Below are 72,089 nucleotides of genomic sequence, written 5' to 3'. Positions count from 1 at the left end.
GAATCAACTATTTTTGCTTCGAGCAAACAGTCTACATTTTCCGAAGTATGGAAACTTCCTTTACGGATTGCACTGTTTTATTCTAAAAGAGTGATTCCCTTTGTATTCTTCACTTCTTAACCAACAATTGGTTTTATGTCACTTCGAAGTCTAGAACAAACAAATTCTAACTCCAGAGTATTTCAAACTTTACTTCGAAGAATTTTACTTTCAACAAGAAACCTAAAAGCAGGTCTTCAATCCTCTTGAAGTAAACATATATCTAGGCACTCATGTACTCTTAGGTGTGAAATATGCTTCGAAGTCAACTTCCTGCTTTCAAAGCTCTAACTGAATGTTGGTCACCTGATTTTGGCGCCAAAGCTTGGCTTCGAAGCTAATATTAGTATTTGAGATACGTTTCCCTCCCAAATTATTAACATTGAGGGAAACTTCTCACATGTGTACCTTTAGTACTTCTTTATGAATTCTATCTACTTAAAATGATTGGGTATTTTTCAGACAGAAAGGTTTAAAAACCTTTTATTTCGTGCTTTTAATTCACTTGTTTGCCCAACACACAAACCCTTTATCTCTATTGACTTCTCCCTTCCCTTACCCTCTTTCTCGACTTCGTCTTCTGAAAAAACTCCTGTCAATGGCTTCTTCCTCCTTGAAAATACCGGTTGTGGAGAGTGTGAGTCCATCCGTAGCCTTAAAAAGGATCATTGCTGAAGAGTGTGAGAAATACAAGACTGGTGAGAAAAATGCTATCGACGGGCGCATCTTCATTCCCCGTTGCCATGAACAACAAGAATACGTGCTTGGGACTATTTTTAAGGAGATTTCCACTAAGCTTCCAGCTCTGTATCCACGTCTGGAGGACCATTGCCTCCTTTATGAAGGCGGTCTTGATTGGGGAAGCTGGAGGATGAACCGACCTCATCGCTACTGACCCGTAGTAAGACCAGAGTAAAAGAAATGGTATGATCTGGTCGTTCCTTCTAGGACACTGGATCTTCAGGAGTTTCACCTCTTCGACGCCCTTCAATTGTCCCGGTTCACCATTTCAGAAGACCCATTTTTAATACCAGCTGCTCTTTATTTTTGGAAATATGCTTTCAATTTCTTCCAATTTAGATGCGGGATGATAGCTCCTACTATCCTTGATATCTGCCATCTGTTAGGATTATCCCCTATTGGTACCCCCATCGAACCAGACTATCCTGACCTCAAAACCCATTTTTGTCTCCCCCCTCTGAACTCATCCTATAGTGACTTTGTCAAGGTTGAGAACAAGAGAGAAGGCCCTGTGACTGATAGGGAATTTTTCTCTTTTTTATTGTATTGGCTTTGCAAATTCCTCTTCTGTACTTCTTCTTAGAGGATCATGCCTGAGTTTGTCCCTCTTGCCAAAGCCTTTGTTTTACAAAGAAAAGTGGCCTTAGCTTCATATGTTTTGGGCCATGTTTATAGAGCTTGCTCCCTCTTTTGTAAAAACCATGGATGCCAATCAAGGAGGCCCATTTTGGATACTTTAACTTTGGCTTTTTGCATACTTCATTGATTTGCAATCCAAATGCTTAAAGTTCTTGGTACCAAACCCTACCACTCATGGTATGAAGCTAGCCAATGTTTCACTTTATCCTTCCAACTTCGCCTTCTACTTTTCTTTTTTTCACCAACTTCCGGTTTCCCTTCCTTCTCACACCTTCCGCCCCTTCGAAGCTACCAATATTGGCCCAGCCTGGTTGAGGACCTTTTTGAGTGATAGGTCATGTTTTATGCCTCAGCACAAAAACATGTGGGCTTCTATTTTGATCCCTAGAAAACTATTCATTGGTACTATGAACCCCAGAGCTTATAAGTGCATTTTTTAGCCCTATTGTCCTGCTCAATTTGCTAGTCAATTTGGACTCTCATAGGGGGTCCCTATCCCTCTCTATAGTCAATCCAATTTAAACCTTGCTAACAGAGATTTGAAGGTTCCAAGATTCAGATTGGAAGAAGTAACTTCCAAATTTATCCAAGATCTAATTGATTTTGAGTACTTACCCTTCATACCTCAAAGCAATGTACTGAAAAGGTACCAGAACTGGTGGATGGCCAATATGGAAGTGCACTTGGCCATTTCTTCTCAAGATTTATTAATGGTACTAGACATGCCTCAAGCCAAGTCTAAAGGGAGTAGAGTGGTTACTTCCTCCACTGCTCATGCTGCCCCAATTCCTACCCTGGCTACTACAAAGTCTGTTTCTGCTGCCTCACCTCTTCTTAGAGTTACTCGAGCTACTTCGAAAAAAAGTATGCACTGCTGCTTCTTTTCTTTTCTCCTTTTTATGATACTTTTTCTTTTTACTTATAGTTCCTTTTTTGGTGTAGGTGGCGCAGGCGCTTCACAGAGAGACTCTCCTCAAAAAGCTCAAGCTTTAAATCTCCTTAAGAGCAAGCAGAAACAACAAAGGAAAAGAAAGCTTTTACTTGATCCTAAAGAAATGGTAGCTGAAGCTCACGTAGAGGAAGAAGAAACAGAAAAAGAGCATGAGGCACCATTAAAAAAAGAAAAGAAAATGATAGTCTCTCTCTCTGATTTCACTGCGGACCCCATTTATGAAGCATTTGTTAAAGCAGTGGAAGCGGAACACTCTAAAGAAATCATTGTGTTCCAGAGGGCTGAGAAGAGGAGACAACAGCAAATACTTAGGGATAAAGTTGCTGCTGCTAATAAACTCCAAAGAGAAACTGCAAGGAAACAGTAAACTGCTGAACATTATACCATTCGCAGCTCTCCAACCATTGCTGCCACTTTTGAAACTAGTAACTTCCTTTTGTGTCTCTAATTTCCTTTCTCAAGTTCTTGATACTGAAACTTAACATTGCTTCGTATTTCCTCTTTTGTGGCAACAACTATTCTGTTTTCTCCTTCAATAAGGACTTCTTCAGTTTCATCTGAAGTTGAAAGACAATCAGAAGCAATGCCTCGAAATGTGGAGCCCATTCAAGCAATACTCTCACTCCCTGGTTCTACACTTTTCATACCTTTTTTGAGGCAAAGCATTCCTGTGTCCTTATCATTTGGCTTAACTCCATACCTTCCTCTCCTATCCTTTAACTCAGCCCAATTTATTCTCCCTTCAAGCCTTGCTGCTCCTTTCCCTCCTGAGGAAATTCCAATTATTACCTCATCCCCAGTGATAGCTGATTCCCTTAGAGATGACACTGGTAGCTCACCAGTTCATTGTCCACTAACCCTATCCAGCTCTAGTCCCTCTTCTCTTGACCTACTGCTAGCCAACACTATGGAAACTGCTAGGGATACTTCATCTTCCTCTCCAATCCCTATACAGCCATCTCTTCCTTCTACCAGAGCCCTTTCTGTACCAACCATGTCAATGGAAGAGGTGGACATTTTCGAAGCTAGACTAGCTAATCTTTTTGACATGCCTTTTACCATTCCAACAACTAGCAATGAAACTGAGCCATTGGTCTTGGCTGATTCTCTCTTGGAAATTTTTTAGATCTCTTCCACCACCAATAGAACTTCCTTGCCTTCACTGGATTTGGATAGCTGTTTGGAGTTGCTGAAATTGTTCTCGAGGACCACTTTCGAAGCCTTGCAAAGGCCTATTATCAAGAATGGTTTCCTCCAGCGTTGTAAGGTTATTGAGCAATCTAGCATGACTATTTCAAATCATTTATCTCAGGTAACAACTACCATTGACTTTTATATCAACATTTGTCATGTTGCCAAAGTTGCAGAGGAGAAATTATTGAGAGACCAGAAATTTGTTTCTCAGATACATGCTGAAGTGTCTGAATTGAAAGAACAATATTCCTCTGTCTCCCAATTTCGAGCCCAACTTTTGGAGAAGAAAGCTCAACTAGAAGAAGAGTTATTAGCAGTCAACCTGGCTTTGGATCGAACTGCCACCAAGTTGCAAATTACCAACCAAGGACTAGCTGATTGAAAGCAAGAGATGACTACGACCATTCAGTTGTTCCCACCTCTTAAGAGTAGAGAGTCAATTATAAAGGAACAACTGAAATATTGTACTGACTTTTGGGCCAATCTATGACTGCATGTATTCAACTCCTTATGAAATTAAATCTTTATTTATTATTTGAGTGTTTTCATGCTTCTTTTGTTCAGCACTTATTATACTCCTTGTGTTTCCCACACAGTTGGATAATAAGGCTTGAAATGTCTGCCATTAATTTTCTTAGGGTGTACATATTCATTCAAATTTCTCAAATGATATGCTCCCCAAGAAAAAACTCTATGAACTTGATATGGTCTTTCCTAATTAGGTGACCATTAGTCAAACTTATGGCTTTTAATTCCTATTGAAAGTATTGTCTTCCATACCAAATAACCTTCATCAAAGCTAATGTGCTTGACTTTCTTATTATAATTTTTGGCTGCTTTCTTCTTTTGGAAAAGAATGTTATTTAATGCCAAAATTCTAGCTTCATCCACATTCTCTAACTCCAAACACATACTCTGATGGTACTGCTCAGGAGCTAATTGATCCTGGCCTCTCACCCTCAAGGATCTGATGTTAATTTCTACAAGTAACACTACATCATGCCCATATACCAAGGCATAAGGAGTAACTCCTGTACTTGATTTTGGAGAAGTCTTATAAGCCCATAATACATCTAATAGTAAGTTATGCCAATCCCTGAGATTGTCTTCCACAATTTTCTGTATTCCTTTTTTTCAAGGATTTATTGGATAATTCTACCTGACCATTTACTTGTGCATAATAGGGGGTAGAATTAACAAGACTAATTCTAAACTCTGTCACAAAAGACTTTACCATCTTCCAATCAAATACAGTCCCATTATCAAAAGTTATGGTCTGTGGGATGCCAAATCTGTGGATCAGATCTTTAATGAATCCAATAACTTCAGTCTAGTCTACAGCCTTATATGGTTTAGCTTCGACTCACTTAGTGAAGTAATCTGTGGCCACTAAGATGAAACAATGATGCTTCTAATAAGGTAGACGTATTTTTCCTATCATATCCATAGCTCATCCTCTAAACGACCAAGGCTTCACAACCGCATGCAGATCATTTATTGGTACATGTCTTATCGTGTCATGCTTTTGGCATGCCTAGCAACCTCTAGCATATTCTATACAATCTTTAAGGATGGTTGGCCAATAGTAGGAATGTCTTTGAAGCAGCCATCTCATCTTCACACCAGGCTGATGCGCACCACAGATGCTTTCATGAACTTCAGCTATGGCTGTCAATGCCTCCTTTGGCCCTAAACATTCCAATAATAACCCATATACTCCCTTTTTATAAAGAGCATTACCATACACTATGTATTGTATAGATTGTAATTTGATTTTTCTACTGGCTTTCGAAGATGGGCCACACTACGCCAAAACAGGGCATTAATGGCGGTAACGAAAACCGTCGTTAAAGGTACTATTAACGGCGGTAACGAAAACCATCGTTAAAGGTATCATTAACGGCGGTTTTGTTACCGCCGTTAAAAAAACCGCCGTCAATGCCCACTTTTAACGGCTGTAACAAAACCGCCGCTAATGCCCAATCATTACCGCCGTTAATGACGGCGGTCTTTGTCGACGAAACTCCGACGAAACTCCGGCGTGCTCCGGCGAAACTCCGGCGAGTTCTGGCGAAACCATCTACAATAAAGTAAAAGTAATGTTTAAATATTTGTTTAGGGAATATATTTCATGAAGAGTGGCTATGGTAAAGTGGTTAGTGTGGGTGGATGAGAGGTTGAGGGTTCAAGACTTGGGGAGTGCAAGAATAAAGAATTATTTTTTGAAAAATTTGAACCTATTTATGGCAGTAAAAAACCGCCGTTTTTGGTCTACTTTTAACGACGGTAATTTACTTTTTTACGAAGGTTATACTTTTTCCGACACGCGCATAAACAGCGGTAACAATACCGCCGTTACAGCCTTTAACGGCGGTAAAAAACCGCCGCTAAAGCCCAATTTTGGCGTAGTGCCAGTTAGGTACTGCATTATCAGATTCCTCCAATCTTGTTCTTGTAAGTCATTATGATTGACTTCTAGCACCACATTCCTTTTAGTTAATGGTGGTATTACTTTTTGATATGTCATTTGACTTATGTTCATTTGAGTGTTATCCATTCTCCTGAAATTCGAAACTTTCTGAGCCACTTCATTGACTTTGTTATTTATGAATCTTGGGACATAAGTCACATTTGCTATCTGGAATTGAGAAAGCAAATGTAATGCAACAACATAGTATGGCAACATGCTTGCACTTTGACATTTGAAAATTCCTTTCACTTAGTTAACCACCAATTGAGAATCCTCAAATATATCAACTGCATGAACTTGTAACACAATAAGTATATCCAGTCCCATTAATAAAGCTTCATATTCAGCTTGATTATTGGAACAAGTAATTTCATCCACTCTGAAATCATGTGTGGTTTCTACCCCCCTGTGGTGACTTAATCACCACACCAATTCCAATTAGACCATTGGCTTTTGATCCATCAAACCACATTTGCCATGGTTCAATACTAACTATACCAAGATCCATTATCTCTTGGCTTTCTGTCTGACATGGATGATCTGCCAAGAAATTAGCTAAAACTTGTCCTTTTACTGCTTTTTGGGAGACATATTCTAGATGAAATTCTGATAAAGCTAGTATCCATTTGCCAATTCTTCCTCTCAACATAGGTCTAGACAACATATATTTAACCAAATCTGTAGTTGTAATTACCAAGACAGTTGTAGGCAAAAGATAGTATCTTAGTTTCATTGCAGCAAAATACAATGCAAGGCACAGTTTTTCTATAGCTGAACATTTACATTCACAAGAATTTAAGAACCTACTTAGGTAATAAACTGCTTGCTGTTTACCTTCTTCATTGTTTTGGGCTAAGAAAGCTCCCAGTGAATCTTCTGTTGCAGCAACATACAACTTCAAGGGCTTATCACTCTTTAGTGGCATCAGTAATGAAGGCTTGGCCAAGTAGGCTTTGATTCCTTCGAAAGCAATTTGATGCTCTGCTGTCCACATAAACTCATCTTCATCTTTCAACTTGATGGAAGCTTGGCTTCAATGATGGCTTTGGCTTTATTTTGATCAATCCATATTCCCTTCTTGTGTACTACATATCCTAAGAAGTTTTTAGCTGATACACCAAAAGCACATTTGAAAGGATTAAGCTTCAACTTGAACTTTCTCATTCTTTCGAAAGCTGCTTCTAAGTGAAACAGATGTTCCTCCATGGATTGGGACTTCACTACAATGTCATCAATGTAACACTTTAAATATCCTCCAATGAGATCATGAAAGATAGTGTTCATAGCCCTTTGATATGTAGCCGCAGCATTCTTTATGCCAAATGGCATTTTAACTCATTCGAAGGTGCCAATGTTCCCAGGGCATCTGAATGTTGTCTTATGGATATCCTTTTCTGCAATGTAGATTTAGTTATAACCAGAGTGCCCATCTATCATTGATAAAATCTTGTGCCCTGCTGAACTATCCACCAATAAATTTACTATGGGCATGGGGTACTCATCTTTCGGAGTTGCTAAATTTAGGTTTCTAAAATCGATGCATACCCTCATTTTACCATTCTTTTTAACTACAGGCACAATATTAGATAGCCATTCAACATATCTGGCTGTTCTAATAAACCTTCTTTAAGGAGCCTAAGAATTTCCTCCTTGACCTTCTAGATCACCTCAGGACTCATCCTTCTTGGTTTTTGTTTGTATGGCTTGAAATTAGGCTTCATAGGGAGCCTTTATTCCATCAATGACCTATCCAATCCTGGCAACTCATTATAGGACCATGCAAAACAGTCTTTATATCTCTTTAAAATTGCCAACAACTGGTTCCTATCAAGAGCACTTAACCAAGCACTGATAGAGGTGGGTTGTTGTGTAGAACCTCATCTAAATTAACCTCTTCCAAGGGGTCTTGTATTTGAGAACTCACTATTGCTTATTTTTTGATTTCTTCTGTCTTCGAAGCAATTTCTTTGCTTTGTTCTGCTCCCATTTTCTCTGATTCCACATCTTTGCCTTCCTTCTCATAAATAAAGTCTGTCTATAAGGCTTCTTCCTCTTATATTTCCTGGACTTTTGTTTCGATGTCTAATGTACAGTGTTTATCAAAGGTCAAAGGTCTGACCTGTTGTTGTTTATGCTTACAGCCAACTACCATGGTTTCCCTCTCTTGTTCCTGAACCTTTTAGACTATTGCTTTTAAGTCCAATACTGTGAACTTGACTAAAGCCAAAGGTCTGGCTTTTTGGGTTTCATCTTCTTGCCTACAACCAAGCATCATTATCATCTTTGATGACGAATTTTTCATCAGCACTCTCCTGTACCAAGTGATTCAGGTGTGCTACTTCCTCATCAGTCATCACTTCAGCTGAACCATCAGGTTTTCTCAATATACTTAGTGGTGTTACTCTTTCAGTATACAGCTTAGCCTCTGCAAAGTCAGCACAAGCGACAAAGGGTTGAGGATCTGCATTGATCTCCTCTATCTCTCCATTGCACAAGGCCATCATTATCTTCTGATGTAGAGAGGACGACACATATTTGTTGGTGTGAATCCAATCCCTACCAAGTAGAGCATTATACTTAGCATCACTGTCAATAACAAATAATGCAGTCATGCAATCTCTGGTTCCTACACTCAGGTTGATGGGCAAAATACCCTGAGCCATCTGTTTATTTCTAGCAATGGTTGTGCTGGTTGGGATTAATCTAGGATTCCTTTTCCTTAACTTCTTCAAAGAAGATTTCGGAAGTAGGTTCACTGCTGCTCCATTATCCACCAATACCCTATTCATCTGAATCCCATTAAAAAAAGCCTTGATATACAAGGGCTTGACATGCTGTGTCATGGATGTTGTCGGATACTCAAAAGGATATAAGATATTAATACTCACCTCTTTCTCACTCTCATTCTCAGTTTTCATTAGTATGGCCACTTTGGATTTATCTTGAACCATACTAACTTGTGAATCTCCACTAGAAACTGAAATAGGGTCAATCTCTTGTCCTTCTTGGCTTCTATTTTTAGCTTGGAACTCCTACAGCAGTATGTGCACCATGTTTACTGATATTGAAGGAAATGAGCCAAACTAAACATGTGGCTCCACTTGTTGCTTTTCCAAACTAACTTGTTCAGTTACTTCGGAAACATCTTCCATGCTGTACTCTGGTACTTCAGTACTAGTGACTTCCTTCAAGTGTTCCACACCTACTGGTTTTTTGACCAAAAAAGTCTGTTCAGCCATGAAGGGTTCAAACATTTCATCTTCAGCCATTTCTTTACTTTGGCTTACTTGTACTTCTCCTTCTGTCTCAGTGTCGCTTTCCATCAAGGCCTTTTCAAGACCTGCTAAGGTGGATCTTTCCTTGGCTTTCAATTCAGTGTGAACTGTAGCCAACTGTTCCCTGCTGGCACTTCTTTTGTTTTGAGGAGCCAATTTTGGGCCTTTTTTTCCTTTTACCTGGCCCTTTGATTGAGCTAATGAAGAACTTTCTCCATTTTCTTTCTGGTCCCTTTGTAACTGGATATACCTTCGTTGGATCTTCCTTCTTTGAGACCTGGAGACCACTGGAACCATATCTGGTTCCTTTGTTTTGGGGTGTTTTAGCAATACCCAATTGTTTGGAACCGTCAAAGGAGGTTTAATCATTCTACCCTGGTCTCCAAAAGCATTTTTCTGGGTAAGTATTTCCTTTGGTTTATTCTGCATAACAAACCAATCTAGAACCCGAGGGACCTATGAACCTACTAGTTCAGTTGCTGAATTAGCTCATTCTGTTCTCAAAGTTAACTTCGAAGCTCTCTATGAAGGCCATTGCTTGACCCTGATTCCTTGTCTTGAGCCTAATTCAGGCCTTCTGTCAGGGTAATTACCTTGCATTTTGCTTGAGGCTGATCTTAAGAGCTAATCTTTGGCTCTGGCTCCATGACTTAATCCCACTTCAAGTCTCCTCTTAGGATAGCTGCCTTCCATCCTATAATAGTTGGGTGGCCTGACCTCATGCATAGGTCTCTTACCTTTAGAATATGCTTTAGTAGCTGATGGTTCGACCAAGAATGGTTGTTGTCTGGGACCAGTTGGGTATGGCCTCTTATTGTAAGCACTGGTTGGTTTAGGGCATTTCTACACATCCCTATAGTACTGTTTCCCATCTGTTGGGAGGCCCTTTAACCATTTATAACTTAATCTACATCTAGGACACATCCTTTGTATGACAGTCGTCTCGAGAGAATCATCATCCAGTGCCTCTTCGCTAGAGTCCTCATTTTGATCCGCAAAGTTCTATCTATTTGCTGGTGAACTTCTAGTATCTTTCTTAACAGTAGTCTGGTTAGCAACGTGCATCTGAACATTTACCTCCTCCAATTCTTTCAGAGATAGGTTTTGGAAGTCAGGCATTCCAACACTGATTGTAGCTTCGCCAATCTCTGGGAATAGGTTAGTGTCAATCCCCATAGTTTTTTCTGCTTTGGTTAGGAACTTCAAACTCCCCTTTCGAATCTGTTCTTGGATCCTGTCTCAAAAAATAATACAGTTTTTAGTTGAATGAGACCAAGAATTATGTCATTTACAATACATCTTTCCTTTAAGTTCTTCCGGGGAAGGAATTTTAACCCCCTTTGGTAGCTTTAGAAAATTCATAGCAAGTAAGTGATCAAAAATGTCATCTGCCTTTGTTAAATCAAAAGAATATTTCCTATGAAGGTCTTTCTTTTTAAATTGCTGGTCGATTGTAGTGTTCTTATGAATTAATGCCTCACAGGTCATAGGTACTTTCCCTACAATCTCTGCTGTATTAATCTCATAATTAGGATCTCTATAATACGTCTTGTATGATGCATTACTTCGATCTTGTTCTTCCTCAAGTAATGATTTATATCTAGACACCTTAGTGGTTAATTCTACCAAGTCTCGAAACTTAGTTGAGTCGAACTTCTTTCGAAGTATAAACTCTAGACCATTTCAAGCCAATCTCACAAATTCAGGCTCTGGTAGAGCGACTTTACACTTGTTTCGTGCTCTCTTAAATCTGGCAATAAATTGAGCAGCTTTTTCATCAGGCCTTTGACTCAACTTTGCCAAGTCCGCCATGGAGACCTTTAGCTCTTTTTAGAAGAATTGGGCATGAAATGCCTCCTCCATTTGCTACCAGGTTTGGATGAAGCCAGGTATAAGATTAATATACCATACAAAAGCTGCCCCAGTTAGAGAATTTGGAAAAAGTCTTAACTTCATGTAATCATTATCGATAAATTCACCACATTGGGCAGCGAACCTAGTAATATGTTCTACCGTTGACTGGTTTTCATTCTCATAAAAAAGAGCAAAGTCTGGTATTCTAAACCCTCTTGGGTATTCATGTACCCTATTCATCCATTCTGGATATGGTTTCATATACATAGGAGTTTGAACCTCCCGAGGCATAAGTCCACACATTTTCTAACAATATTAGCAATTTGGTCCCTAGGAACCATAGTTTGTGTTTGTTGAACCACTACTGGAGGAACAAGCACAAGATTTAGCAAAAAACCTTATGTCTGAGGTCCTCTTGGTCCATAGGGAGGTATATTTGAGATTGGCTGTCCTTGTGGTGCTGGCTGCTGTTGAGGGTATCGTTGACCTCTCTGAGTCTGTCTTACGAAAGGACCTGTGACAAGTGCTGGAACAAGTGTTGTGTCTCTTCCAGCTGCAGGAAACCCTTCCAACCCCCTGAGTACAAATTTGAACAAAGGATTAGTGAACTCCCTTGTGCCAGGTATGGCTTCGAACATGGGATTTGGAAACATCCTTATGTCATTTTCTTGTGTGGGCCCAGATCTACCAATTTGCATGGCTTCACTGTTAAGTAATGAGGCATTTTGATTTATCATAGGCCTCAAAAGAGGCTCATACCAAGATTGAGGTGATGGTCTTTCATAATTTTGATTACTAGTTTGACCATTAGTATGTCCATTACTTTGCGTAGGCTGTTTATCTCTAACCAATCTTTGCTGAGGGACATTTGAAATTTCCTCTATATGCCTTGTGTTAGTTGGTTGATGGGTGTTCATCCGATCCATAAAGGATATTGCCCATTTTCCATTGTGTTCATTAACTGCTGTCCCATGGCATCTACTAATAGGGATGGCAATTTGAACTCGGCCTGATGGGGACCCGACTCACGACCCCCAATTAGAATGGGTTTTCCCCGAAAATAATCCCCATAGGGTCGGGGATGGTATTGAAAATTAAATCCCCGTTAATTTTCGGGCCGGGGACGGTAATAGGTTCCTTGGCCTCGGCCCCGTCCCGAAGTCCCCGAATAGTCCCCGCGTATGTATATATATATATGTATGTATGTTTAGGTTGTTGTACAACTTTATTATATTATATCTAATATAATATCTATCTTAACTTATCTATCTCAACTCTCTCTCTCTCTCTTTCTCTCTCTCATTCTTCTCACTGTACTCTCAATAAGAGAGATGCACCTTCCAGATCTAAGCCACGATGGAGAAGTCTAGAGAGATCGGCGACGGAGAGCATTTCTGGAGAATTCTATATATGTTTAGGTTGCTGCATTTCTGAACATTTTTTATTTGAGCATTTCTTCTCTCACTGGTATAGATAGAGCTATAGATATACATGGTGTTGATGTTGATGATATAGATGTAGATATAGATATACATGTTGTTGTTGATGTTGATGATGATGATCATTGATGATGATTTTGTGGACTATGGTTGTTGTTGATGTTGATGATGATAAGATGAAACAGATGTTGTTTTGGTTTTTTTTTGGGGGGGGTCGGGGAATTTTTAGGATCGGGGAAACCCGATCCCTGTTGGGGGGCGTGGGCGGGGGCGGGGATGGTGATAGGTTTCTCGTCGGGAATTTGGGCCGGGAGAATTTTTACCATCGGGGATCGGGGACGGGGAGTGTGATCCCCGGCCCCGCCTTGGCCCGTTGCCATTCCTATCTACTAGGCCTCCCACAGATTCATTGGCTGAGTAGATGAAAAAGTGGATGGTCCAATTCCATGGTCTCGTCCACTATTCTGGACACGTGGTGCATGTTCTGCATTACTGGTCTGTTCGACCATAGGTTCTGATGAGATATGTGCTTCCATAGGATGTGTTATCACATTATCCTCTGGATCGGGTATCTCTACCTCTCCTTCCACATCTTCTTCTAGACGTTCATTTTCTCCTTGTCTCCTACGTCTAACCATTTCAATTTGTCCTACTGGGCGTGCCAAAAATATATGTTAGTTTTTGGGCTTTCAAGGGTTAGTATTGTAATTTTAAGCATGCCAACAAGGATCAATTAGTCCTTACAGAAGATTAATTGCCAACCAATTATCAGACGATTGTGTTTCAGTTCTTTCAACCTCAATGAAGAGGACTTTTATCGGTGGCTTATATAGGAGAATTTAGTAAACAACAATTAAATGAAGAACAATTGTAACATTTCATTAAGTAAAAATGAAAACTTGCAATGATCTGATCCAGCCTCATAGAGGTTTACAGCAACAAGCTATTCGAAACTACTTCTATGAATAAAGTGCAATACAAGAATTTGAAGTGTAGAAATGTAAAGAACAAGAAATGTAAAAACTGGAAGGAAAATAAAGTAGATAAAAATTGATTTCTGGATCTGAGTTTGGGGCTTCTTTCTAGGGCCTTATCTGCTATTTATACTTCTGAATAATAACCGTTGAAATGGACTTCTAACCGTCGAAACATCCCTCCATGATTTCTGATCACGCACTCTCACATTTAGCTCCACTACGCTATATCTGCAGTTAGGCTTCCCTCTTGATTTTGAATTTGAACCTTGTAAGTAATCGTTAGACCACATCACCTTATATCCCTCGATCATTCTAGTGCTACGCAGACTCATTATTACTAGTATGGGTTGACACGTGTCTGACTATGATTGACGATTTATATTACCTTTTCAAATTGCCCTTCTCATACCACGTGTTGAATCGTGATTGGCATATACAATTTATACAGCCAACAATATCGAACTAAACATTTCTATTTTGTTGGTTGAGAAATCGAAAAACAACCAGATACTATTATTTAGTTTGGTTGGTTTTGTTTGTTTAGTGTAGAAGAAGTATTCGCATGAGGTTTTAAAGTGGTATTATCAAAATTTGTAGAATCTCACATTAAAATAAATGAAGAAAAAAGGTAAAAGTTGTTGCATAAATGTCTCATTTTTTAATTTTTATTATAAAATGTGTATTATTAATCATTTATCTTCCAATTCTTAAAAAATTAAAGTATAATATTTTGATCAATTCAATGGGTTGTCTATGATGAAAGATAAATCAAAAATAAAAATTTCAGTCAGTCTAAAATCACTACAGGAAAAAACACATTTGGCGACCAAATTTCTCGATTAAAAAAAATTTGGTCACTGAAAGTATAGCTTTTGGCGACTAAAAAAGCATTAGTAGCCAAAAGTAAAGATTTTTGGCGACTAAAAAAATTTAGTAGACAAAAGTATAGTAATTGGTGACTAAAAAACTGTTTGGTCGCCGATATATGGCTTTTACCGACTAAAAAAAATTTAGTAGCCAAAAGTTAGGCCCTTTGGCGACTAAAAAAAATTAGTAGCCAAAAGTGAGGCATTCGGCGACTAAATTGATGTTTGGTCATCAAAAGTGAGGCTTTTACCGACTAAAAAAATTTTGGTAGCTAAAAGTTAGGCCCTTTGGCGACTAAAAAAAATTTAGTAGCCAAAAGTGAGGGTTTTTGACAACTAAAAAAAAATTAGTAGCTGAAAGTGAGGATTTTTGGTGACTAAAAAAAATTTAGTAACCAAAAGTGAGGCATTCGGCGACTAAAAAGAAGTTTAGTTGCCAAAAGTAGTAATTTTAGTGCGGGAATTTTATTTTTAACGACTAAAAAATTATTAGTAGCCAAAACTATAGAATTGGCGACTAAAATTATGTTTAGTCGCCAAAAGTGGTCTTTTTTTTCTAATAAATAATTTATTTTTACATAAATTATGTTTAATAAAAAAAATTATCTTTATATATATACTTTTATATTAATATAGGTCTATGTACTATATAATAATATATGTTGCATACATAATTATATTGTGTTATGGAGGTGTAGTGGAAATATGGTGTTGTATAAGGTTTATAGTGTTGGAAGTTGATGGTTCGAATCTCTACAAGAGTAGAGTGTAACTTTTTTTTTTCATGAAATCACTTTTGGCGACTAAAAGGTTTGGTCTTTTTTTCATGAAATCACTTTTGGCGACTAAAAGGTTTAGTCGCCGATTCCTTGAGTATTGGTAACTAAAACATTGGTTGGTAAATGTATAACTTCAAAAAAAATATAATTGACTATTAGCTACCAATAATTTAGTAGCCAAATATTGGCCCTTTGCCGACCAACTAAAATTTAGTTGCTAAAAGGTAGGTTATGCCGACTAAATAAAATAGTAACCAAATGTTTCACTTTCAGCGACCAAACACAAGTTTAGTCGCTAAAACATTCGCCGACAGGGTTTAGGCAACTAAGTTGGCAACAAAAAAAGTTAGTCGCTAATTGGTTTTGGCGACTAATATTTTGATCGGCGAAACTGTTATTTCTTGTAGTAAATGGTCAGCTCGATTTTATTTTTCTAAACTCAAATAAAAAGTTATACTCTCATTATGTTTAAAATTTGGATTTTTAATTTTATGTTCATGGTGTTTTGCTATGATCTCTCAGCAAATATTTGTGTACTTCAATAATTTGATTCTCACCCTATAGTTCATTTATAATCTGCTTTTTTAAGCTAAGAAATTAAAGGACATTCAAGTATTTACACAAAAAAGACAATACCAAAAAAACCATGAATTTGAAGACAGAGACTAATAAAATAAAACTGGAAATAAAAATGAGAGAGAGAGAGAGAGAGAGAGAGAGAGTGAGTGAGTGTATGGAGAATAATAATAATGTGTTTGGTTCCAACCGACCAAGAAGGCACGTGAATGTTTCACCTCTGGACAATGCCAAATATTTTCGTCACCCCCACATGTCGACCTGTCAATTTCCCAATAAAAATCGCAAAGTTCTAATGCAAAAAAAGTTCTATTGCAAGGTAAAGCGTAAAGATGTTAAATAATTTAGGATTAGGTATAGAATTATCTGAGCCCTACAATCCGTTTAATTCGAATCGATCTGTATATAAATGGGTAATTTTGTAAACATAATACGGATAGATATAGTTTGAAATATGACATAATTACAGATTGCGAGTTTAACCCGCACATGCAAGAAGCTGCTCGCACTTAGAAAAAAAAAAATTTAAACCTGGACCGTTGTTATTTTATTATTGCATTTTGGATGAATATAAAAGTTAATGAAAAATTACTTTTAGATAAGCTTAGGATTTTGAAAGATATGCTTGTGTCAATTTATGATTTGATTTAAAAATTTAAGATTTTAAATGATTTATTTGTGTTAGGAATTGATTTTGTTGTGTTTTTAATCTTATAATTTTTAATTCATTAATTATTAATGTTGGAGCAATTTAGAAAATGGGGAGAAAATGGTCTAAAATAAATATTTACAAAATTGGAAAGAAAAAAAAAGCTCAAAAATAAATTTTTAAATAAAAAAGTCTAATTCACAAATTGCCCGCAATTGCTTGCACATTTGCGAACCCTATCTGTACAAACTGAACCTGCGCTGTGGACTGTTGCGGGTTGAATTTTATCCAAACTGCATATATACGGGCCGGTCCAAACCGATCCACAAACTGTCCAAAACCGAACCGCGACCACCCCTAATTAAACCTGTCTACGATTTGACGCGTTCTATAAACAATTTTCCGGTATTATGATTTCTGCTATGCTTTGTTACTCCCAAAAAAAAAAAAAAAACACTATTGCATTGTGAATTTGACAATAATGAATCAATTCATAACAACTTTTATTTTTTGAACTAACAGATCTGAAACAATCTAAATTTGATGTATTAGATTAAACGTTTCATTTTCTCCTGTGATTTTTCAGATATTAATTATGCCAATCAAATTGTTACTACATGAAAGCTTAATATGATCAATTCACCAATTACATGTGCAACTAAGGATCTATTATCGGGAAATTCTATTTCCATACGCTTAATTAGTTCAGTACATATTTTTTCTCAATACATAACCTTATTAATTTGATTATTAATTAATTTTTTCAATTCACACACTTAAAGTTACAATTACACCATTTGCTTATAGCCATTGCACACACACAACTTTACCCTCTTTTCCACACACTTTTATTGACCCTACTTCACATTTGCAGTTCCACCTACACAAAAGTGAAAACCAACGTCAGTGAAGTTTCCTTCATTGAAAACCTCTATTGAACCTCTAATGAAAACCCTTTTTGAAGGTAAGGAATTTTTTCATTTTATTATTACATTTACCATTTTCGAATCTCATGGCATAAAACCCTCGACCAAACAGCCACTAAACAACCACCAAATAATCAAAAGAACAAAAACACTTCAAATCCCAAGCACAGATTCATACCCAGAAGAAGAAGCAACCACCAGCATTGCACATGAATATAAGGAAAAAGTAGTCATAGGTCTTCAAATCTCAAAAAAACACCGGCAGTATAGCATTCCAGAACCAAAAAACACCACCAAACAAGCGTAAGGATCCTCTAGAGTAATGTTTCTACAGTGATCTCCTACAGTGCAAGACAAGTAGTCGACATGTGTCCCACTCATCAGACCAAGGGCTGAGATTCAACTCACCAAAATGACGTCGTTTTGGTGAGTAATTTGAAAAAAAAAAAAAAACAAAAACGGAGTGAGAAAGAGACAAGAAGAGAGAGAGAGAAGAAGGATCCCCAATCTGCCATGGCTGGGTTTTCAAATCTCTACCTTGGCTGTTTTGATTTATATGTGTTTATGTATATATCATCTCTATGTTTTATATATTTGTTTGTTTTGATTTATATATATATATATATATATCTAGAAGGAAAAGAAAAGAAGAGGAAAAGGGAGGAAGGAGATATGCGGCGGGGGAGCCGTATGGCAACGGTGGCAGCGCGTTCGGGATGGGAAGGGGCGGGGCGGCGATGTCCTCCTTCTCTTCTCTCCTTCTCTCAGTGGGTTTGTGTAGTTGTTTAAGGAGTTTTGCCCGATTGGAGTTTCAAAATCAAACCCATTCCATTGATAACAACACTGTGTTTGTGTTTTTGAATGCTGTTGAATAAACCAGAATCATCAATAAACAAACTCAACATGTCTCTCTCTCTCTCTCTCTCTCTCACATCAAATTACACACTTTATTGAAAATTATGTTAGGTGGATGTTTTGAATTAAAGCTTCTAATGCGGCTCTGTTTATGAAGCAGCAAAACCCTTTTTGAATTGAAAGAGAGTCGCAGACAGGTCTCTCTCTCTCTCTAATGTTTTGAATTGAAACAGAGCTTCTAATCCTTCACATTTGCAGGAACTTGGATGTTTTGAATTAAAGATGTTTCTTCTTTTTTTCTTCTTCTTCCTCCTCTTTTTTTTTTTTTCTTTTCAAATTACTTACCAAAACGACGTTGTTACGTTGTTTTGGTGAGATTTAATTTCCACCGTTGGATGAATCACTCTAGAGATCACTTAAGGGTTTTCACTCTAGAGGATCCGGACGCACCAAACAAATCCAAAATAGAGATTAAAGCAATATGAAAGATGTTTTAAGAGTATCATTTTGTAAGTAATAGAGGAGTATAGAGTGTGTAACAAGCAATTTGACAATAATGGAAAAATTATGGTTTATTTTTTTAACTCAAAAGGTATACATTAAGATTTTTTGTTCTTAAAAAATGTGTACAGAGAATTTTTTCATATAATATTATGGATGTTACGAGATGTTTATTATAGTCATTTTTATTTAAGATATAATTTTCATTAAATTAATATTTCATTAAGTGTGTGTCCTGAACTAATTAAATGTGTGGAAATAGAATTTCCCTCTATTATCTCCTAAATCATTTTATCTTGAAAACAGTTACAATCATTAAATTATATTAAAATTTTAAGATATAATTCAATGATAATTAAAATAGTTTGTAATTTTCACTTTAAAATATACACTAGATTCACCATTAGTTACTTTTATTACAAAAATGTATAACTTTCTTACAATAGAAAATGTGCATGGTAACATTTTCCCAATCAATTTCTTGTTTAGAAGAGATTTTTAAATACCCTCTAAAAAAATAGAGGAGATATTTAAAAAATAATAATAATAAATTAAAAAGAGATATGTATGGGCATGCATGTAACGAAGCAAAACCATAATGCTCTCATTAAAAAAAAATAAATTAATTAATTAAGTATTATAGATTCACAATTTAAAATTTAAAATTTGCCAAAATGGCATGACAAGAAATTCACTCTTACATGTTCATATGACAAATCAAAAATTTTAATATAATAAATAAAATTAAAAACAAAATCTTAAATTTTTTTAAAAATAATAATAATGGAAAGGTTAATTAGAACATGTCCAGTAGCAAGTCATTGGAGCTGCTATTATCATAATTTCATAGCTGCAGTAGAGCAGTGTGTTCCAAATTAAATTTGATAAATGTCAAAATTGACACAAGTTTACAAGTTTTGGCATCTACTATTTGTGCCAAATCATTAAGAAACTCCTCCACTTTGCCCTCCTTCCTTCCATCACAGCAAAACATCTCCCCTTCCCTCTCTTTCACCTACCTTTTTTAAGATGAAACACATAAATTGGAGTATTCAGACGTTCGACTAAACGATCGCCCAATCGACCGGCCATCGTCCAACTACACCAATTTTTATGTCAAAATAATAAAAATGACAATTGAACAATTAAAACACAATTATTATTTTTACCTATTTTTTATTATTTCTTATTATAATTTGACAACCACAATACTATTATAAGTTGTCATTGAAGGCACGAGACAAGCAATATCGGCTTAGAAGATTTGCCTAAGTAAGAAAACTATATATGACAAGACGCGACTAGCTAGCCAGCAAGTACTACATCATCATCATCATGCAATGCAACAAGCTTCATAAAACCACGGCCTTTATTTCCATCCCTACCTCTTCACGTAAAAGGGTAGGTAAGTGGTTTTCATTTTTCATTTTTGTTTTTTTCATAAGGATATTTTGGTAACGCATCAAAAAAGTTAATTTTTTGATTATTTAATTTTTTTAGTTAAAAAAATCAATTTTTTTATTCAAAATAATCTAATTTTTTGTCAAAAAGTCAAAAAATTAAAAAATTAATTTTTTATCAACTTTTCAAAACACCACATAATTAAGTGTTCCGATTAACTTGTATATATCTTGATTAATTTTAACGTCTTGAAATTATAACTAGGCAACTTTTCAGTAGCCTCTTAAATGACTCTCGAACTCATAATTTTAAAAAATAAAGCTTCGGATTCCCAGTGAGGGTGCTGGGGTCCCTTCCCATTGGTGAAAAAAAATAATTTTTTTTTTTTTTTTTAGTTTTTAGCCAATCCCAAGCCGACACGTGACACTGGGGGTCTGTAACATTGCTGAATTTTAAATTTATCCTCTAATCTTTACTTCCTTGGGAAATTCTCCAAAATGTCATGTGTTATTTTTTATTTTTTTATTGCAAAATTGGAATCACTATATAGGAGTTTTTTGAAAAGTTGATAAAAAATCAGCTTCTAATTTTTTACCCACTTTGAGTTACATCACCTCTCACATAACTTATCTATAAATAGACAAAATAAACTAAAAAAGTCAAAAAAATTAACTTTTTATTAACTTTCCAAAACAACCTACATTAGGGCCATCAATTGGCTATTTTTGACTAAAAATTATAAAAAAATAAAATATGTTAAAATAGCTAATAATATAAAATATTATATCATACTCATAATCATATCACTTTTTCTCTTACAAATATTACATTCAACTATTAAAAAAAATCTAATTATCTTTTCAAACACAAAAGTTTTAACTTATTAAAATAACTAAAAATTAAAATAATCTACTAAAATTACTAACTCCTCAAACGAGATCTAGGTGACTTGTTTGTCGCCTATATCTCACTACATGATTTATTGAAAATGTTGCATAAATAATACTTTAAAAATACTGGATAATTTAACATTGGATGTATATTGTGGTGCTTTAAACAATTGATAAAAAGTTAATTTTTTAATTTTCTGACTTTTTTGTGAATTTTTTGATAAAAAAGTTGACTTTTTTAATTAAAAAAATAAAAAAACTGACTGTTTTTTTTTTTTTTTTGGGAAAACAGGAACTAAAATAAATTAAGAAGGACAGTACAAAGTTCTGACTATTTCGGCGGCCAATTTCCCTCTTTGTGCCATTTTGAACATTTTAGTCCCATTTTAGGGTGTACTTTTATCTTTATTCCCAAAGTAGGGTAAAACGGTTTTTCAAATGCCGTTTTTCAGAAACCGGCTTTCACAAAACCGTATTCATCGATTAAAATAATAATAAAATTTGAAAATGAAAACCGGCTTTTCTAAAGCCGTTTTTGATTAAGATTTTAATTATTTTGAATTAATTAAAAACGGTTTTTGTAAAACCGTTTTCCAATTAATTTTTTTTAATTTATATTTTCAACATAAAAATTTTTTGTTCTAAATTTTTTTTTATTGAAAACCAGTTTTAGAAAAGCCGGTTTCAACATTAATTTTTTTTATTTATATTTTCAACATAAATACTTTTTGTTCAAAAAATTTTTTTTCATGAAAACCGGTTTTAGAAAAGCCGGTTTCAACATTAATTTTTTTATTTATTTATATTTTCAACATAAATACTTTTTGTTCAAATTTTTTTTTTTCATGAAAACCGGTTTTAGAAAAGCCGTTTTTTAACATTAATTTTTTTTTATTTATATTTTCAACATAAATATTTTTTGTTCAAATTTTTTTTTAATGAAAACCGGTTTTAGAAAAGCCGGTTTCAACATTAATTTTTTATTTATTTATATTTTCAACATAAATACTTTTTGTTCAAAATTTTTTTTTTCATGAAAACCGGTTTTAGAAAAGCCGTTTTTTAACATTAATTTTTTTTTATTTATATTTTCAACATAAATATTTTTTGTTCAAAATTTTTTTTTCATGAAAACCAGTTTTAGAAAAGCCGTTTTTCAACATTAAATTTTTTTTTTAATTTATATTTTCAACATAAATATTTTTTGTTCAAATTTTTTTTTTAATAAAAACCAGTTTTAGAAAAGCCGTTTTTACATTAATTTTTTTTAAATAAATATGTTATGACCAAAAATATTTTTTAATAAAAAACGGTTTTAGAAAAATCGTTTTTCACATTAATTTTTAATTTTTTAAAATTTATATTTTCAACTTAAATATGAAAACTACCAAATTTTTTTTTAATAAAAAGTGGTTTTAAAATATAAAGTTTTTACAATAATTTTTTTAAATTTAAATTTTCAACATAAATATTTTTTGACGACAAATATTTTTAATAAAAAATGGTTTTAGAAATTTTTTTTTTAATTATATTTTCTCATGTGCGAAGGTTGGACTTGGGAATGAAAAGATGAGTAAGAGGGCAACAATTTCAATGCATTCAAAGATGAGTTTCTTTAGAAAATTACAGCACAAATAAAAATAAAAATTAAAACGTAATGCTTGCTTTGAGTTTTCTAAAACATTTTTTAGAAAATTCTATTTTCTTATTTTTCAATTTTTTTTGTTTTTGTTGAATTTTTTAATATTTTAAGTTTTTAAACATACCTAGCATAAATACACTAAATGCCAAAAATACAAACAAACAGAAAAAACGAATTTTTGTAATTCAAATTTTTTGAAAAAAAAATTCCAAAATCACTTTTAAAAAATTTTCAAAATTTCAAAGTGTTTACAAAACCCACCCTAGAGTGGGAATAAATATTTTATGTTTTAAATATTTATTTATTTTTTTAATGTGCACTATATTTGGGGGCTTTTCCCATATTAAGCCAAATTATTATCTTAATTCCCAAACTAGGCCTAGTTTGGACGGAATTTCTAAATTAGGCTAAAGTGCTATTACAAAACACGCTTTCACTATTTGGGGCCGAAAATTTAATGAACATTGAAAGCTTAATACAAATAAAAGTGTATTTCTCCACAAATAAATTTTGTCAACATTTTTGTAATAAAAGTTAATACATAATATAAGAAGTCACTAATTTACTAAATACTCATACATGCGTGAAAACAACATAACTGAAGTTGCAAATCTAACAGTTTTCAGTTACATAGGTAGTACAGACATAAGTCTCCCACAAAAATACATTCTGGACACCATGAACTGAACACACAATACATACATCCTAGACACGATGAACTGAACACACAATACATAAACATAATAGTTAGACAGACAAATATTAGGTAGACAATCTGACAAACTCATTAGGGAAACACTTAGTCTAACACAGACATTACATATTAATGCAAGTTGTTATATTGCCGAAGTGTAGACATTAACACCTAATTCGCGCTTAAATCGGCAGGTGGCTCAGAGTCTGAACAATCCGAAAGCTCAGCGTCAGAGACAAGTTCAGGATCCTCCATGATACCCTTGATAGCCGCAACATTTGGTTCTGTTTTGTTCTTCTGGGCATCCTTCTTAAGTATGAGTAGCTGCATATCGCGGGCCAATCTACGACCCATTTGAGAAATCTCACGTTGTAGTGTTTGACATAGTCGATCAACATTATCAGGATCTTCCTTTTGGATCTCAACAGAACGTGCTTTTGGCACCTTCAGTCGTCTTTCCCGACATAATCTTTCGTTTTGCACTCGCTCTATAAATAGTGCGGGCCACTTAAGAAGTCTAGCCTTTGCATAACCATATCCTGTTTGATTTTCTGATGAATCCTCCACCAAACCACATGGATCTCGATAGTACTTGGGCATGACAAAATGTCGCTTCCCAAACCTATCATGATAAGCACAAGAGGCATCCAAGAAAGGAAATGGTGGTTCATCTTCAGCATCGCCACTTCCCCTTCCCTCTCCTCGTCGTGAACTTTCACCCCTTTGCAAGTTCCTACCACCTCTGCGACTCCCACTCCCTCCCATGAACCATGTAGCCATGCTAATTTTTTAAAACAAATGAATGATAATTTCGTAGGGCGAAATAAGTTGTAAGGTTGTGTCTTCACCTTTAGTTGTTTATATAGTTGGTTATGAACGGCTTTAGGAATATGCCTCTGCATGGCAGTCCCACATATACGAACAAGGTATGAGTTGTCACTAGAATGGAAAAACAGACTAAATCAAATATTGTGTGCCAAGTCATGTGACTTGACAATGCATCTGCATATACTGACAAAGTAAGGGTATGCTCACTGTAAGGTAAATCAGTGAATTCACTGTTGCCATGTGACTTTCTGATTTGAGAATCCCACATATATTAATAAGAGATGAGTTGTCACTGTAATAAAAAAATTGAACAAAAAATCGAGAAAACCAAAACCTGTACACCAAGTCACGTGACTTAACAATCCATCTGCATATACGGACAAAATAAGGGCACGCTCACTGTAAGGTAAATCAGTGAATTCACTGTTGCCATGTGACTTTCTGAATTCAGAATCTCACATATATCAATAAGAGATGAGTTGTCACTATAATCAAAAAATTGAGCAAACCAAAGCCTGTGCATCAACTCACATGACTTGACAATCCATCTGCATATACGAACAAAATAAATGCGTGCTCACTGTAAGGTAAATCAGTGAATTCACTGTTGCCATGTGACTTTTTGAATTGAGAATCCCACATATATCAATAAAAGATGAGTTGCCACTGTAATTAAAAAAAATCGAGGAAAAAATCGAGAAAACCAAATCCTGTGCACCAAGTCACATGACTTGACAATCCATCTGCATATACGGACAAAATAAAGGCATGGTCACTGTATGGTAAATCAGTGAATTCACTGTTGCCATGTGACTTTCTGAATTGAGAATCCTACATATATCAATAAAAGATGAGTTGCCATTGTAATAAAAAAAATCGAGGAAAAAATCCAGAAAATCAAAGCCTGTGTACCAAGTCACATGACTTGACAATCCATCTGCATATACAGACAAAATAAGGGCATGCTCACTGTAAGGTAAATCAGTGAATTCACTGTTGCCATGTGACTTTCTGAATTGAGAATCCCATATATATCAATAAAAGATGAGTTGCCACTGTAATAAAAAAAAATCGAGGCAAAAATCGAGAAAACCCAATCCTGTGCACCAAGTCACATGACTTGACAATCCATCTGCATATACGGACAAAATAAGGGCATGCTCACTGTAAGGTAAATCAGTGAATTCACTGTTGCCATGTGACTTTTTGAATTGAGAATCCCGCATATATCAATAAAAGATGAGTTGCCATTGTAATAAAAATAAATCGAGGAAAAAATAGAGAAGACCAAAGCCTGTGCACCAAGTCACATGACTTGACAATCCATCTGCATATACGGACAAAATAAGGGCATGCTCACTGTAAGGTAAATTAGTGAATTCACTGTTGCCATGTGACTTTCTGAATTGAGAATCTCACATATATCAATAAAAGATGAGTTGTCACTGTAATCAAAAAATCGAGTAAAAAATCGAGAAAACCAAAGCCTGTGCACCAAGTCACATGACTTGACAATCCATCTGCATATACGGACAAAATAAGGGCATGCTCACTGTAAGGTAAATCAGTGAATTCACTGTTGCCATGTGACTTTCTGAATTGAGAATCCCACATATATCAATAAAAGATGAGTTGCCACTGTAATAAAAAAAAATCGAGGCAAAAATCGAGAAAACCCAATCCTGTGCACCAAGTCACATGACTTGACAATCCATCTGCATATACGGACAAAATAAATGCATGGTCACTGTAAGTTAAATCAGTGAATTCACTATTGCCATGTGACTTTCTGAATTGAGAATCCCACATATATCAATAAAAGATGAGTTGTCACTGTAATCAAAAAATCGAGTAAAAAATCGAGAAAACCAAAGCCTGTGCACCAAGTCACATGACTTGACAATCCATCTGCATATACGGACAAAATAAGGGCATGCTCACTGTAAGGTAAATCAATGAATTCACTGTTGCAATGTGACTTTCTGAATTGAGAATCCCACATATATCAATAAAAGATGAGTTGCCATTGTAATAAAAATAAATCGGGGAAAAAATAGAGAAAACCAAAGTCATGAACTACGTGTTCTGTTTTATGTGTTTTAAGTATTCACATAATTCAACATACATTAATCCATTCATTAATTCAGAACATTCATTAACTTATTGCAATTTATTAAAGAAAGTCATGAACTAATAAATGTGCAGTTATAAATGTAGTTATTTCATAAACTTTAGGTTCATAAAACAAATACTTGAAATACATCCGTACGTTAGATGAACAACAACATTGTCTTACACTCCAGTAACGAAGATACGAGAGAACATACAAACATATATGAAAGATAAAGGTGTTTGATTTCTCATTCCTCATCTGACATGTAGTAGTCAGAGAGATATTTTTCATTGTTTAAGACATTATTTCGCTCAATCACTGTCAAATCTCTGTTGCTTGCTTCTGCCATTTCGATGGCTAGCTGAAGCATGAAATGTCGACATCTCCGCATCAACATTCTGTTGCTCTCCTTCTTAATTCTGCTAACTGCTTTTTCATAGTCACTCACATTTCGTCTAGCCATGGTTAATGAACGACGATGAGGTACCGGTGCCCCAAAGTTACGTAGATCATTAAACAATCCTTCTTGCTCTGTTACCCTAAACGCCCATTCTGCTCGGATACCAGCATAATAATCCTTCGGACTCGAGTACTTTTCGCTCTTGTAGTCATAAGTAAATGGAGGTAGCAGCCACACTTTCTGATTTCTTTGTTGGCGTGAACTTCCTGCACCTCTTGAAGACATTGTTCATAAAATGAACAAACAAATAATAATAGTAATTGTAGATATATATTACTATTGTTATGACTTGAACAAACACCATACTAAGGGTATCGGTATTTATAGACATCATAGTGAGGGTTAACTAGAGATGATCTAGTGACGATAATGCATGCTGGGGCACTATAGAAGAAGTGATACCCGTGATATTATGACATGTTATGCATTTCATGCAATCCTGAGTACTCGTGATGAAGTGTACCTGTGATGTAGTCACGGACGTGGTTGTCAGATAAAATCATATGCATCAAGTGACATGCATCTATGCATCACTGCACAAAGTCACATGCATCACTGCACAAAGTCACATGCATCACTGTATCACTGCACAAAGTCAGATACATCACTGCATCGCTGCACAAAGTCACATAGCATCTGAGGAAAAAATAAAGCATCCAAATTATTACGCCTGTTCAAGCCACTGTCGAGCATCACTAAGAAATGTTGGACGTATCACTGCGCCGAAGTACAATTTATTATCGTACCATACCTACTGTGTCCATGTGAATTATGCAATTCATAAAAATTTTGAGGGGGTGTCAGAACAAAATAACAATAAATTAATAAATATTTCAATACACCTAAAAAGTAAACAAATTTTGCTTGTAAAATATTTAAAAAAATTAATAAATTCATAAAAGTAAAAAAAAATTGTAGAAAAAGTGGTTTGAACAATGGGTAGAAAAATATATTGTAGAAACATATTGTAAGAAAACAAAAAATACACTTATTTAGATCATCCCAAACAACCTCTTAATTTTCAACTTGCCTTTGAAAGAAGGTAAAGTTACATTTTTACAGTAGCCAGGCTGACACCATCTGCGGCACAACAGCCGATGCTACATGCCTTAGATTCGTTCATGACTTGACAACAGTGGAGTCCTGGCATCCGAATGCACTGTATAAGGCCAGTGGCATGCATGTGATCGAACAGGAAATGCTCTATTAATTTTTTGCACTCGCTCTATTAATTTTTTGAAATAATTTTTCACAAATTTTTTACTTTTTGTTTTGAAATAGCAATAAATTATGCAATTCATAAAAGTCGAAGTGACAACTCCTATCAAGTTGATTCATAGTTCTTCAGGTCATAAAAGTTGACATGACAACTCTGATGCATAGTTGTTTACAATAATTTCATACATACACCTACCATGTATATATATATGGTATAAATATCGCATCATACCACAACAAAAGTTTTACAGCTATTTCGAGCGATATCATCATGAGATATACGATGGTTGATCTATATTCAGCAATGGGTCGCTATTGGGTTGCAGATGGAGATGAATTTCAATACCCATTAAATCTAAATTTGCGTTACTCGCGTGCCACCATCAATACCATGAGAGCTGAGTGGGAATTTTGCATAACTCGAGCAAACGTTCTCGTTGAGTTATGTCGTGAAGTTAATATTAAATTTCCTCGCCGGTTAGCCATGCGTATGCCAACTGACACTCCACAGTTGTTGCAAAGGGCATTGCATCGTATCCGCGACGAAGTTAATCGCATGACCCAACGTTTGCAAAGGTCCTCACTAATGAAGACCGCAAATGAGCGTGCCGAAGATGGGTTAATGGATGATGCACACCAGTACTTCGCCTGGAGCATGGATGTTATGTATGAATCTGATGTTGAGATGTCAGATGATGATGATAATGAATGAAATTGTTTGGATGAATGACCAAATCATTTATCTTGTAATGAATTTGTAATGCTTATTCTCTATGTTATCAATGAAAGGAGATATTTCAATTGTTTTTGAATAATTCTTGTAATTCTACAAATAGTTCAATGAATGGATTTGTGTACTTATAGATGTAGTTATTTCATAAACTTCAGGTTCATATAACAAATAGTTGAAATACATCCGTACGCTAGATGAACAACAACATTGTCTTACACTCCAGTAACGAAGATATGACACAACATACAACCTAGAAGTCGGACTAAAATATTCAAAATGCCCCAAACAGGGAAATTGGCCAATCAATCCCAACAGCCGCACCATTATCAATCAATCTTCCATCATAAACCCTAACCCTAATTTTCTCTATTCAGCCTAACAAAACTTCTTCAATCCAACACACTTAACCCTACTAGTTCAATAAAATATAAACTACCCTTAACAACAACTACTCAAAACAAAAACCCTATTAAATCGGACTTCAAATTGCATGTGCTATATATAGCAATGTTTTCTCAAGGCTGATTTCCTCTTCCTCTTGTAATTCCTGGTATGATCTGAGAATTCAAAAAAAGTTTGAATTTGGAATTGGAAATGAGAGATCGGATTGGATTGGATTGGTCTTACAAAGGATTTGAAAGTCACTGCTCAACATAAAAACCAGAATAAAAGAGCTCAAGATAAATAAGAGGTGCAACCATAAAGAAAGGAACAAGCCTTTATCATTATACACAAAATTGTTAATAGACAATTCTACTTCATCAAGTTATGCTGCACAACCAATAAATTCCTCCGCTTGTTCTTTAAAGGGTTGAGAATCAACAAACAGAGCATCTAACAAAAAATGAAACAGGCCTCTAGGATCATAGACTCATGATCATGAAAATCCTTGGACTTCAAAACATTGAGAAGATCATGCTGAAGGCACACTGCAGCCTGCTTGAATACCTCAACAATTGAATTTGTCATGGTGTTTCCGTGTAAAATTTTAGGAGGAGGGCTGAGACCTGATGGCCCCGAAAGAGAAGAACCTAAAGGCTGACCAAGAGGAGTAAGCAAAGATTATTTGTTAGATTGGGCAGGTGACAGACTCGGCATTGCAATGTTTGCTGCTTCAACATCAAATGTGTCGACATCTTGAGGGACAAAAATGGGATGAAATGCAGGGACAACACCTGAGAAGAAATGCAAAATAAATTTGAAACTTGGTTGCCAGACATGAAGAAAAAGCTAACTGAAGTGTATATTCATACTTACAACAAAAGAAAGGCTTAGGAGCAGGAAATATCAGGCATTGAGATGGTGAAAACACAAGCCGTCCACACCAGCCCTTAACATTAAACCCTAAAATTTGACATATGGTCTTTCCCTTCAAACAATTATCTGTCAGGGCCACTGTGGTCATAGGCAAGGCAGAATCATTGTGGTAGTAAGTAGAACCTACAGAAGGTGAATTCATATAAGAACCACATTAACAAAATTATTTCTCCACAACCATTCATTCATTCAATTATTCATCCAAAATTATTTCTCACCTGTAACCTGTGCATATACAAAATTATTTCATTCAATTATTCATTCAAAATTATTTCATACAATTATTTGTCACATGTAACCTGTGCATATACAAAATTATTCATCCATCCATTCATTCATTCAATTCTCAACCATTCAATAAAAATATTTCTCCACAGCCTGTAGCATTCAATTTTCAATCATATACACAACTTAACTATTAACCGTACATATCAAAGAAAATAAGAATCCATAAATATAGTATAATCTAACAAATACATATACTATCCGAACCAACAATTACAATTCAAACTAAAAAAAAAAAAAAAAACTTAATAACAAAACATATCAGCTGTACATGTTTTCCATAAAAAAAATATATATAATGTAAATTGCGCCCATGCAAACATCATCAATCTGGCCCAAAAACATCACTGTATCCATGCCAACATTATCAATCTGCAACAAAAACCAGTGAGGTAAGTAATAAAAAATGCAGAGCTTGATTTTTTTTTTAAACAGAATATGGTTAAATTTATTTAACAAGTCGAGTTAGCTTATGGAGAAGGAAAAAATTAGATAACTAACTCAGATGATTTTAGATGAATAACACAACGAATATACCAATTGATATACCAAGACTATATTAATAAAAATCAGTCAATGATTCCTTTCAGCTTAACATATTGTTATTTCAACTAAAATAGGCAAATACTGATTTATGAGGATAGAACACACAATATCAATTATACAACAACAAAGTGAGTTTATCAATTAGCTTTTTCACACAGTTAACGCCCTTTTTGCTTGTTCGCACCCTTAACGCCATTTTTCGATTAAGTTTAATGCATTTTCAGCTCTAACTCCCAACCTGCTCGTGCTAATTACATTTCGTCTGTTGTCACAGGTCCTATTTGTCACAGGCAATGTAGCCGTGACATCCGTAACGTGGTTCGGGGGCTGTTTCGCAGTTTCGCCCCTTTAACGCCAATTTTCGGTTAAGTTTAAGGCGTTTTCGGCTCTAACTCCCAACCTACACGTGCTAATTACAATCCGTCTATTGTCACAGGTCCTATTTATCATGGGGAAGGTGGCCGTGACATCCGAACGGTGGTTCAGGGGCTGTTTTGTATTGTCGCTCTCTTAACGCCCTTTTTTGGTTAAGTTTAACGCGTTTTCAGCTCTAACTCCCAACCTACACGGACTAATTAAATTCCGTCTATTGTCACAGCTCCTATTTATGATGGGGAAGATGACCGTGACATCCATATGGTAGTTCGGGGGCTGTTTCATATTTTTGCCCCTTTAACGCCCTTTTTCGGTTAAGTTCAACGCGTTTTCGGCTCAACTCCCAACCTACACGGGCTTATTAAATTCCGTCTGTTGTCACAGCTCGTATTTATGATGGGGAAGGTGACCGTGACATCCATACAGTAGTTCCGTCTGTTGTAAAGTTTTACAAATCAGAAAGAGCATATATGAGTAAAAGTAGTTCCGAGTACAAAAATATCAAAGGATAGGTTAAGTAGATAAATGATTCCCATCTTTGGTTCGGAAGTTAAATTTTGTTCTTTTGTTCTATTGTTAATATTTACCTAAGTTGAGGGTACGATGGTCATATTGCCATGTTAGGGTTTTGTATATATATTTGACTGATGTAAAGTTGAGGTTAATGCTTATTTCAATATATAAAACTTCTTCTTCTTCTTCCTCCTAAATCTCAACCCTAAATTCCTTCATTTTACGTTATGACTGATGACATCTAAGGAATTTAGGTAAAATTCCCAAAAATTTCTTTTCCACAAGAAACAACTGAATTATTTTTCATATGTGACTGCTAACACCCTCCAAACAGTTGACATTTCATCTCCAAAACCTCACTCTACGAAATCATCACCCTAACCTTGTACCCAAGGAATGAATATGAAACAGTGCACCATAATTAAAACACAACACATGGGATAAAAGCATGGAACTACCTGCATGTCAATGGAAGTGCCAGTAGTAACAAAAAATAACCCAAGCAGCAAGCCTCTAAATGGCCTTATATCAGCTTCAATCTGTGTTCGGAAATTTGTTTCTGCTAATAATGCCCCAGCCAAAAATGTTCCAAGCTGCACAAAGAAAGAAACAAACAAAGAAAGAAGGGAAATATTAAGCAATACTTGAGCAGTAAAACAGGAAGCACGAAGAAGCTAAATTGATTTTTTACTGATTACAAAAAAGAGTTCAATTAACTTAATGATAGAAATGTAATTTTTGCATAAGCCATGCTGCAAATTCACAAGGCCAATGCTGGCAAACTCTAACCAACTTATTTAATCGACAGAGCAACCTTGAGATACCTACAACAAAATTACCTGCAGGACAGAGCAACCTTCATGGTTTTGGCATTGTGGACAGTTTTGCTCTCTATTCGACTAAATGTTACTGAAGAAATAAAATCAAACTTCAGCACAGAAATAACTCACTATAAATTCAATCAAACACTTCCATGGGCCACTTAGGAGAGGGAAGTTGAAGTGAAGAGACAGCAATTGAAAAACCACCAAAATGCACAAGCATAACTTTTATGCTACGTCACTAAATGATCAAGATAGGCATTAACAATTCTTTTCATCAGTGAACAGAGATAAACAATAAATTATGAAAGATATTCAAGCAATATCAAACCATGCAGACAAAATACTCCAAAGATGAAAAGGCAGGGATGAATAAGGAACAACAGTAAGCGAGGTCTCAACCAAAAGGACCGTGATAGTAATATGTTACAACATTCATCTCAACCTAAAAGCATCACTCTGAGCTACATGGAAGGGAACCATTCAACTAAAGCAAAGGTTGGAATCTCCCAAAGGGTTGTTTTTCTAGCATTTAACAATGTCAGAAAGTTACCTACGTCACCAGCTTGCAACTGCATTGACTGTATACAAGGAGTGACCCCCTCTAGAACATACATTCTGCTGTTATTGTTGGGCCAAAATCGGAATTGAAACATCCATTCCTTCCCTTTTGAATCCTGGACTTTGAGAGGCAAACCATCTGGCTGAGAAATTGGCGGAAAGTAAGCCTGTTTCACAGTAAGAATACACAACTATATCAGGAATGTTTAAAAGCTAGAAAATGTTACCATCCGAATTTATTTATCCAGTTTTATTTGAATAAACATTTTTTTTTATGTATTTATCAAACGGGCTTAATTGATTTTCACTTAATACATTTAGTAGTGCTAAATTAGGTTATCAAACACTACCCATTAAATTAAGCATGAAAACTCACCTCTGCGCATTTTTTTGGAAGCACTAAGCGCCCTATCCTCCCTGCATCACTGGCACTTAACATCTTCTCAAATAAAGGAGTAATTACAGAATTTGAACTTACATGTGGTTAAGGTTAATAAGGTGCTAAACTGCTTAATTACAAATTAGAAAAATTTAGGATAACAAGAAACTAGATTGTTTAATTGCACATTAAAATAGCCTTTTCACCAAATAAAAATAAAAATAAACTTTAGCATGTTCTGTGAAAACCAAAAAATTAAACTTCAAAGATTTTGCATACAGGAAATCTGAATTCAGAACAACCTGCTTCTACAACTATAATCTTAAATACCAATATCATTGGGTAAACATATCATAAAATCTTAAACACAGCACCATGTAGAACAATAGGATACTCTCCAGAGATTTGCTGGAGCTCTTGATCAGTTATCCTGGGCCAGTACCGGGGAAGTAACTGATTTCGTGATCGGGCATCACCTCGAGGCCTTCTATTTCGTATCTGAGTTTCCCCAGAGGAGTCGGCTCCATCATGCCCACAGAACTGCTTCCCAATTAGCGGTGGAGGAGTTGGTCGTGGTGCATGAGTGCCAGAAGCCTTTGTTTGATCATTTGCAACATTTGGTGGCACAGAAGATACAGCCAAACTATAGTGTGAACCAGAAGTGTCATTTTTTGAGAAGGTCAATTTCTGAGGAACATTTACACATGGATTAGCTTGCTCACCACAGTTGATTCCTGCAACAAAATGCCCACATCAAGATAACCAACGACTCACGGTGAATATTAGAAAACTTTCCCCTGGATGTAGGAGGAGCATAGCAAGTAATAAACTTTCATTCATTGGATCATATATAGGTAGGAAAAGATCAATACCTGCATTCCCATTTTCAAGTGTTTCGGATGTACCAAGCTTCAGGGTACCATTCATTAATCTTGCAGATGAATCATCTACTTTCTTCTTCTCCAAAGAAGAGGCAGATGGTCGCTCACTGCTAACAAGTCTATCAATGCCACTTGGTATGTGAACTTCAAAAGGCATCCTTGGTTGCAAGTCAGATTGGGCAGCCGAAGAACTGAATAAACTGGGTGCTTGCCGCCATGGCACTGGACCTGATCCAGCCATCTGACGCCAAGCTTTGGTAGAGAGGTCTTTAATTCTTTCAGGCATTACAGGAAGGAAGAGAGAAGGTGGAGGCCAGGCAGGATTTGGTGTCTGAAACATGCGATAAGATATTGTACTGTAACATGATTTTTTTGTAGACGCAGAGGAGCATAATATTATTATGTGACAGTTGAAGCAGGCTGCTAGATAATCCTTAAGAGAGAAAAGACACTAGACCTGGTCCCACCCCGTGCCCATCCATAATTTGAATCAATCATATGATAAGCTCAGTTTTAGTTGCAGTAACTAACTAGTAAAAGGATATCAAAACAATTCAACCCATAGTAGAGAATCAGCATTAATACATGGAATTTGCCTGGCAAGTTTCACTAATATGGCATTACTGATAACCCAGTGGTCGCAAAAATTAAATAAATAATAATAAATAATCATTAAAAAAAATGTAGAAAACTCACCAAAATGAAACTTTTTCTTGCACACGTTATGCACTCAATTCCTCCAGCATACAACAGTACAAACATATGGAATGACACGATGCATCCACAATGAATTTGCTGCAGAGAAAAAAAAATAACATTAAAAGATTTGCAATAAATTACCATATGACAAGAAAGAATTAAAATTTTTAAAAAAGTCCTAGGAAGACACAATTCACCTAATCTCATGTCAACTCTACAGAAGAAAGCACGTGAATCAACCAAACTAGCCAGGAAAAATAAAATCTTCACTTACCTTCCCACAAGACTCGCAGCACCTCCAACCAGAAGCATCCAAGTGGAAAGTCTCACAGAACTTTCCCTCCTCATAAGCCAAACTAGAGCCATGAAAAACTATAGTCATTACCTCAAAGTAAAAAAAAGAGAGAAATGGATACATGTAAAACACATATAAAATGATCTTTGAAACATCCCAGACTGTTAAGATAACACAAGTATGGAACATTTAATTGAGGGATATGGTAGTTTTGAATTGGATGCAAACTAATATTAGCACCTTCCCCATGGGGAAAGGAAGGAAAAGAAGGTGAAGAGTGATGAATTCTGGTAAATATGAATATCAAATCATTACACATTCGAGAGCAATCATTTTGGTAAATAAAAATATATCATCAAACCACCATACTCAGCCACAATATAATGTGTACTAGATTTGACGTTGATATTAACTGTAAAAGTTTTGAGAATACTTTTCACATATATAATACTGCCAGAGAAAAAAAAAATACACACTCATTAAAAAAGTTGAGAGTATTAAGGACAGTGTAAGCAATATCACTCCCCTATTGTAGACACCCCATTTTTGACCGACCTTAAGACTCAGACATCACCGATTGAGCACTCGGTGACGTTGCATATCGTGCTCGTTCAGAAGTTTCAGAGTCTTGGCTGCGAGCCCCGCCTCCGGATTTCCGAACCCTCTTCTGTGCCTTGTCTCAGTTTGCGAACCAGACTCGATTTTCTCTGTTTCTTTTCCCGAGGGGAGGGAGAGGTCCCGTAGACCATCTCTCAGTGGCCGTGGGCTACATTTGGTGGCCGTAGGCCATTTTGCCCATTTCGGAGCCCGGTTTCCGGTTTTTCGGGACCGTTGGCCGTGTGCCTCGGTTCGGGACCGCCTAACCATCTCCGTTTGCTCTAATTTTTGGCATACATCTTATTTTCTCCCTTTCAAGGGACACTGGGGTCTGAGAAACCCACTTCGTGGTCGAACGCCACTTTCGGTGCTTAGCAGCTCATTTTCGGGATCCCTAACTGCGTGTTTTGGCCCCCGAGCATTCATTTCGCATCGATTTTCGTTCATTTTTGGCAGGTGCCTCTGTTTTATCACTAGGAAGGCCGTAAAAGGGTGGGAGGCCAGCAATTGTTGCAGCAACCAGTTTTTTACTCCTCTGGCGCCCTCCGACGCCCATTTTTCGCACTTCCGGGCCAATGTTGAACACCTTGGAGCCATTTTCTTCAAACCCAAACCACATATTTGTGATGTACACACATGGGAGGACCCTAAAAGTTCATGGCCGGCCACTAATGCTCCTTGACCCTTTTGAACCCCTCCTTCCGAGCCAATGTTGAACACCCTTGGGCCACTTTCTTGAACTTTGAACCACATATTTGTGTTGTACACACATGGGAGGACCCTAAAAGTTTATGGCCGGCCATTAATTCCTTTTGACCCTTTTGAACCCCTCCTAAAATTGGCTTGTTCTCTCTCCTGTTTTAGAATTTCCAAATTCGAACCACAGGGTTGTGAAGAGGAGACCTGGGAGGCCACCAATATGTGGTGGCCGGCCACTATTTCAAGTTGACCCTTTTGACCCCTAGCTGGCCGGCTAAGGGGGGTGGCCGGCCGGCCACTTTCAAGCCCAAAAACCAGCCGGCCATTTTCCTTGTGCCAGGAACTTTACAGCTGTGTAGCCCTTTCCCCCAGAAAATATCCCAATCCGGGGGATATTTTGTGGGAGAAAGCTTGCCTCCTTTTCTCCAACCTTTACACCCTCCTTTTGGTCCTTATAACCAGCTGCCATTGTTTGTTATGAGGGTTAGAAAATTTGTTCTTCAAGCCTCAAGATCCATATCTCCCTCCATCCTTCTCATTTTCCTAAAAAACCTTAAGTCCTATACCTTGTGTTCTTCATCACCACCAAGCTCTACCATCACCACTTCATTTCCAGCAACAAGGAGAGCTTCTCAAAGGCTAAAAGAGCTGCAAATTGGTCCAAGAAGCAACAAAAGCTTTAGTCTTCAAGGGTGAGTGGCATTTCTCCTCTTTTGACCCTTTTTCTTGATCCATTTATAAGCCCTATATGCTTTTTGTTTCAAGCTCCGGCCCTAACTGAAAGTGGCCCTCTTTTGAGCTCATTTTCACTTTTCATTAAGGGCTCAACCCTGTTTGAGCCCTCCATGATCCACTTGCTTCATTAATCCTCTTATATGTCATAATCTTGCATGCTACTTTTGGCCCATGAGAAATCTGTTTTTGAGCATGATGTAATCTGTGAATGTGCTTATTTTGGGCCCTTCTTCAACATTGTTGAAGGGCCCCTCACCATTTGATGCCTCCATGTGCCACTTGTAGTTATATCCCTTATTTGGTCCCCATTTTTGCATGCTATGGCAGCCCCCCATGCTTTTGTTTTTGGCCATTTTACAGTTCTATAGATAGTCTTATTTTGGCCTATAATTCATGTTTCATTAACATTTTTTTTCTTTTTGGTGATTATTTTGTATACTTCATGTTATAGCACCTTTTGAGCCTCAATCTTGTGCCTTTTTTTAGCATGTTTGTATATTGATTTGAGGTTTGCCATATACTGTAAACATTCATATTTTTGGTCCCTCTTCAATGTTGTAGAAGGAAATTTTTCAGTTTAGATTTTGCTTATATCACTTGCTTCATTACCCCTCTCTTGGCCCCTATTCTTGCATGCCATTTTTGCCCTACCTATGCTTGCTGTTTGGCCATGTTTATAACTGTGAAAGTGCCTTTTTTGGGACTTCCTAGCTTCTGTCTTTGCATTACATGTCCATATTGTGCATGTTTGGCATAGCTATAGGCCATTTCGGGTGCCTAAATTCGCATTTCGGGACAATTCCATGCATTTAGTGTCATTTCGCCTCATTTCGGGACTGTTTTACCCTATATTTCATTGCTGAAATTCTATTAGAATGATTGCTTTCCATTCATATGTCATTTGCATCGCATTCTATCATCGCCTCGGTTTGCGTGCCCGTGTGCACGCATTTCGAGGCACCTCATTTTCATCCTTCGGCATCCTATATGAGTGTGGCTGAGGCTCTCTCATGTTGGTATAAGCCCATATCATGCTTCCATGTCATTGCATCGCATTCTATCATCGCCTCGGCTTGCGTGCCCGTGTGCACGCATTTCGAGGCACTTTGTTTTCATTCACCGGCATCCTATATGAGTGTGGCTGAGGCTCATTCATGTTGGTATAAGCCCATATCATGTTTTCATGCCATTCGCATTGCGTATGCCATTGCCTCGGTTTGCGTGCCTGTGTGCACGCATTTCGAGGCACTTCATTTTTACCTACCGGCTTCTCATGTGAGTGTGGCTGAGGCTCTCTCATATTAGTATAAGTCCATGTTACATTTTCCATGCCATTTTAGCCATATTACATTGCATTCTGTCATTTCCTCAGTTTGCGTGCCCGTGTGCACGTATTTCGAGGCACCTCATTTTTACAGCATAGTGCATGCTAGGTTGTATCTTAGATCGCATTCTGCCATCGCCTCAGTTTGCGTGCTCGTGTGCACGTATTTCGAGGCATGTCATTCCATAGCATTGTGTATGTTAGGATTGTACCTTAGTCGCATCTCATGCATGTCATGCATATTGCATCGTGTTCGGGATAAGAGTTAGCCCGGGCACGGGAAACGAGGTACATTTCGTACTCCGAGTGACGGAACGTGTCTTAATTCCAAGTCACCGACACTCCGGATTACCCATGATGGAGTTAGGTTTTAGCTGTGTTTTCATGTGTATTCATCCTATATTGAATTGCACATTTCGACCCCTCTGCCATCATGCATCGATATGCGTGATTGGTGGCACGAGGATCGAGGCATGCATATATCTGTGAAAATACATTGCTATGCCCCTTTCCTGCTATCTGTTGCAGCAAAATGAAGAATCAGCAACTTTTCAGAGCTTGGCACGCTTTCCAAGAATAACTGCTAAACAGAGGCTAATTGGGGCATCCCGGTGGATTTCCGCGCAAGACAACCCGGACATACATCATCCATAGAAGCAAGGCAGTCCCTGGCTTGCACGCCAGTTTTACAGCTTTCTGAGTTAATTTGTAAATTAATTAAAGAATTTGTATATTATTCGGACTGTAATATTTGGACTATAATATTCTTTTATTCGGGACTGTATTATTTATTCAGACCCTCTGCGCGAGGGCATAACTGTAATAAGTGTGCGTGAGTGTGATGTATGTCTTCCAACCCCACGTCTTTCTCCCTTTTATTTATCCGCTTATGATGGTTAGATTAGGGCATATTTCAATTAGCATACAGTATGATAGCATGTTTGCATTCATTCATCTGTTTTGCATGCACCGGGCTCGGCGCATCATACTAACTGCATTGTATTTTCAATTTCAAATTGAATACATGTTAGCTGTAGCATTCCATATGCCACGTTTAGAATAGCCGAGCCTGCTATAGTTGCATTTTTGCATGTGTTGCATTAGGCATTTCTGTGTATTTAGGATCATGCATGATTTCTAATGAGCTTCTGTTTTGGCTTGGAGTACTCGGTGAGTTTTATGTTTTAGCATCCTTGCATGCGTGTGAGTGACTGCCATGAATAGCATGCTTACCATGAGGCTAATTGCTAATGTGATATAACTGCCTAAATGCCTGTGGGTGAAGGTTGAGTTATTTGAATTGGAATAATTCATCAAATGTGTGTGTTAAGCCCACTAGATAGTGGCAAAATCATGTTTTCTAAGCCCACCCGAGGGTGGCAAATCCACGTCTTAGCCTACTTGCGGGTAGCACCATCAAACCACTTTCAAATAAACAAACATGAAATGTTTTATTCCAATTCAGGCAACTCAATCTATACTTATATGCTGTGTGCATCACATAGTAACCTAGGCTAATAACCGGAATAAGAACATACAATGTTTTCAAAAATAGATATCATGGTTAGTAGAGGCCGGTCTCTGACCGGGCGAGCGGGGGTGCTCACGAAGTGACCTTCCCCAATCGTACCCAAGTTCCCGAGCCGAGGCAACTTTGGTGATGACGGACACGTGGCCTTTGGCACCGAGTCAGGGTTTCCTAAATTTCCCATTTAAAAAACATTTAGGTGGCGACTCTGTATCTGGCAAAGCAGTCCATGTTTGGCACTTCTTTCAAAAATCTGTTTTTCTCAAAACGATTTGCCGGATTTGGACTCTTTGGTTCAGACTTAGAACCGTGACAAATTTGAGAGTCCTGAGCTGTAGTGACCCCAAAATGAACGGAACGGGAGCTCGTTCCTCCCGGGGCGTTCGGGGACGTCTACACCTATGTTCACCAACACATGTAATTCGCAAGTGGTGTCCTCTGCCACCTGTTCCCATTACAAAGGAGGCAAGAGGATATCATTTGCCAACATCCAGTGCAGTTCTCACTATCATCCTCGTTGTCATTAAGTGTTTCGCATAAAAAGTATAAAATGGTTCAAACTGAGGTTTTGTACAATTTCTATTTTCTACTACAGACCTAGTTCTCAATCACCACTGGTGGGATTTTGAGCCAGCAACTTTCTTTGTTGAGGGAATTGGTTTCCACAGGAAGGATGCTAACCAGCGTTTGTGGGTTAACCTTCTTCATCTACTGAATTTGGTTCTGTGGAATTATACTGTAGACGTAGAGACTTTGCAGTGGGGGATGAAGCAAGAAGCTATAAAAGACCCCAAAAAAATGAGGTAATCAGTCACCTGCAGATATGAAACAAAAGGGCTACAAAGGAAAAAACCAGAGATCAAGGGACCAATATGCAATTGAAATGGGTACATACTAACAATTAGTTATTACTTACTACTTTTTAAACTTAAACCTCCTCACCATCAACTATGAGGTGTGCAAAAAATTCAAAAGTTAATGAGCTTTCTATAGTTAATTTGATTAAGTTTTGTTTTTTTCCAAGTTATGTCACAGGTTTATCTGTTGCCAAATCATGTCGTCAGAATGGTTTGAACTTCTAAAAGCCTCTGGAGAAGATTTTAAAAATTATGTCTAACTTTGCAACTTCATATGCCCATTTTGCTAGTGAACAATGTTAGCCTAGATCAATTATTAAGACCTTGATCAATCTACAAATGAAGAAGCAGTAGCCAATTATCAACTATTTTAAGACCAATTATTAAGACCTTGACACATCCAAAGCTATTTTAAGACCATAAAATTCATACCCAATTATCAGCTCACTGATCCAAGCCAGCAGTAGCAACACACAGTCGGCAGCAACCAGAATGAAGAAGCAGCAAGCAACCAGCAACCAGCAACACAGCAACCAGCTACCCCTTCCTTCAAAACAGTAACAAAAATAGCAGCAGCATCAGCATCTAGAATCTTATAAAATAAGCGACAATTACAAGATAAGATAAGCCAAAAGCCAGAACTATATAATAAGTCACAACTTAAACAATGTAGACTAATCCACGTGAAAACACCACCTGAACATAATGTTTGAATATACTTACCAATGCTGGTTGTTCCTAATGTCCTAATTTTCCCCCTGTTCCACAACCCCTTCCATGGGTTTGTCTCCTGGGTCTCTTACTATATACTCTCAGTATATCTTGCACTGCCGCACGTACGACTCCCTCGCCCGCTTCTATAGAAGCTGGCTGCACATCACCAATGGCTGCAGTACAATCATTTGATACCACCTCTGGCACACCTTCACATACGGCACTAAGCGGTGAAGCGCCATCATCCGCTGCATTATTGTCATGGTCTATTGCTTGGCGTCGCCCTCTCCCTCGCCCTCGCCCTCGGCCTCTACTTACACCACGACGGCCGCCACAACCTCTACCCCTACGTGTCCCTCTGGTAGGTGCATGGACCTGGCCCTCCCCCTCCCCGTCAATGTGGAAGTCATGGGTAATGAATGGATCAACATGGTAGGTGAAGGATATATGTGGTGTAGGAGATGATGGTGGGGTAGGAGATGATGGTATGGTCAAAGGGTCGGGTGCGGTCAATGTCGATACAGAGGGAATCATAGTAGACAGACATGCAGTAGACAGTGGTGCTAAGGGAGTCACCGGGGTACCAACTGCTGTCCTATATGGGGGTGGTGACCAGGAGGGGTCCAATATATGGCCATGGTGTGTGGAAGTATGTTCAGACATTAGAGGATCTACCTCAGGGGCAAACTGGGATGTGTAATTGGTACATTCAGGTGGGGAAGTCTGCGGTGTATGCATTGCTGTAGATGGACCATGAGGGGACAAGACCATGGAAGGTCCCTCACCAAAGTGTTCCATATCGAAATAGTCCGATTGATGTGCATGGCGTGCGGTAGGATGCGGTGGAGGCATTGATGTCGATGGCTCAGTGGATGGCATATTCGGGGGCGGCATTGATGGCACTGTAATATCTACCCCCATATAAGGATCCTCGCCAAAGTGGCCGAAATCTAGTCGGTCACGTCGGTGTGCCTGTTGCAAACCATCGTACAATAACTCCCAATGGCATCCGATTTTTCTCTAGCATCGCGTGTAATATGGGCAGCGTCTGCCATGTGATATGCCCTCGCAACTCTACGAACCTGTAATGTAATGGTAGCTGTGTTACATAACCATCAATGCCAAATAACAAACATATACAAACTTAAGCAAATGTTGTTTTGGAGAATATAAATAACTTACCAATCCCTCTAAACTGCCCCCGATGCCTCGGTATCCGAAGGCAGCAATGTCACTCGGATTACTAAGCACTAGACGTGTATGGCGGCGAAACCATAACATGTATGGGTCCGAAGATGTAAGCACTTCATTGCTCCTCTCGGCATGGACAATGGTGTTACGTCTGTTGTTCCACTCACCAATAAATGACTGGTATTCGTTTGCCCAATCAATGCCCATTTTGCCACGCCTATCCCTAAAATGCATAGCCAAGTGGGCGTCAAAGCGATCAGGCACACTCTGAACTCGCCCAAATTGTCTAAGCACCCGGTCGGGAAGATGCCAGTCAATGATATCGAAGCATATAAGTGGCACTCACGCCATCCATATGTCTCGACCAACAGTGCAATACGATGGGAAGTTGGCTATGATGTCATCCTCCGTCCCGTAAGGCTCCCATATGAACTGCAATAGCAATGCAATAATTTAGAGATCTATTCGTACAACGGAGGTTGACAAACAAAAAAATGGGTAAATTCACATGAACAAATTACAAACCTCCCCCTCCACCATGCGGTCGAACTGGTCCCGGAAGATGACACCGACATTAGTCGATATCACCTCATGGCTGAAGGGAACCCTCCACCTGCAAGCTCGCGAGCCAGGTGGTAACAGCTGGTCGCCCTCCCCTATGGGACGCTCGCCAGCAGCAATGTTCGACTTCCGACTAGGGGCGATCCTACTCAATCTCTCCCACGCCCAAACCTACAATGAATGATGCCATTATTAATTTATTACAGTAGGCAATTTAGAAAACATGGCAATTGAGAATATGAGATAAAACTACAAGTCATTGCAACTCACTTGTAACAATACTAGTGGGCCAGCTATCTCCTTCGTATCAGCCTTAGTTGCCCGACACAACATACTATACAAACATGCCAATGTGGCACCACCCCAGCTGTACTCCTGGATACGGTCAAAGTCTCTAAGTAGTGGCAAAAACATCATCTTGACTATATTTTGTGACTTATCGGGGACGAGGACCCCCCCAATAAGCCACAAAATATAGGCTCGAGCATAATGATGAACCGTCTCATCGGATGCATCATGTGGAAGGTGACGGAAATGCTCAGATATTCATTTCAACTTAAGTGATGAGCCTATGAAGTCTTCTTGTGTAGGTGCTGCTCCTAACAACTCCACACATAGTGCTATCAAATCATCCAACATATTTCCTGGGTCTTTTCCTGTGACTGCGTGTGTAACAACCCCCATACTGTTTGCTGATTAATGACCGATTGATTACCGATAATCACCGATTACTGTTAAACGAAACTGATAATGACTGATAACTGACTGATAATTGAACTGATTAAAGTACTGAACTGACTGACTGAAATTGGAAACCGAATTGATTGAGTATATGTTAGTTAAATTGCATTCTATCTGTTTGCCTGTATGATTATCTGTTCATACTTATATGTTTAAACTGCTAATTGAAGGCCTTATCGGCGGCCGAATTAGAAACCGATTGATGTTCCGTGACCCTCATAATTAATGTGATTTTATGGTATATTTATCTGAAAACTGATTAGGTATGATTAAATTAGATTAAAATAAGCTAATTAAAGAGTTTGCCATATTTACCATTTTGCCACATGAGTGGCCCACTCAATACACATACTTGAGCCTTGTATGTACACACTTGAAGAACATTCCCAACAGCCATATCTCTTGTTCTAGCCGACCTTGAGGAAGAGAGAGTGAGAGTTTGTGTAGTTCTTGAGATTTGGCTTAAACAACTTGGAGAATTGAAGGTTGATTGTTGCTTTGTGGTCCTACACTTGTAATTGAGGCTCTAGGTAAGAGAACTCAACCTTTATGGATGTGTTTGAGCTAGTTCTTGCATGATTCATGCCTCATTTGTAGAGCTAAGCCATGATTTGGTTCATTAATGGTGGATTGAAGCTCATTTCTTGCATGCATGTTAGTATTGTTGCATTTTGAGGTTGATTTCATGGACATTGGTACATGCATGCTCATATTGTTGTTATAGACCATGTTTTCATCTGGTTTTGAAGAAATGAGCTCATTTGAACAAGCTTTGGAGCTTTAATTTGGTTTAAAACTCTTGCATGCTCATATTGTTGTTATAGACCATGTTTTCATCTGGTTTTGAAGAAATGAGCTCATTTGAACAAGCTTTGGAGCTTTAATTTGGTTTAAAACTCTTGCATGACATGTTTGAATGTTATTCTTGAAAATGGGTTTGAATGTGGTTTTAATTGACTCACCTTTGGGGCTTGAATTCATAAATTGAGCTTTGAAACTTGTTATACATTGAATTTAGTTATGATATTTCCCAACTGTGTAGCTTAGTGTGTTCAACCTGTGAACTGTGTAGGGTTGGCGACTGGAGAGACACGCTCTAGCATACTGTAGCCCAGAACTCTGTGAGTAACGATTGTGTAAAGATATGTTCATAAATGAATATCTTCTGAACAAATGAACTGTACTGTTTTCTGAACTGATTACTGTTAACTGAATGAATGTATGTCCTATATTCTGAACTGTATTGTGGCATCCTTAGCACCTACTGTTTACTGTTACTGTTACTGTCACAGAGATCTCTGTCGGTTCCCTCGTGGAACCACTACTGTTTACTGACTGATGGCCATCATTACTGTTCGGTCTTTTAAGACCTACTGTTACTGTTATGCTAATGGATGTACCACATATGACTGTTTGCTGTACTGAACAACTGAAATACTGATTGAATTGAACTGTTTTCATTACTGTAAGGACATTCATTCTAAACCCCTTTACGCTTTATGTTATTCACTGGGCTTTAGCTCACTGTTTATATATATATGTAGGTGCTCAGCCACCAGATCGGAGCTAGGAGCGTGGGTTAGACTCCAGTTTTGTCAAGCCAGCCTTTGTGCCTCACTGCGAGGTTCCGAGCCTATCTGTTAAGGCTTAGGGGTCTTTTACAATTCCCCCTTCTGTACTGTTTTACTGTTCTGTATAGACTGAGTGTTACTGTACTGTTATATAGGGTCGAGTCCCTAGTCTGAATAATTGTAAATATTGTGTATACTGTTCTGTACTGTTTATGTATAAATGTATGAAAAGCCTTTTTGCATACAGAATGTCACAGCTCAATGGACACTATTTATTTACTGTATTGGCTTCCGCCAGGCCCTGTACTCTGTTTTACTGTATTACTGTTCTGCAGGCCTTCGGTAATCTCGGATTACTGGCCGGTTACGGTGCTAAACCCATAGGGCCGGGTTTGGGTCGTGACAGAGTGGTATCAGAGCGATACTTACCACGAGTTATACCGCACACACGTGTCCAAATGAGCTATAGGGTGTCCTAGAAAAGTGATTAGGGCATCTCATGAGCGTGATAAGTGTGTGGTTATGTTATGACTGAATATCTGCTAATGTGTTAAACTGGTAAACAAATGACTGCTTATGTTTAAAACTGTTATAACTGCTTATAGTGAAATGGACAATGCAAATGAACCTGAGTCCTCATCTACTGAGGCAAGAATGGAAAGAATGGAAAGAATGATGGAACTGATAACTGCTAGACTTGAACAACAACAGAACCAACCGCCCCCACCTCCTCCTCCTCCTCCTCCGGTACAACCGGAACCTAATGTGAATGTGAATGATGGGGATATTATTGCTCTCACCCATAAATTCAGCAAGATGAAACCGCCATCCTTTCAGGGAGGATTGGAACAGCTAAAGGCTGAAGCTTGGGTGCTTGAGACAGAAAAACTATTTGAAGTGTTTCCGTGCTCAGAAGCGAACAAAGTGTTGTTAGCTACCTTCACCCTACAAGAAGAGGCTAGAAGGTGGTGGATGTTGATCCGCGACACAAATACTGTTATGACTTGGGCTCAGTTCAAGGAGTCCTTCTTCGAAAAGTACTTCCCTCAGTGTGTCAGGGATAGAAAAGTGACTGAATTTGAACAGCTGAAGCAGGGCACAATGTCCGTTGCAGAATATGAAACCAAATTTACTGAACTTGCCCGTTATGCACCGCATATGGTGGATACTGAGTATAAGAAGGCCAGGAAATTTGAAGGCGGCCTTAATGTGGCAATACTTGACCGGATAAATGTTTTGAAATTACCGACTTTTGTGGGTGTTCTCGACCGGGCATTGATGGCCGAGTCGAACATTGCAGCGGTGAAGCAATCTGAAACACCAACAACTGAATGGCATGGTAAGAGGCAGGGTTTCAAATTCAAGAAAGGCAAGCACAACCCAGCCAACAAGAAACAGAATACGGGGTTGACAACTAGCCCCAGCCAAGGGAGTGGTTTCATACCACCCTGTCCTGAGTGTGGCAAGAAGTACAAGGGGGTTTGCTACAGAATATCTGGAGCTTGTTACAGGTGTGGCAAGATGGGCCACATGGTTAAAGATTGCCCTTCTGCTCCTCAAGGCAATAGCAAAGCTGCAGCCAGCGGCGCAGCATCAAATGCTCCACCAAAGCCTAACCCTAAAGCTACCGGGAAAGAGTCTGTGAGGCAAGGCCGAGTGTTCGCACTAGTACCGGGAGATGTGCAAAATACTGAGACCGTTGTGTCAGGTATCCTCTCTATCTGTACGCAAAATGCATATGTATTGATTGATTCGGGGTCTACGCATTCTTATGTATCGCATGCTTTTTCACGAAAATTGAATAGACCCTTAGAACCTATGAACTATCTGCTGGCCGTATCATCACCCGTAGGGGGATCCATGACATGTGCTTGTATGTACCCCGCATGTGAAATCATTGTTGGGGATATGCATCTGTTTATTGATTTACTGCCATTGAACATTGATCATTTTGATGTAATATTGGAGATGGATTGGTTACAAAAATATCATGCCACTATTAACTGTGTGACCAAGCAAGTTGTTTTTCGTCCACCTAGTTTGCCTGAATTTGTGTTTAATGGGAGTGGAGTAGTACCTCCTCCGTATCTGATTTCGTCTGTGAAAGCTGTTAAACTGATTAGAAAGGGATGTAAAGGATATCTGTGTTCTGTATTGACTGTATCTACTGATGTTAATGTTAATATAAACTGTATTCCTATAGTCAGAGAATTCCCAGACGTTTTTCCAGAGAATTTGCCAGGGGATTTGATTGATAGGGAGATTGAATTCACCGTGGATGTGATTCCCGGAACACAGCCAGTTTCGAAAGCTCCTTACCGAATGGCTCCAACTGAACTGAAGGAGTTGAAAGTGCAACTACAGGAACTACTGGATAAGAAGTTCATCAGACCTAGCACTTCGCCATGGGGTGCTCCTGTTTTGTTTGTCAAGAAGAAAGATGGCTCACTGAGACTGTGCATTGACTACCGTGAACTGAATAAGGTAACTGTAAAGAATAAATACCCATTACCGCGTATTGATGATTTATTTGATCAGTTACAGGGTGCACAAGTGTTTTCCAAAATCGATCTCCGATCGGGGTATCATCAACTGAAGGTTAAACCAGATGACATTGATAAAACTGCTTTTAGAACGAGGTATGGACATTACGAATTTTTAGTTATGCCTTTTGGAGTCACGAATGCACCAGCTGCTTTCATGGACCTCATGAACAGAATTTTTAAACCATACCTTGATGACTTTATTGTTGTATTTATCGATGACATATTGATTTACTCCAAAAGTATAGAACAGCATGAACATCATCTGAGACTTGCCCTGCAAACCTTAAGAGAACAGAAACTGTATGCTAAACTGTCTAAATGTGAATTTTGGCTTGACCATGTTATGTTTTTGGGGCATGTTGTTAGCAAAAATGGAATTTCTGTTGATCCGCAGAAAATTGAAGCTGTAGTGAACTGGCCTAGACCAACAAATGTGACTGAAGTCCGAAGCTTTTTGGGATTGGCTGGATATTACAGAAGATTTGTCAAAGATTTCTCCAAAATTGCCCTACCACTGACGCAGTTAACACAAAAGGGGACATCATTTGACTGGACTGACCAAAGGGAATCTGCCTTCCAGGAGTTGAAAACTCGATTAGTGACTGCACCAGTTCTTACCTTACCTTCAGGTACGGATGGTTATACTGTATTTAGTGATGCTTCTCATAAGGGTCTGCGGTGTGTTTTAATGCAGAATGGGAGAGTTATTGCTTATGCTTCCCGACAGTTGAGACCACATGAAAAGAACTACCCGACCCATGATCTGGAACTTGCTGCAGTAGTATTTGCACTGAAAATCTGGCGTCACTACCTATATGGGGTAACATGTGAAGTATATACCGACCACAAGAGTTTGAAATATTTCTTCACACAGAAAGAACTGAACATGAGACAGCGGAGATGGCTAGAACTGATTAAAGATTATGACCTACAGATACTGTACCATCCGGGAAAAGCCAATACCGTTGCCGATGCATTGAGCCGGAAGTCGATTGGAAACTTAGCCTATTTGCTTACAGGACAGAAAGAGTTGCTTTGTGACCTTGAAAAATCTGAAATTGAAATTGTTTTGAGAGAACAAGGTGGAATCTTAGCTGCTATTTCTGCTTAACCGGCGCTGATTGAAGAGATTAAAGAAAAACAGCAACTGGATGATTTCTTGAAGAAGATCATCGAGGAAAGAGAATCCAAACCGAGACCGGGATTCAAATTTGAGAATAATGTACTGAAATTTCAAGAAAGACTGTGTGTACCAAATGATACTGAACTGAAAAGAAGAGTTCTGCAAGAAGGCCACAATTCGAAATTGTCTATCCATCCGGGGAATACGAAAATGTACCAAGATCTGAAACAGAATTTCTGGTGGCCGGGAATGAAGAAAGAAATTGCCGATTTTGTATCCAAATGTCTCCATTGCCAACAGGTCAAAGCTGAACATCAACGACCTGCCGGACTATTGCAACCCTTACCCATACCAGAGTGGAAATGGGAGCATATCACCATGGATTTTATCGTTGGGTTACCTCGCTCCAGAAAAGGTATGGATTCAATTTGGGTTATTGTTGATAGACTGACTAAATCTGCTCACTTCTTACCTGTCAAGACGATTTATAATGCGGACAAATTGGCTGTTATCTATATTGATGAAATTGTTAGACTGCATGGAGTGCCTGTGTCTATTGTTTCTGACAGGGATTCGAAGTTTACATCGAGGTTTTGGCAAAGCCTACAGACTGCATTGGGTACTGAATTGAGGCTGAGTAGTGCCTATCATCCTCAGACAGATGGCCAATCAGAAAGGACCATCCAAACTCTGGAGGATTTACTGAGAATGTGTGTCCTTGATTTTCAGGGAGACTGGGAAAGTCATTTACCATTGGCTGAATTCGCCTACAACAACAGCTACCATTCGAGTATTGGTATGGCGCCTTTCGAGGCATTGTATGGCAGAAAATGCAGATCTCCGATTTGTTGGGCAGAAATTGGAGATGGGCCTTTGCTTGGGCCCGAGATTGTGTATGAAACAACTGAAAAAGTGAAACTGATACAGCAAAGATTGAAAACTGCACAGAGTAGACAGAAAAGTTATGCAGATGTCAGAAGACGGGACAGAGAGTATGAAGTGGGTGATCACGTTTTTGTGAAAGTGACACCAATGAAAGGCCAGACTCGTTTTGGAGTCAAGGGCAAGTTAGCACCGAGATACGTCGGACCTTATGAGATTATTGAGAAAATTAATCCGGTGGCGTATCAAGTTGCGCTCCCTCTTGAAATGGAACACATGCATAATGTTTTCCACATTTCTATGTTAAGAGACTATCTCCGGGATCCCTTCCATGTAATAGAGCCTACCCACGTAGTGTTGAGTGATGACTACACATACGAGGAACGGCCTATACAGATTGTAAACAGACGGATCAAGAAACTGAGGAACAAAGAGATCCCGCTGGTGAAAGTTGACTGGCAAAACCACGGTGGCGTGTATGCCACTTGGTAAAGGGAAGATGACATGGCCAAACGATATCCTGAACTGTTTCCACTGAATCCTGTTTTCTTCCAGAATGAAGGTAACTCGAGTTTAGAGGACTAAACTCTTTATAAGGAGGGGAGACTGTAACAACCCCCATACTATTTGCTGATTAATGACCGATTGATTACCGATAATCACCGATTACTGTTAAACGAAACTGATAATGACTGATAACTGACTGATAATTGAACTGATTAAAGTACTGAACTGACTGACTGAAATTGGAAACCGAATTGATTGAGTATATGTTAGTTAAATTGCATTCTATCTGTTTGCCTGTATGATTATTTGTTCATGCTTATATGTTTAAACTGCTAATTGAAGGCCTTATCGGCGGCCGAATTAGAAACCGATTGATGTTCCGTGACCCTCATAATTAATGTGATTTTATGGTATATTTATCTGAAAACTGATTAGGTATGATTAAATTAGATTAAAATAAGCTAATTAAAGAGTTTGCCATATTTACCATTTTGCCACATGAGTGGCCCACTCAATACACATACTTGAGCCTTGTATGTACACACTTGAAGAACATTCCCAACAGCCATATCTCTTGTTCTAGCCGACCTTGAGGAAGAGAGAGTGAGAGTTTGTGTAGTTCTTGAGATTTGGCTTAAACAACTTGGAGAATTGAAGGTTGATTGTTGCTTTGTGGTCCTACACTTGTAATTGAGGCTCTAGGTAAGAGAACTCAACCTTTATGGATGTGTTTGAGCTAGTTCTTGCATGATTCATGCCTCATTTGTAGAGCTAAGCCATGATTTGGTTCATTAATGGTGGATTGAAGCTCATTTCTTGCATGCATGTTAGTATTGTTGCATTTTGAGGTTGATTTCATGGACATTGGTACATGCATGCTCATATTGTTGTTATAGACCATGTTTTCATCTGGTTTTGAAGAAATGAGCTCATTTGAGCAAGCTTTGGAGCTTTAATTTGGTTTAAAACTCTTGGATGCTCATATTGTTGTTATAGACCATGTTTTCATCTGGTTTTGAAGAAATGAGCTCATTTGAACAAGCTTTGGAGCTTTAATTTGGTTTAAAACTCTTGCATGACATGTTTGAATGTTATTCTTGAAAATGGGTTTGAATGTGGTTTTAATTGACTCACCTTTGGGGCTTGAATTCATAAATTGAGCTTTGAAACTTGTTATACATTGAATTTAGTTATGATATTTCCCAACTGTGTAGCTTAGTGTGTTCAACCTGTGAACTGTGTAGGGTTGGCGACTGGAGAGACACGCTCTAGCATACTGTAGCCCAGAACTCTGTGAGTAACGATTGTGTAAAGATATGTTCATAAATGAATATCTTCTGAACAAATGAACTGTACTGTTTTCTGAACTGATTACTGTTAACTGAATGAATGTATGTCCTATATTCTGAACTGTATTGTGGCATCCTTAGCACCTACTGTTTACTGTTACTGTTACTGTTACTGTCACAGAGATCTCTGTCGGTTCCCTCGTGGAACCACTACTGTTTACTGACTGATGGCCATCAAAACTGTTCGATCTTTTAAGACCTACTGTTACTGTTATGCTAATGGATGTACCACATATGACTGTTTGCTGTACTGAACAACTGAAATACTGATTGAATTGAACTGTTTTCATTACTGTAAGGACATTCATTCTAAACCCCTTTACGCTTTATGTTATTCACTGGGCTTTAGCTCACTGTTTATATATATATGTAGGTGCTCAGCCACCAGATCGGAGCTAGGAGCGTGGGTTAGACTCCAGTTTTGTCAAGCCAGCCTTTGTGCCTCACTGCGAGGTTCCGAGCCTATCTGTTAAGGCTTAGGGGTCTTTTACAATTTCCCCTTCTGTACTGTTTTACTGTTCTGTATAGACTGAGTGTTACTGTACTGTTATATAGGGTCGAGTCCCTAGTCTGAATAATTGTAAATATTGTGTATACTGTTCTGTACTGTTTATGTATAAATGTATGAAAAGCCTTTTTGCATACAGAATGTCACAGCTCAATGGACACTATTTATTTACTGTATTGGCTTCCGCCAGGCCCTGTACTCTGTTTTACTGTATTACTGTTCTGCAGGCCTTCGGTAATCTCGGATTACTGGCCGGTTACGGTGCTAAACCCATAGGGCCGGGTTTGGGTCGTGACAGCGTGTCCATCAACCGGTAGGCCAAATAGAATAGCCACATCTTGTAATGTAACTGTGGACTCTCCAACAGGAAAATGAAATGTGCGCGTCTCTATGCGCCACCTCTCTACGAGAGTTGTAACGAGATGGTGGTCCAATCGAATAGGTCCAATCCGATACACCCCGTAGAACCCCGCACGGAGTAGGCAACATAGGACTCTATGGTCCAAGGCGGTGTCCCATAAGCCTGAATCGGATCGTCGGCATTTCAATTTCGGCTGATCTTTCGCCTGCACAAGACAACGTTGTGTGTAAGAGACATAATGCTTGCACAAATGACAATTGAATTTTCATAATGAACCCAACTTCTATTAACTGAAACAGTGGGTGAGATAACCAACATTTTAGTGGTGCATAGTGCGTAAGTGGTGTAAATGTACAAAGATAAATACATACAGACACAGATTTGCAGTGTCATGACATACAAATAAAAGGCTCCATCAAACCTAATATAAGTTCTAGAATGTTTGGTACACCTGTTAACGAAGTTGGGTTGTTTCCTTTACTGTAGACTGCAATGGGGGTTTATGTGGTTTTTAGTTAAATTAGAAGGGCGTAAAATATAACTAAGCCGTCATTTCATCATTGAGATAAGAATTGAATAAGTTGGGGATCAAATGAATACAATGAAATATTACAGACTAATATAGCATATAATGAATATATTTTGAAGAGTTTAAAGTCCTTTATTTTGAAATGAAAAATGTCGCTCGAACTATATTAATGCAAGTTGTTGTAGTATGAAATAAGTTAAAAGTAATTTAAGTAGACGAACAAGCTAAAATAGTCACTTTGTCAATAATTGAAATTGTTTGTGTTCTTATTTTATATAATTTTTAGGACAGTGAAAATATAAAGTAAGAAATCGCTGGCAAGTAGAAGATTATGTTATTCGGAATTGGCAAAACGCTTCACAGATGAATCAACAAATGAGAAATCATAACATATTAAGTGAATTATTTATTATTTCTTAAATTTTAAACAAAAGTGAATCAACATATTTTTCTCCTAGAGTACTACATAATTAGCCAGTTAGTAAGGATAATTATTGAGTCATCCAAGAGTATCATGTGGTGTTATTTATTTCATGTTCCCAACTACTTACGTGATGACAATTTTGACAAGAAATAATGTTGACTCACTCTATTAACTAGGTAGAAGAGAAGGAATGAACAACTGGTCCATCGTTTGCCATGGCAAAAAGACAAAATAGGCAAAAAAGCCAATAACACAAAATATTACATCTAAACAATATTCATTTCATTTTATCTTTTATAAAAGCCAAAAAGCCTATCCCAAGTGAGGCTTTTTAGACCCAGGCTAAAATAGCCAAAAAGTTAAAAAGCCAAAGAGTCAACCCACATCCCAAATGAACCTGTTCATGTGTTTATTTGGTACAGTTTATTGTAAGTTAAAGGTTAGCAATAAAAAAGACGCCGAAAGCATTATTTTGCTAACATTATGGTAATTAACTTTTTCAACTTATTTAAAAATAAAAGTCGCAACAACAGGGCAATACGCAACTCTGAAATTATAGTTAAAAAAAAAAAACTACAAACAATTCATGTAAATTATTCTGAAAATCGTCTCATAAAAATTGAAAAAGTCAATGTGGGTTAATAGTGTGAAAACAGTTCGTACCATGAATTCCAACAACCAGCGGGTGGTTCCCGCTGTTACAACACTTAACTATTTTTGAAAGGGCAAACTCCACCTAGATTTAAAATTTTTTATTGAAATTTATCAAATGAAATAATGTTGTTCAAGTAAGGAAGTAGACAGATCTACTTTTCCACACTCCGATGGTACTATGAGTCGCTGAAATTGGATTATTTAAAATTTTTTTGAGTAGGTAATGGGTGATGAACTAGGACTTCTGATTGGATGATTATATAATATTATTTTGTGCTATAAGATTATGAATTCAACCTCTATAAAAAAGAATTTTGTTTGTGATATTTATTTATTCTTTTATTTTAGGAATTGTATTTAAAAGTCCTTTATATTAAAAGTCCTTTGTGATGATTATATAACCAATTTTGATGAGTTTTTTTTTTTTGGTTAAGCTAGCGGTCCATTTAATATAATCTTCTTCGTTCTCTCTCTATGGACAAACATTTACAGTTTCACATTATATTATGTAACAACTACAGTGTTTGTGTAGTATTCAAATATCGATTATAAGTAAATAATTCATACCGACTGACGCCATATCGTATCAGCTCGATGCTGATGAGTCAACAATGGGATCTCCTCTGCTAAATGAGTCATAGACCTGCACAAGTTTTCATATATGAAATGGATATCCGATAACAAGAATTTTGACAACAGTACATACATATGCTGACAAAATTAGAATACGACCTGACAGTATATCGCAGGTATACAAACTGCAACAAGTTAGGGAAAACAAAAAGAAAGGGTTGCCTGGAAAAATTTCTTGATAACTAAAAAACAGTTCACCACCTAACAAAATATGGCTACGCAATGAATATTACATGCATTTATATTGTTGATTAGTAATTCATTTCACATTATTGTCATAGGAGATAAGGTACACATGGTACCCGTGAGTTTAAAGATATTGTCAGTGCGTTGTCACGTCAAGCTTTATGACATGAAAACCCATGCTTTAAGTAGATTTCAAATCCACTACTCACACTTTTTACACCAACTAAGCATTTACCAATATGTACTAAATTTAAGACACATGATTGAATTGATAAAATGGTCTTCCCTCACGTAATGAATTTTTGAAAACTAAAAAAAAAATTCACGACGTAACAAAATGTGGCAACGCATTAAATATCACATGCATTTATATTGGTGATTAGTAATTCATTTCACATTATTGTCATAGGAGATAAGGTTCACATGGTACCTATGTGATTAAAGTTACTGTCAGTGTGTTGTCACGTCAACCTGTAAGACATGAAAAAACGTGCTTTCACTTTAAAGGAGTTGTCATTTGGACAGGAAAGAAGTACGAAAGTTTGAAGAGGGTTTTATGTAGATTTGAAATACATTAGTCAAAGTTTTTACAAGAACTAAGCATATACGAATACGTAGTAAATGTCCGAGAAATGATTGAATTCATAAAATAGGCCTTCACCCACGTAATGGATGTTGGAAAAAAAAATTAAAAAAAAATTAGTTTCCCACATAACAAAATGTGGCAAAACACACATTCAATATAAACTGCATTTATATTGGTGATTATCAAGTCATTCTGTGAATATTTGCATTTTTGTAACATTAGATAAACTGGTGTCCATCGAGGTCAGGACACAATCGACCATCAATGCACCAAAGTCTGCACAATCCAGTGCACAAAGGACACTTGCAACAACTAAAGCAATTAAAGAGATTTGCCACATTTGACCAAATCTATGTCATTAGTAATTGAAGTCGTAAATACATTATCAATTTACTGAATACTGACTCCAATTCAAAGAAAGTAGCGTGGAACTAATATGTAAAGAAGACAAACAACTACTGTCGAATCGATCGGATTCTCGCTGGACATTTTCTCTTATCATGCCCTCTTTGCAAACACAAACTACAATGGTGCAATCCACTTTGTCTGGAAGTATCCATTTCGTTGTGTATGCGGCTATGTTGAGGACGACCCGTTTTAACTTCACGTTGTCGAGCTAGAATAGCAAGCAAAGTTGGGTAATCATTGTTAGGCCAATATTGCTCGTGCGGCATGGGCCTAAACTTCTGCGCGAAGATACGCTTGTGGACTTCCAACCTATACTCTGGTGCAACGAAAGGAAAAGGGTCCTCGCCCAAGTCTGCTGTCACAGCAAGCATGTGGGAACATGACAAGTGAAATAATGTGTACTTCCCACATGAACAACTCGGTGGTCGGAGACTAACTATTTGACGAGCACCACCCCCCATCCCATGCGGTGCTGTCCTCACCTCATATTCCCCTATTCCCCTGCAAGAAAAATGTATGTACGTGGATGAATATGCATATATGATAAAATTATGACACAACATCATTGATCGACGAGTGCAAAATGTTAAAGTGTAGTGAATTTGATGCATCCAATAAAAATTACCTATTAATCGGTACCAACATATGCACATTCGCTTTAGCTTGGTGCTCGTCAATCCATCGTTGAACATTAGTCGTGTACAAGTGACCCCGATTACTTGCATTTTCAGCAATGGTCCTGCCCTCGTCAAAATATTTCACGAGCCGATAAAAAGTGATCTCAACTGATGCTGTAATGGGAACACTGCGTGCGCCTTTCAATACACCATTGAAGCCCTCTATATGGTTTGTCGTCAATATGCCCCAACGACAACCACCATCATGGCACAATGTCCAATGAATAGGGTTCATCCGTCTAAACCACCGTTCAGCATTCTTCTCGAGCTTGTAGATATCGTCCATAATCTTATTAAACTTCCGCACTTGCCGTGCAGAACCAGCTCTCCACACAAGATCCTTGGCTACTGTATTGTCGAATTTTTCATTGAAATTGCTACATACGTGTCGCAAGCAATACCTATGGTACCCTCTTGGTTGAACTGCTGGATTGTCCCAAATTCTGGACAGGACACTAAGCAAAGCTATGTGTTGATCGGATATCAATGTGACCCCCTCTCGGTCACGGCACACATGTCGCCTAAGCAGAGTAATGAACCAACCCCAACTCTCGATCATCTCCTTGTCAACAACGGCAAAGGCAAGAGGTATAATCTTGTCCGCAGCAGTCACTGCAGTGGCCGCAACAATCTTCCCTTCGTATTTCCCGTACAAGTGTGTGCCGTCAATGCATATCACTGGACGACAATACTTGAAGCCTTCTATTGCAAGTTTAAATGCCCAGAACACATAGTTCATGTACATTTCAGTTCCGATTGAGGTAGAGTGCAGTTTCGAAGTCCCACAATGGCCAACGTTCGACAACATCACGGCTAGTGATGGAACCATCATTGTCCAAATGCAAATTATGGTAGAAAGGGATATGGACATTTGTGTGTACCTCCTGCATATCATGATGCCCTCCAACTTCATCATCGCCGGAGTCATTGTCTGCACCTTCCCATGCGACATCCAAATCTTCCACGGAATCTTCATCACTTACTCCAACCTCGTCAGACAATGGCACTGTATCATCGGAGTATGCATAATTTTGGACAGCCGTCTCCGGTGTACGTTGAACATTACAAACCGGTGGACATTCTTCATTCCAGTGGGGATATGGGGTTGTAAAAACCATCGGATTATACGTTGTCGGAGCACTTGGACCTGCTCCGGCACTGTAATAACCATCTACGTTCTGTGATGCATTTAATTCATTGTAACTCTGAGAATGATTGAATAGAGGGTAATCTGCAGGGAACATGTGTGCAGACTGTGTAAGTGTATTGTCAGGGGATTGCAATTGTGTCAACATTTGAGTGAATGTCCCACCCACCGGAAATGGCATCCCTGTGCTACCAAAATTGCTCTCCTTCTCCACATAGATTTCCAAAAAATAATCAGGGCCTAGTTTATGTGGGAGGTCTAAGACATTACTTAAGGTCTCATTATCTTTGATTGGCAACAACCTATACTGCCCCCAACATGGGAGTCTACATTTAAACTCTAATCGCATTATTTCCCCATGCGTACCAACCTTCGACACCATCATAGCCTCCAATTCGGACAATGTTATCCCCCTGTACACATTATACAACCCCTGAGGTTCGATGTCGTAGGACACACCTTCATCGCGATTGCTCAAAATCTTTCCACCCCAATAGAACATAATGCTCACAACTTCCATACCTACACTTTGCATTCAAAGTAACTCAATTATTTCAAAATAATGAAGTAAGCACATTTGAGACCAAACACCACATATATTACACAGGAGTGCCTTTAGGCATGGGTCTTTTGGCTAAAAATCACCACAACAATTAAGACAAACCAAAAAAGATTTTTTGAGACTTTATTGTGAGAACAAATTAGCTACCAATTGTGCTCGTAGTATAAAATCCATTAAGGAGCAATGCACCGATTGTTTATTTTTCCATGCCTACTGTTACAAGAATTTCGCAATTTATTTAAATATACTTTTCTTAAAATGGGAAACCCCTTTATCCAACTAAGCATGCATAACACTCAACATGTTCAAGTAATTAACTATTGAGAATTTATTAACATCAATCAAAGTTTTTGTTTTTTTTCCTAAATATTTTCAGACACTTTCAAATCCTTTTGTTGTTTTTTAAACTTTTCGAAAAGTTTAAAAAGTTTCCAATTCTATTTTCATTTCCAACCTAACCGAAAGAACGTAGGGAAACGAAATTTTGATCCTATTAGAGAAGATTATTAAAATTATCACATTTTAATAACAACATTTGATTTCTTTAACATCAATTTATAACCCAAGTTTGACATCACATAAGCACACCCATACAGTACCACCGAACAAAGTACTAGCCAAAATTAACAACAAACAAACAAAGAAAGAAAAAAAAAGCTTAGTGGGTTGGGCTAGGCTGTGGGCTCGATTTAGATCTGTTGTTATTGCATACGATGTAATGGGTTGGGCTAGGCTGTGGGCTCATACAAGAAAATTGTGGGCTTATTGTAGGGCTTGGCCCAAACGGGCCAGACTTCTATATCTAGAGGCTCTGAATTATAGAATTTTCCTTTCTTCAAAAAAGGTTTGATTCCCTTTGTAAATGTGGGCTTTTTCTTTTTATATGTGTTTTGAGGATCTTTCTTGCACATATTTATAATTTTCTTTTTATGTACTAACAAAAAAGTAATTAAAATACAAGGAAAAATATGTTAAGTTTGTTGTGAAGTTTTCTCAAACCTATTATATTATTATTTGAAGGCATTTGTTATTCCCAAACTTGTAGAATTATGAATTTTTTTATCTTGTTTTTTCTTTTTTTTCTTGCCATTTCTATTGACAAATTTAAAATCCAAATGTAGAAATTAAAATTAAATCTTCTAAAATATAGCCCTCCATTCCTCGGTCATTTGGCATATTAATTCCATGTTGATCACTCAACAGGTAAAGTCTCAGAGAATTATGAAGTCCAAGTGTCCATCAATGGCCGTAGGGGGTTCGAGGACAACAATGTGATGTTCAATCACCAAAAACTCCAAGCAACTCATTGTTGTCCTTTGTTTTTAATCTTTCCTCAACCCACTTACAAAAAAATATATATTTTTTGATTGGTATCCGGCCGTAATGACTGACTAATATGATCTCAAAAATACATATATATATATATATATATATTTGGATTGATATCCGGCCGTATTGACTAACTAATATGAGAGATCAATCCCAACGCAGGATTTATACAAAAAATTACTTAGTAGTTAACCTAACTCTGATACTATATTAGAATATGTAAGAGAGAGAGAGAGAGAAAGAGAAATTTGTATCATATTAAATGTTGTAATAATGTATACAAGATTGCTTCATATAGAAGGAGATAAATCTAAGTATAGTAATGAATATAATATGGTATGTATAATAGATAAAATATATAGTTACTATATTTAACAAGTAGAATATTGACGATGTTAACTTTGATAAGTAAATTACTCTATTGCCCTTCATGATGTAAAATGAATTACTTAACTACCCTTGCCCTGTCTTTCCCTTGACAGCAATACAGCCACCATAGGCCCCTTACGGTAATTGGTCTCAGAGGTATTGATGCAGGGAAGGTAATGAGATGAACATTCGAACACAAACAACAACAACAAATTTAATAAAAAGATATTCTCTTTGGTAATAATACTAATTCTCCAAAATAAATTGGTTTTTTTTTTTTCTAAAGTTTACAATAGTTATTTATAATAGAACGAGGTTCTAATTAAGCTAAAAGATAAAATGAAAAAAACAATATGTGCTCATCAATCTTAAATCAAAGGAATTATAAAAATTATCAAAAATGAAAATATTTGCGTTAAGCTCAAATCTAAAAATTACAATGAAAAATACATGTTATGAACAAAAAAAAATCTAGTCCCAATTGGATTCGTTTAAATTGAGTTATATGTGAATCAATTATTTTCAAAACTAGCAAAATTACAAAATTGAAGACATAAACATTAAAAATTGTTCAAAATTCATCGTATGCCATGACGAAGCAATGAATATTGTTGGCCATGTCATTTTTCATATTTCGATCAAATTTCACATGATTCTAAAGACATGCTGTATTACGTCTATTAATGTTTTAACATTTATCTTGTTTTTCCTAAATTTCAAAAATTCTATAGCAAGCATGTATCCGATATGCATCAAATTCTCAAGTTAAGAATTGTATTTGCCGCGTATATCAATTGATGAGAGAGAGAGAGACGTGCGATATACGTAAGTTCTAGAGAGAGAGAGAGAGATTGGAGACATATTTGCATGGGGAGTGTTTCTTACCATATCCGGAAGTTGGGCAGAAACATAGGAGAAAATTTTGTGTAATGATAGGGTAGGGATGCATGTGTGAATAGCTAAGAAACAAATAAAGAGTTGAATGAATCAATATAAAACGTGGCCGATAATACCCTTTTGACTATTTTGTATCTATCTATATCTCTATAGGTTTGTATGTGCACTTGTCCCTCTTTAACACCCCTACCTCTTTTCTACAAAAACCAATCTCTACCATCCATTTCTTTCTCTTCTTCTATCATCGTAATCCACCTCACTTTCCTTTCACATGGATTCTCTCTCTCTCTCTCTAATTATATGTTTCTATGTGCACTTGTCCCTCTTTGACACCCTAACCTGCCTTTTCAACTAGAGCAAATCATTACCAATCATTCCTTTCCATTCTATTTAAGCTAATCCACCACACTCTCATTGACAATCCCCAACTCTGCAATTCTCTCTCTCTCTCTCAAATTAATTAGAAAAACTGTCATTTGTTGTTGATTATCTTGAGCTTTGTTCTAAAAGAGAGAGAGAACTGAAGAATCATCTTTGCAATTCTCTCTCCTATATTGGTTGTGAGCTTATCTTTGCTTCGCTTCTCACACCAATTTGTATCTGTGAGAGAGCTTTCTCTTTCTTTGGGTTTCTCTTTTGCAGCTCTTATTCTTGATACATTTATATAACTACATTTGCACATGTAAGCTCTCTCTCTCTTTCTTTTCCTTGAATCTCTATTTCAATCACATTCTGTATGATAAATCTCAAGACATACTTCATTTTGAAGGTGGTTGTTAGGTCTTCAATAAGATATTGGCTTGTTATTAGGAAGAAATGGTTGGAATCATCATGCTATTCATCTAAATATAGGCATTTGATTGATTTATTCATCATTACAGCTCCTAATATTAACTAAGTTTTCGTCAATCTTGTAGGACAATCTTCACTGTATTTAAAAGATTTAATTCTATTGTGTACACAACAACAAATAGAATTTAAAGAAATAAAGAAAAGGAGAGAATTTGTTTGATTACAAAAATCAAACTCGAAATAATAATAAATAAATAAAACCACAGATTTTATTTTGTTACAAAAACAAAGATAAAATCTGATTAAATAAACAAATAAAAAACAGAATAAAATTAAACTACTTACTTGGTTAATTTATTTGAATAACTTTTCTGATCAAGTCCAGTGTTTAACACTGTGTCCTTAAGACAGATTCGTCCTCTCCACGGTGCTTTCAGAATTTGGACGTCTATCTCCCAGGATGAAATGATCTACCACAAACAATAGCAGCACTACAAATTGTTTGCCTTACGAACACACTAAGTGTTTACACTCTTTCTTTCGGAAATAAAATGCAGCAAGATGAAGAATATAATTTGCAGAGTATGGAATACGAAAATTGGAATGAAATCCAAATGGGAGGCTAGTCTATTTATAGATGTAAATGTGGCTTTTGGATTTGAATTGAACAGGTATGAAACCTGTTAGATTCAAATTTAAACAGATTTGAATCTGTTTATTCAAACAGATAGAAACGGGAAGGGCTCTGTTTGGATGAGCAATAAATCCAAAACAGTTTAATTCTGTTTGAAAACGGGAAGGGCCCTGTTTGGATGAACAAAAAATCCAAACCAATTTAATTTGAATTATGGATTTTATTTTAATAAAAAATAAAATTAAAAATCCAACCACACGCCCGACCGGGCGGCGGCGGCGCGCGTGTGGTGATTTTTGGGTCCAATGGGTCTAGCCCATTTTGCCCATAACCTCTCCCTCTAAAACACTTGGGTACCCCTTGGGGCACACCCCAAGTATCTCACCCTAAGCCTTATAAACCCTTTCAAAACTTCCCACCAAATCAATGTGGGACAAGCCAATTTACAACCTTAAGGAATTTCCACCAAAACTCCATTTCCATGGAGCACACTTTGGCTTCAATTTCCCATTCACTCGGTAATGGTTTTGAGCAACCAAATATACCACGTGAATCACAACGCGGCATAGAACGCGTTACCACTTTGACCCGAGTAAATCGACACTCGGGGCCCACCTAAAAAATAGACCGAACTTAGGAAAAAATTCTGGTTTTATCCAGAATTTTATAACCATTTCCAACAAATCTTACAAAATTCTTTAAAATATCATGGAAACTATTTTCATATATGTGATCACCACCTATCAAATTAATTTGAAAAATTATTCACAAATATCATTTTTATATCATGGAACTGACGAGAAAATTATTCAAAAAATTCTGGCGTTGTTGAATGAAAAGTTTACAACCCTAATTTCGAAATTTAAAATCTCAAATTTGAATCCCTAATTTCGAAATTTAAAATCCCAAATCTGAAACCCTAATTTCAAAATTTAAAATCCCAAATCTGAAACCCTAATTTCAAAATTTAAAATCCCAAATCTGAAACCCTAATTTCAAAATTTAAAATCCCAAATCTAAAATGAAATCCCTCATTTATACGATACAAACCTGAAGTGGGTGTTTGATGAAGGTGTTCCGCCGGTGGTGTGCTTCCTCTTCGTCGCCGGTCTTCTTCGGCTGAGAGAGGGAGAAGAAGATGGGTTGGATCAAACACGGCCTCTTCGTCGTCGGTCTTCTTCGGCTGAGAGAGGGAGAAGAAGATGGGTTGGATCAAACACGGCCTCTTCGTCGGTCTTCTTCGGCTGAGAGAGGGAGAAGAAGATGGGTTGGATCAAACACTGGTTTGGATCAAACACGGCTTTCGTAAGGGAGAAGAAGGAATGAAATGGCTTTTCTAAAACCGGTTTTTATTAAAAATGTTTTTGGTCAAAAAACGACTTTTGTAAAACCGTTTTTAAAAAAAAAAAAATTTCTCAAAAACGACTTTTCTAAAACCGTTTTTTAAAAAAAAAATTGGTCATAAAATATTTATTTAAAAAAAATTAATGCAAAAACGGTTTTTCTAAAACCGGTTTTAAAAAAAAAATTGGTCATAAAATATTTATTTAAAAAAAATTAATGCAAAAACGGTTTTTCTAAAACCGGTTTTTATTAAAAAAAAAATTGACCAAAAAATATTTATGTTGAAAATATAAATTAAAAAAAAATTAATTGGAAAACGGTTTTTCAAAAACCGTTTTTAATTAATTCAAAATAATTAAAATCTTAATCAAAAACGGCTTTAGAAAAGCCGGTTTCCATTTTCAAATTTTATTATTATTTTAATCGATGAATACGATTTTGTGAAAGCCGGTTTCTGAAAAACGACATTTGAAAAACCGTTTTATCCTACTTTGAGAATAAAGATAAAAGTACACTCTAAAATATTCAAAATGGCACAAAGAGGGAAATTGGCCCTGTTTCGGCGTCTTCCAAAGTGCCTTATTGTGTGTCTGTGCAGTTCATTTTATAAACCCCGAGGCAGCTGCCCACAATATATAGATTTCTGGCAAAGGAAACCAAAACCGCTATTTATTTTTTGTGTCTGTACATATATGCCTGCTGCTTTGTTTGGTACAACTGGCCCGTTTTATTATTTTTTTTTGGGAAAATGCATGAGACCCCCAGTGGGGTACTGGGGGTCCCTTCTGATTGGTCCAAAAAACTGTTTTTTTTTTTTTTTTTTTTTTTTTTAGTTTTCAGCCACAAGCAGCCCCCCACGTGGAGGTGGGGGTGCTGGGGGTGCCCTGGAGCTGGGGGTCTCCAGCATTTGGAAGATAATATAACATTTATTATATTTTTATATCACATTAATATATCAAGTGATAGTATTGTATTAAAAGGGGCTGATTGCCTCCCTATCAGAATGGAAGATACTGATAGGTCTATGAGGGTCTATAATGAGTTTCATTTTGATAATTTGAACCATTCAATATATAGAACGGGAGAAAAATCTGATTCGATGAGATATCTATCGATATCCGATCAACATGATTTTTTACAAACATATAGTACTCGACGAGTTCTACACATTGAACAGCTTGGATTATCGAAACGAGACCTGTGGTAGGCCCCCAAGGACCCAACAATACTCTCCAGTTCGTCGGATTGGAAGGAAGCCTAGCACTAAAAAATAGATATAATAATTACAGTGTTGATACATAATCTAATATAGTAGTTAGAAGTGATATAAAAAAAATAAGAGTAAATTATAAACATATTTTTTTATATTTGTTTAAAATACGAATTGTCCCTTATAATTTTAAAAATTACATCTTGACTTTTTAAGTTTATAATCATCTAACAAATTACCCATTTTTCTAATAAAATATTAATTCGATTAACTATTTTTAGTGTTACTAAAAATATATTTCAATTAATAATTTAAATAATTTTGTTGTGGTATAAGAGAATAGTTAAAAATTATATTTTTTCTATATTAATTTTGTTAAATAAAATTTTTTAACAATTATGTATTTATAATTTCAAAAATTATATGGCAATTCCCATTTTAAATAAAATTTCAGACTATATTTATACTTTGCATCCGTTTGGGAAGTGGGTTGGCTTTTTGACTTTTTGATTTTTTTGACTATTTTAGCCTGAGCTAAAAAGTTTAGTTTGGGAAGGACTTTTTGACTTTTTTTATAAGAGAAAAATGTAATAATTATGAATTAAATGTGATATTTTATTTTTTGTGATTAAAATAATTTATTTTATCTTTTATAATTAAAATAATCAAAAAAGTCTCATTTAAGTGTAGCCAAACGGAGGCTTTATTTTTTAAAAAATAGTATCTGTAGGCACAAAGTACAATCTTATATGTAGGGATTAGTAGTGGTAGCAAATTGCGTGAGGGAAGAAAAAAAGGTACAAATCAGACTTAGGACAGAGTACGTCGCATACAAATATTTGTCGCATTCTTCCTGCTTGCTTTTTTCTTCCTCGCGCCCATTTTATTCCCCCAAGTTGTTGCACTCCCAAAAAAAAAGAAAAACAATAATAATTATTATTATTATAATTAGGATGAGGTACTAATAAATTTTAAATAATAATTTTTTTAATTATTTGTTTTTTTTTTTTAGATTTAAAGATTTTATTTTAATGTGAATTACATAAAAGGTCAAGTATAAACGTACATGTGTTATGTATTAAGGAATAAATATAAATTTTTTCATAATGTTAAAACTACTACTTCTTCCGTCCCAAAATAATGGTCTCTTTTAGGGAATCTAATTTTTTTTATAGTATACTTATTATATTTTAAAAATATTATGTATAAACGCGCATGTGTTATGTATTGAGGGATAAATGTAAATTTTCTCATAATGTTAAAACTACTACTCCATCCGTCCCAAAATAATGGTCATTTTTAGGGAATCTAACTTTTTTTGATTGTATTATTATTATATTTTAAAAATATTAATTTTTCAAAATTACCTTTTAATAGTATATTATGTTGAGTATATCAATTGTTATAATTATACTTTTTGTGTTATTAATAAATTTAAAAGAATGACAAAATAGTAAATTCATATTACTTTATTTCTTGATTTTTGAAAATGAACTAATATTTTGGGACAGAAAGAGTAAATATAATATTTTAAAAAAAAAAATTAATGTATTTTTTCTAAACGTAACATTCTAACATCACACTCAAAAAATATAATACTTTAATGTAACATAAAAAAATTTCTTAGTATGCCTTTCTCAAACGTAACAATATAACATTCCAAAAAACTTCTTATGATATTTTTTTCAAACGTAACACTCCAATCAATATAACACACAAAAACTGTTTAGTTCACTTTTCCAAAATATAACATAATGTTTGGTGTTCGAGCATTTTACCCCCCTTATCGTTCCAATATAGTAAAAAATTCTCCATGTAGTTTTGGACTAAAGTGCTACAGTTAGTTTTTTCATCCAAACTAACAGAAGGTGTATTTTGTTTTCTGAAAAATTATAATGAAATTAATACAACAAAAAGACAATTTTACTCCCATTTTCTCCAAATCTAAAATTAGATTACTATGTTAATTAAAGAAATATAAATTAAATTAAAATATAATTAATAATTGATCTAAAATATAAAATATAATTAAGAATTGATTTAAAATCTAATTAAATAAAATAAACAATAATTAAGAATTGATCTAAAATGTAATTAAATTAACATGTTAGAAATTATAATGAATAATTAAGAATTTAAGATTAATTGTGATCTAAAAATATAATTAAATTAAAATTAGAATTAAAATTTAGTAATTAAAATAAATAGTCAAATATTTAGGATTAATTATGATCTAAAATATAATTAAATTATAATTATAATAAAAAATAAGACTTACAATAAATATTTAATAATTTATAATTAATTATGATTTAATTGAATTAATACAGACATTATAAATTATGTGTATGAAAGATGAGATAGAAAGAAAATAAAAAATATATCTAAAATTTGAGAATATTATAGTCATTTTAGATCAACATTTAGGCCTCGTTTGGGAATAGGTTAATTTAGTAACTTTTTGGCTATGTGGCTAAAAAGGTAGGTAAAAAAAACTTGTATGTTTGGGATGACTTTTTGGCTAATTACGAAAAGATGTGCAAAAAGTAGAGAGAAAAGAGAATCTTTGACTTTTTGGTATGAGTTGTTGACTTTTTGACTAATTTAGTAACTTTTGGGCTAATTGGCTAAAAAAGTAAGTCCCCAAACGGGGCCTTAATGGTGTTAATGATTGTGTTTTAGTTCACAATCATATGGGATATATGGTTATTTTTAAAAGATAAGGGGTAAGGTGCTATTAAGTCATACTATAGAGGGATAAAATGAATTTTGTTCTTAATTATTTTTTTAATTTTTTATAAAAAAAATAAAAAAATAAAATGATAATTTATGATAAATTTTTAACTATTTGAAAGAAAAATATGTGAGGAAGAAAAATGCTTGGGAGCACTAAAAGGGAATCATTAGAGGGAGCACTAATGATGTGGTAGCGAGCTCCGCCTACTTTCTATGACTTGTTTTTATTTTTTATTTATTTTTTTGTCATTCTCAATATATTAATGCTATTAGTGATGATTTTTTAGTAGTCTAAATTATTGTTGATGTGATGCGAGGGGCAGAGAAGGTGCTGGTGTGGGGGGCAGAACGTGAAAAGAGGTTGTAACGTCTTTCATGAGTCAAAATCAACACAAGAAAACGAGGGAGTCTCTAAAAAGAAAAAAAAAAAAGTTACTGGTTGATCCAGGAACAACATGATGTAAAATTTTACATGTATTATTATAAATATAATTGAAAGAAAGAAGCCTATACGGAACACGAAAATTAAATTTTCGTACAAGTCCGAATATTTTGTTTGATTACAAGCCTTCTTGTTCGATCTTGATCTTTGTATCCTCAATCTATACGAATTTGAATATAAAATACATAACATTATTATATAAACAATGTTAACTCTTTATGTTTTATGGATCAAGTCAGGTCTCATCCAAATTTCCAACAATATTCTCAAATTAGTTCCTTCCTAGGAGGAGAATCAATAAATTAACATCCCACCTTCTCTAAGAATCAGATTTCTGTGTTCATGAGATAAGATAGATAGGGATTTCACACATGTAGAATCATGCAACAATGCAAGTTCTTCCTAAAGGGGTGTTCTTGATTTGAATGGGTGATGATGATTCACACACAGGTTGATGCAGAGAGAGAGAGAATAGACAACAACTGCAATGACACTCTAACCTGAGTTCTCCAATTTGCACTATTGGTTCAAGAGAAGTTTTAGTTGTTTGCTGCAATATGAATCCAATGAGTAAATAGATGATCTAAGTTAAATTCCCCACTTTTGATATTTGAATTAAAATATATGCCTCCGTTTGGGAAGTGGGTTGGCTTTTTGACTTTTTTAGTCTGGGGTTAAAAAGCCTGGTGTGGGAAAGGCTTTTTGGTTTTTTGACTTTTTTGACTTTTTTTTGTGAGAGAGGAATGTAATGATTGTGAGTTAGATTTGATGTTTTGTTATTTATGACTAAAATAGTCTATTTTATTTTTTGTGGCTATTTTAGCGCCTAACCCACCAAAACCAACTTCCCAAACTCAGCCATAAATTTTATGAGTTTGACATAATTGATTTCTTCTTTAATAAAATTAAAATGACTGGATAAAAAAGGTGGGTAGATATGCACAAATAATTAAGGATAAAATATGCATTTTAATGTAAATAACATGACATTTTTTTCAACTAATAAATGATTGATAAAAAAAGAAAATAAGGTGTTCAAAATTTTACTAGCTACATTGAAGCTGTGTTTAAATAATAAATTTGAAAATAAAAATAAAAATAATAAATTTAGATATATATTTGGAAGGAAAAGAGAAAATTTACTCACATTTTATCTTTATCTTTTCAAATCAATATTAATTTCATCATCCAAACTGACTCTCATTTTTTTTTTAATCCTCCAATTCTCTTGTTCTGGTGTTATGACAATTGATAATAATTAGAGATGGGTGGTAATAATTAAAGAAAGAAGACGAATAATAATAAGCAACAAAATTTGAGTGGAATGTTTCCCGTGATCACTAAGATAGTGTTGAACGTCAATTTTGGACATTAAAGCTTTTTTGTCATCATGAATCAGATTCCATAACTGTGGGTGATAGGACTAGGCTTCCATCTTACTGATCTATCAAACCAAAAAAATATATATATATTTATGGAAGTCTTGCTAACAATTGTTAAGAAATATTTTTTTAAAAAAAATTGAGACATTTTTCAATTATTTTAATGCTGTTTTTTTAATTTCAATTTTTTTTATTATTAAAAAAATCGTCTGTTGTTAAGTAATAAATTTTACTCTTATTTTCATATTAAATATTGATGTCAGACATGCATTTTTCTTTCATAATCAAAATCTTAAGGAAAATGAATTGTGGCCCTAATGGCCCTAATTTCCTTTTCTGGATAAGTTTGTTTTTTTTTTCTTTTTTTTTTTTGCCTTGTTTTTTTTTTTTGTTGCCTTATATGGAAATTTAGGGGCATTCGGACCCCTAAATTTCGAGCTACCAACCAAAACCGAAATCTTAATAGCATAACTTGACTTGGTCAGCTTCTCTAATTGAAAATGTTATGAATCTTATGTTTCTAAAATTAATATTTCTTTTTCTAAATGTATTTTTAATTGCACTTTCATATCTCAAAATTCTTATATTTTAAGATCACATGCATAACCTTTGTTGTTTTTCAATCACCAACATAAATCAATGGCCGTACCTTTGGGATAGCGAATAATTTATCTTCAATGTGTTTTGTGCTTATGTTTTGCTCATCATGTCTTAAGTTGTATTTGATTGGAAAATTTGAAAAATGATTTTAAAATGGAAAAGAAAAAGATAGATAAAATATGAATAAAATATACTTATATTTTATCTAATTTTACACACATTTTTTCTTTTCTTTTCTAATTTTTTTTTCAAATCTCTCAAAATACAACGTTAATGTCAACCCAACAATATATACTCAAAAATCATTATTGTCATGTGTTGAGACAAATTTGGTGTTGTTACCTCAATGATTTTGCTAAGAGAGAGAGCTAAGAAAATGATTTCACGTGAAAACATTACACCATAGTCACGTGCAAAAGCAAAGTCTGCATTTTGTTTGTTGTTCACCCCCCAAAAAAATAATAACAGTAATATCTTATGTGGACGTTGTTCACTAATTCAAATTCAGTTACTGTTTTCACATAAATTAATATATATATATATATACTGCGAATAAGAAAATCAGTTACTGTTTTGACATGTGTTGTTATAACTGAAATTTGATGCTTTCATTGATGGGAAGTTGCATGGATTTCCCATGCATTTAAGTGATGAAAACATTAAGGCCCGTTTGTTTTGAGGTGTAATAGATGAGAGGAGATTAGGATGGAGGTGAAATTATTTAGATACCGTTTGGTAACACTTACGTTTTCAGTTTTCTGTTTATATTTACAAAAATTTAAAAAACTCAAATAAAAACTTATTTCGTAAAATTTTTTATTTATAAATCAGTGGTCTCAGTTTATAAATTTGACCAAAAAATAAAAACACAAAAAACGTGTTTCCGTTTTGAGTTTTCAGTTTTTTTTTTTACCACCCAACATTAGCCACCACCCACCACCATTTTCCACCACCGTCTTCCGCTACCACCACCCATCACCCACTCCTTACCACCACCTGCCACCACCACCCACCACCCGCCACCACCACCCACCTGCCACCCACTCGCCACCACCTACCCCTCGCTGCCGCGACCACCACCACCCACCTGTCATCCACCCACCACCCGCCACTACCATCCACCGCCCACCACCACCACCCGCCACCTACTTGCCACCACCACTCACCACCCACCTGCCACCACCATCCACCACTTGCCAGCACCCGCCACCACCAGCCACCCATCACCACCAGCCACTTGCCACCCACCCGCCACCACCACCCACTACCCACCTGTCATCCACCAGCCACCACCCACCACCACCACCCACTCAGCACCACCCACCACCCGCTACGGTCACCCACCCACCCACCACTACCACCACCTGCCAC

General features: G+C 36.5%; 4 protein-coding genes and 2 long non-coding RNA genes across 6 annotated transcripts; all 6 read right to left on the bottom strand.

Moving 5' to 3' along the window:
• Positions 1–26,387: 26,387 nt before the first annotated feature.
• LOC145790565 (uncharacterized) lies at positions 26,388–27,608 on the bottom strand. Its single transcript, XM_082868652.1, has 2 exons — positions 27,224–27,608; positions 26,388–26,966 (listed from the first exon to the last, which is right to left on the bottom strand). The coding sequence occupies exons 1-2, from the start codon at positions 27,267–27,269 to the stop codon at positions 26,548–26,550; spliced, it is 465 nt and encodes a 154-aa protein (XP_082724778.1). The 5' UTR covers positions 27,270–27,608; the 3' UTR covers positions 26,388–26,547.
• A 2,956-nt stretch (positions 27,609–30,564) lies between these two features.
• On the bottom strand, positions 30,565–35,470 carry LOC114291763 (B3 domain-containing protein Os07g0563300-like). Its single transcript, XM_082919203.1, has 9 exons — positions 35,363–35,470; positions 35,086–35,184; positions 34,381–34,720; positions 33,903–34,242; positions 33,506–33,602; positions 33,122–33,296; positions 32,587–32,656; positions 32,206–32,340; positions 30,565–30,685 (listed from the first exon to the last, which is right to left on the bottom strand). The coding sequence occupies exons 1-8, from the start codon at positions 35,468–35,470 to the stop codon at positions 32,310–32,312; spliced, it is 1,260 nt and encodes a 419-aa protein (XP_082775329.1). The 3' UTR covers positions 30,565–30,685; positions 32,206–32,309.
• Positions 35,471–40,741: 5,271 nt separating this feature from the next.
• Positions 40,742–42,114, bottom strand: LOC145790559 (uncharacterized). Its single transcript, XR_014329388.1, has 3 exons — positions 41,847–42,114; positions 41,556–41,670; positions 40,742–41,044 (listed from the first exon to the last, which is right to left on the bottom strand). It is a non-coding gene; the product is annotated as an uncharacterized LOC145790559 (long non-coding RNA).
• A 1,054-nt stretch (positions 42,115–43,168) lies between these two features.
• Positions 43,169–44,144, bottom strand: LOC145790556 (serine/threonine-protein phosphatase 7 long form homolog). The gene is made up of 3 exons (XM_082868646.1): positions 43,860–44,144; positions 43,554–43,760; positions 43,169–43,460 (listed from the first exon to the last, which is right to left on the bottom strand). Exons 1-3 carry the CDS (start codon positions 44,004–44,006, stop codon positions 43,371–43,373), a joined length of 444 nt encoding a protein of 147 aa, XP_082724772.1. The 5' UTR covers positions 44,007–44,144; the 3' UTR covers positions 43,169–43,370.
• An 8,975-nt stretch (positions 44,145–53,119) lies between these two features.
• LOC145790555 (uncharacterized) lies at positions 53,120–64,435 on the bottom strand. The gene is made up of 3 exons (XR_014329359.1): positions 64,055–64,435; positions 55,352–55,427; positions 53,120–53,382 (listed from the first exon to the last, which is right to left on the bottom strand). It is a non-coding gene; the product is annotated as an uncharacterized LOC145790555 (long non-coding RNA).
• On the bottom strand, positions 56,481–57,614 carry LOC145790552 (uncharacterized). Its single transcript, XM_082868637.1, has 2 exons — positions 57,223–57,614; positions 56,481–57,098 (listed from the first exon to the last, which is right to left on the bottom strand). The coding sequence occupies exons 1-2, from the start codon at positions 57,558–57,560 to the stop codon at positions 56,645–56,647; spliced, it is 792 nt and encodes a 263-aa protein (XP_082724763.1). The 5' UTR covers positions 57,561–57,614; the 3' UTR covers positions 56,481–56,644.
• Positions 64,436–72,089: the final 7,654 nt, after the last annotated feature.

This window comes from Camellia sinensis, chromosome 1 (genome assembly GCF_055761805.1).
Source record: "Camellia sinensis isolate YWXY chromosome 1, ASM5576180v1, whole genome shotgun sequence".
Classification (NCBI taxonomy): domain Eukaryota; kingdom Viridiplantae; phylum Streptophyta; class Magnoliopsida; order Ericales; family Theaceae; genus Camellia; species Camellia sinensis.
The sequence above is the reverse complement of the archived record's forward strand: the minus strand, read 5'-3'. Positions and strand labels throughout refer to the sequence as shown.

Excerpts from the sequence above, each read along its gene's own strand:
- LOC145790565 (XM_082868652.1), bottom strand. The coding sequence starts at position 27,269 with ATGCATATGATTTTATCTGACAACCACGTCCGTGACTACATCACAG. Across the intron at positions 26,967-27,223 it reads CGTCCGTGACTACATCACAG|GAAGTTCACGCCAACAAAGA; the intron begins GTACACTTCATC and ends CAAGAGGTGCAG.
- LOC114291763 (XM_082919203.1), bottom strand. The coding sequence starts at position 35,470 with ATGACTATAGTTTTTCATGGCTCTAGTTTGGCTTATGAGGAGGGAAAG. Across the intron at positions 34,721-35,085 it reads CAAGAAAAAGTTTCATTTTG|ACACCAAATCCTGCCTGGCC; the intron begins GTGAGTTTTCTA and ends CGCATGTTTCAG. Across the intron at positions 32,657-33,121 it reads GTTGCAAGCTGGTGACGTAG|TAACATTTAGTCGAATAGAG; the intron begins GTAACTTTCTGA and ends TTATTTCTTCAG.
- LOC145790556 (XM_082868646.1), bottom strand. The coding sequence starts at position 44,006 with ATGATGTTTTTGCCACTACTTAGAGACTTTGACCGTATCCAGGAGTAC. Across the intron at positions 43,761-43,859 it reads GCCCACTAGTATTGTTACAA|GTTTGGGCGTGGGAGAGATT; the intron begins GTGAGTTGCAAT and ends CATTCATTGTAG. Across the intron at positions 43,461-43,553 it reads ACCGCATGGTGGAGGGGGAG|TTCATATGGGAGCCTTACGG; the intron begins GTTTGTAATTTG and ends TTGCTATTGCAG.
- LOC145790552 (XM_082868637.1), bottom strand. The coding sequence starts at position 57,560 with ATGGACGATATCTACAAGCTCGAGAAGAATGCTGAACGGTGGTTTAGA. Across the intron at positions 57,099-57,222 it reads ATGTTGGTACCGATTAATAG|GGGAATAGGGGAATATGAGG; the intron begins GTAATTTTTATT and ends TTTTTCTTGCAG.